The sequence below is a fragment of the Bos grunniens genome, chromosome 15 (assembly GCF_055505025.1).
Source record: "Bos grunniens cultivar Pamir isolate PY7600 chromosome 15, Bosgru_T2T1.0, whole genome shotgun sequence".
In the NCBI taxonomy this organism is placed as follows: domain Eukaryota; kingdom Metazoa; phylum Chordata; class Mammalia; order Artiodactyla; family Bovidae; genus Bos; species Bos grunniens.
The window spans coordinates 56,665,243-56,727,847 of NC_141179.1; the positions used below are offsets into that span (position 1 = coordinate 56,665,243).

The 62,605-nt window shown below is 51.2% G+C and overlaps 1 protein-coding gene and 1 pseudogene across 3 annotated transcripts; one reads left to right on the top strand and one right to left on the bottom strand.

The window, feature by feature from the left end:
* Positions 1-34,842: 34,842 nt before the first annotated feature.
* LOC147358319 (uncharacterized) lies at positions 34,843-35,523 on the bottom strand (annotated as a pseudogene).
* Positions 35,052-48,453, top strand: TSKU (tsukushi, small leucine rich proteoglycan). 3 transcript variants are annotated; one of them, XM_086340884.1, is made up of 3 exons: positions 35,637-35,883; positions 38,504-38,587; positions 45,959-48,453. In XM_086340884.1, exon 3 carries the CDS (start codon positions 45,966-45,968, stop codon positions 47,040-47,042), a length of 1,077 nt encoding a protein of 358 aa, XP_086197010.1. In that variant the 5' UTR covers positions 35,637-35,883; positions 38,504-38,587; positions 45,959-45,965; the 3' UTR covers positions 47,043-48,453. The 3 variants fall into 3 exon arrangements, with proteins under 3 accessions (XP_086197009.1, XP_086197007.1, XP_086197010.1); XM_086340883.1 differs by lacking the exon at positions 38,504-38,587 and having other exon boundaries at positions 35,052-35,883; XM_086340881.1 differs by lacking the exons at positions 35,637-35,883; positions 38,504-38,587 and adding an exon at positions 35,052-35,099.
* The last annotated feature ends 14,152 nt before the right edge of the window (positions 48,454-62,605 follow it).

Here is a 62,605-nt window from a genome sequence, read left to right on the forward strand (position 1 = left end):
GCTTACAAAGGGGAAGCGGTTTGTGTCAGACTACCCCACTGTGGGGGGCAGAGCCCAGGATCCAACGGGCAGAAGCTCACAGGTTCAATTCCCACCTCAGGCTTCACATTCCAGCCTCACCTATGCTCCTGGTTCTCTCACATCCCTCTGGCTAGGTCCTGGGGTCTGATCCCTCTCAACTGAAGCAGCCCTGAGATCCAATAGCCCAGCTCCCAGCAGGCTCTGCGGGAGGACACTAGTGGAGAAAAGCGGCCCCTTGGGGAAGCCATGAGTGCAGCCCTTGTTTGGGGGCCGCTCCCTGGCCAGGGCACCCCAGCTATCAAGGAGCGGAGGGGGCCCAGGCTGCCCCACACAGGGTCAGGGTGAGGTGTCTCCAGGCTGGAAAAGGAGGGGCAGCCCTCCCCATGGGTCATGGTTATGCCCCCTCCCTGTCCCTCTCAGGAAGTCCAAGCTAGGATGCTGTGGGTCCAACATGCTCCCCCCTATTGTGCTGGGGTGCCTGCCTGACAGAGGAGCTGTGCGGGAACTCAGGCTGGCCAAGGCTTTGGGAAAAACTGAGACCACCCCTCAGCAGGGCTAAGGGGACTGTGGAAGGGGAGGGGCCTCTCAGATGGGAAAGGGGTCTGGAGAGAAGCTGGAGAGGAGAAGGCAGAAAAAGCAAGGAGCGAGGAACAGAGGGAAACACAGACGCAAAGAGGAAGCAGAGACAGAGAGAAAGGCAGGAGAAGAAAAAAAGACAAAGCCAGAGGCAGAGAGGCCAAAAGACAGCCACGGAGAGGGAAACAGAAGAGGAACACAGTGATGAAGGGGAGAACAGCACAGAGAGAGCTGCCCGAGCAAGAGGGATTCCTCCCTGCCCCCAAGTGCGGGGGCAGGGAGAGGCCTCGGGCAGCTCCTCCACTGGAGCTAGCCAACCAGACTCCAGGAAAGAGGCAGGAAAGCCTGCATCTGGAAGCACTCAGGGTCCCTCCAAGAGGAGGGTGTGGGGAGGGAGTCAGACATGAGCCACGTCTGGAAAAAGAAACCGGCAGAATTTTGCAAAGGCTGAGTTGGCAGTGGGCAGGAAAGTTACACAGACTGGATTCTCTGGTCTGGGATTTCTCAGTGGGCAGAGAGGACAGAGGTCCCGCCCCATCCATCCCATTTGTCTTGGGCTCTGCAGGAGGACTGGGTGGGTCCAGTTGTCAGAGAGAAGCCTGCCCCACCTCTTTGTAGAAGGAAAACAGACCCAGGGTGGAAGGTGGGGGTTGGAAACATCTGGCCTGAGGTCACAGAGTTTCTAGGTCTTCTATACAGGCAGCCCCTCTCCCTCATTCATCCATGTGGCCATTCATGATTCAACAGGCATTAACTGAACACCTGCTTTGGGCTAAGACTACGGTGCCAGGTCCTGGGGTACTTTGATGATTAGCAGAGGCCCCTGCCCCTCAGGCTTCCCTGGCGGCTTCCCTAGTGGCTCAGACAGTAAAGAGCCTGCCTGCAATATGGGAGGCCCGGGCTCAGTCCCTGGGTTGGGAAGATCCCGTGGAGAAGGAAATGGCAACCCAACTCCAGTATTCTTTCCTGGAGAATTTCATAGACAGAGGGGCCTGGTGGGCTATGGTCCAAGGGGTCACCAAGAGTCTGAGCAACTGAGCGACTAACACTTGAACTTTCTGCTCCCCAGAGCTCACAGTCTGATGGGGGAAGCAAGCCTGACAACACAGTGGGCTAGATGCTGGGATAAAGGGAAGCTGTGTGGTGTGCAAGCCGGTCTGGGGATCCAAGGGCAGCTCCCTGTGGGGGCCTATCAGGGCAAACTGAGAGGTGGGTAGGAGCCATCCACAAGGAGAGGGGAGGGAGAGTGTGCCGGCACAGGAAACTGAGCGAAAAAAGTACAGATGCATCCGAGTCACAAATTCAGCTCCCTGTGCACTCCGGTGCACAAGGAAGCTATAATTATTTTGTTTGTTACTAATCCGACTTTCCTCCCAAACCACTCCTGCCTTGGTCAGTGGGAAAACATTACATAATGTCATCTAATGTGGCTTCAAGTTGAATCTGATCTGATCATTAAACAGTCTCTTTTTGGTAATATTCAGCCTGCCTTGTACGAAAACATTCTATCCCTCAGGCAGCTTTCACCTCCACCTGCCTCCCCAGCTGTGTGGGGAGGTATGGGTGTGTGGGCTAAGTCGCTTCAGTCATGTCCGACTTTTTGCGATCCTATGACTGTAGCCCTCCAGGCTCCTCTGTCCATGGGATTTCCCAGGCAAGATTACTGCGGTGGGTTGCCATGCCCTCCTCCAGGGAATCTTCCCCATCCAGGGATCAAACCTGTGTCTCCTGCGGCTCCTGCATTGCAGGTGGATTCTTTACTGCTGAGCCACGGGGGAAGCCCATGTGGTGAGGAGAAGGACTCAATGTGAGCAACCAGGCAGCTATAGGATTGTCAGGAAGAGGCAGTCACCATCAGTACTGCTTGCTTCTCCAGGGCAAAGCTGGGTTCCTTAAGGGAGGTCTCCAGCCCAGGTCACGCGCCCACTGGTGGCCCTGCCTCATCTGGCTCCACCTTGGCTTGTGGTACCTGCAGAACCACAGTCTCTGCCTTGTTCTCCGTCTAGCCCCCTGCCCAGGACTCTATCCTTCCAGGCCTTTTAGTTCACTGGGTCTTAATTCAGTCTCCAGGTCCCTTGGAGTTCAGGACAGCCCAGGGAAGCACATGCTCAAGCCGAACTCTAAGTTCAAGTTTATGAGTGCACATGCCTGTTGCTGCATGGTATTGCATGGAATGAATGAATGCACCATCTCCTATCCTTGTGCATTTCCCTCCAATTTTTCACTATTATGAACAATCCTATAACAAATATCTTCGTGCCATCCTCTCTGTGCACACGTGCTGGTGTTTCACTGGGGTAGATTGCAAGAGGTGAAGCGTCGGGTCAAATACACCAAGATAGTGTGCTTTTATAGTCTGATAGAGTCTGTCAGTTGGGCTCCAGAAAGGCTACACCAGCTTACACTGCCAGCAACTCTCATTAACTCTGGATATCATCAATATTTTTCAAAATTTGTCACCTTTATAGGTGAAAATGAGTTTCCAGGTCAGCATTCATTTTGAACCGGGGGAGACTGCCCCTGGGGCTGGAGAGGGGGATCTGGGAGGAGTTAGAGAAAGGAGGATGGAGGGTATGTGGAGTGGGAAGGGCTTGGACCTGTCACGGGACAGTCACCTGGACACAGCTATGGTGGGGGATCCTTGAGAAGACGGAGCCTCGGGAAGAGGGAAGAGGCAGCTAGGTGAGGGAAGCCGATCACTGGCATCAGGTGGGGTGTCTGAAGAAGGAGGGTGTGTCTAGAACACTCAAGGTGATAAGAGGGCCAGCCGGTCAAGACCGAGTCAGAGGTATTTGGCGAGGAGCTCACCGCGGACCTGTGGAGAGCGTGGTCAGTGGCATGGTGTGTGCGCTAGACTGCACCAGGACAAAGCAGGGGAGAGATCAGGGACAGTAAAGCAGTCAGCTCTGCCTCTGTAAGCAGAGATTGGTCCTACTGAAGTCCATCCACCTGCAGGCTGGGCCCCACCTCCTGCGAGAAGCGGAAGCCATCCTGCTTCTCCCTCCGTCCTCCCCTCTCCCCAGCACCCTCTCAATCCCCAGGGTGAGTGGGAGGTGCCCTGCTGCTCCAACTAATAGGGTTTCTCATGGCCAGCATTGTGGAGGAAGGGTATGGAGTAGAAGGTGATGATTCGAGATGAAAAATCTGAAGAGCTAGCAATTCTCCCAACAATTCCACTCTTTATCTGAAAGTTAAAGGTTACTAGCGGGTATAGAAGTGGGAATAGCTTCACCGGGAAAGAACAAGAACAAAGAATTCCCTATGTGTTGTTCCTGACACAGAGCAACTTTGGTCACTGTCCAGGTTCTCTCTTACCTGGGGATACTCTCCTCTTTGCTCTCCCCAGATGTGGCACCCTCATGCCAACCCTGCAGAGATGGGACCTCCTTCCCGGCACCAATGATGACAGCCACACAAGAATATTGGGTCAGGCCCAAATGCTTCTCTCACAGTAGCTCTGTTAACCCTCATAACAATCTGATGAAGAGAGTAAAGGGTCTCATTACCCCCATTTTACAGGTGGGAAAACTGAGACTCCGGGAAGTAAAATGATGAGCCGAAGATCACCTAGCCAGGAGTCTGCAGACACTAACTCCAAAACCTCTTGTGCTTCTAAATCCCACCTGGTCAAGCTCCCCTAAACCAGGCTCTTCGAATCTTGGAGTCCTGTTAACTGCCTGCTCTGTCCTTGGGGCAAGCCCAGGCCTGACCCCTTTCCTCCCCACTTCCTGAGGCAGAGGTTCTGTTGTGCATTAGGGAACAATGTGGCAACATGATAGAATGGAGATTTTTTTTTACTGTCTGCATGACCTTGGGCAAGTCATTCTCCCTCTGGGGCAATCACTTTTGCCTCTATAAAGTGGGCGTAATAATCTAACCTGCTCGGACCATGGTGACAAGGAACTGAATTGCACAGGAAGGACCAAGTGACGTATCTCATCCCAGAGAGTTCCATTCCTTCTTTCCTCCAGTTTCCATTACTTCCCTCAACCATTCCCTGCCACAGAGCTGGTCCTCTGCATGAATCTATCCTGTGATGGTCTTTCTGTGAGGTCTGAGCAAGGACTCATGTTTGCTTTGCGAGACACAGAATGTCTCCTTGGCTCCTGACATTTGACTCTCCCTAACCTTTCAGCCTGAGGAGACTCTCACCCCAAGATGCTGATGGAACCTGCCAAAAAAAAGGGCTGGAGTCTTAGTCAACTCCAGGCTTACTGCTGGGGTCTTCATCTGAAATGCACACCTTGATTTAAAGGCTGATGGGCCAGTAGCACTTGCTGGGTCTTTTTTCAGTGTTCTCTTGTACATTTCAAGGAGGTTTCTCACGTGGGCACACATTCTAGCACAGAAGCCTCGTTCACACTCTTACACACACAGTTAAGCCCACAGTCACACATACTCTTTGCCAAGGAGTCGCCTACTACCAATTGAGCAGCGGCAGGAGAGGGTGATTGCTGTCACAGCGGTAGGCAAGGATGCAGAATTTCAGCCCTCACTCCAAAAAGGGTGAGATGCTTTTAGCTGGAAAGGGCTTTGAGCCATTACAGAGGAGAAAACCTCAACGATACAGGCTTGAGCTGGAGAGAGGGATGGCCTACCTCAGCCATGCTCACGAGTGCAGAAGTGTAGAAGCAGAACTTCTGCTGTGGGTGGACACAACTCGGGTCAGCTCCAGGTTCTCTCAGACACTTGAGGGTTTTCCCCTTCCCCTCCTACCTGGGGCACTGGAGCTCTGGAAGTAGGTAGAATTCACAGTGACATGCAAGGATAAGGGCAGCTGTCCTTGGTCACTTTCGTTCCACAGTAGCAGTCCCCACGGTCCCTCATTCCCACTAGTGGCTCTGGTCACCAGCACCTCTCCCCACTGGCATCCGCTGAAGGGTCCACATTCCCATCTGAACAACGACCATCGTAAATCTGGGCAAAAGGGTCTCCTGCCTGGGTCGTGCACTCTAGAGCCTCCTGCGTATCACAGAGATCGAAATGCAGGATGTCTAGTCTGGTAAGAAATGATTTTGGAAGCCTGCTAACTGAGCAAACAAAAAGACCAGACATGGAAATAAGAGACAAACTGCCCCCATCCCTGCCAGGCCAGGCCCCAGTGCCACAAATGCATCACTGGGTAAGCGTCGAGCATTCCTGTGTCAGGCACACTGAGGTGTCAGGAGACAATGAGGCACCAGAGAGGCAGACCCCTCCGCCCGCTCTCACACACCCTGGTGGGCTCTCAGTTCGCCCCCAGCATGCCTGGACCCCAGGATCAGCACTACTGGCACCATTAACTTCACAGCAAGCCTGAGTACCCCTCAGAGGGGCTTTGATGCGGTAATTAAATCAGGGCCAATGGGAGGGATGGTAATTGAGTGCAAGGAAGTGAGGCGGCAGCTTCAAGGTCTTGGGGGGAAACAGAAGTACAGAGGCATTCACATGGGGCCTGGCCAGAGCTCCAGGGACAGCACGGGGAAGGGGACAGGAGCCCCAGCTGTGGCTTCCTCCCAGACTCACCAAAACTCAGAGCTGGAGGTCCCAGCAGCCTCTGTATAGCTGGGAAGGCCGGTCCAGAGGGAAGCGGGGACTCCTTCAAGAGCACACAGCTGAGCTGGTGTAGCAGCCAGACCTTCAGTAAGTGGGCTCTGCCTTCCTCCCCAAGCACCATAAGAGCCCTAGAAGTTCTAGGGCAGTGACTTGCTCCCCTGTGGCCGGGCTTTGTTTCTTCATCATAGCATAGCAATGTTAATGAGACTGAGTCTTGGCCCTAAGCAAGGCCCTTCATTTCTGACTACAGCTCCCATCCGCAAAAGACGAGTACAATCTGAAGAATACTTGGTCAAACTAGTGAGTCCAGCACATAGGTTTCCTGCTGGTTCGTCTCCTTCCGTCTCACCTGACCCATCTCCCCGTATCCCCAGACCCACACAAGGGAGCAGGCAGCCCAGGTCACATCTCAGTTTGTGATAAATTCAAGGGCAGGATCTGGGTTCCTCTCCTCCTTGTGTTCTAATATCCAGCGTGGAGCTTCTCACAGAGGCCTGCACAGCACTTGGTGAATGAATGAATCAAATCTCTTTTGCCTGGAATAATCTTCTCATGTACAACAGGGCACAGCGCCAGGAGAGACGTGTAGGATGGAGAGTTGGATGGTATAAAGGGTGTCCTCCCTTTGTCCCTCCAGCTCTGTTTTCTACTTTTCCGAGCCCCCTGCCCGGGCCCCAGACCTGAAGGGACTGCATCACCAGCTCCAGTGTCCTCTGGCCTCCAGTTGGGCCAGCTGATGGGGAGCCCAGCAGGAGGGGGAGGGAGAGGAAGGGAGGAAGCTGCTGGGGGCCTTACTCCTCACTGCAGGAGCCTCAGATGGGCGGGTACATCTCTTGACAAAGGGCATGGCTTCTATCAGGTCCCCTCTTCCCGGATCCCATTAACATTTCATCCTACGTCTCCTCAGGCTCCAACACTAACCATCCCACTGTTCCTAACTCTCAGGCATGACAGGGTCCTGTGTGGTTTCCCTTCATTCCGTCTTTATAAATAGTCCCTTTACGAAGCCCACCTTGAATGATCCTGGCTTTACATGTGAATCTCTTTTCTACTGGCACCTTGTCTGATACAAATGGGTAACTGGGGAGATGATTGGATGGCTCGATGGATGGGTGGATGGAACTAGTATAATGTAGCCATTAAAAGCCCAAGTCTTGGATTTCCCTGGTGGTCCAGTGGTTAAGAATCCACCTGCCAATGCAGGGGACACGGGTTCAATCCCAAGGGTCCAGGAAGATGCCACATGCCTCGGAGCAACTAAGCCCATGTACTACAATGACTGAAGCCCACATGCCCTAGAGCCTGTGCTCCCCAAGAGAAACCACCATAATGAGAGGCCCACTTGTCGCAACTAGAGAGCAGCCCCTGCTCGCCAAAACTAAAGAAAGCCTGTGTGCAGCAATGAAGACCCAGCACAGCCAAAAATTAAATAAATAATTTTCTTTTTCAAAGTCCAAGTCTTGTGGCCTGGATTTGTATCTTAACTCAACCATCTACTAGATGTCTGAACTTGGACAAGTTATATAATAGCTCTAAGATTTTGTTTACTCAGCTGCAAAGTAGGAATAAAAGCAATCAGTTACAGGGCTGTTGTGAGGTTTGAATATGATGATAAATGCAGAGAGTTGAGCATCTTGCTTGGCACATAGTTGGTGCTCAATAAATGGTCACTCTTGCTACCATGGCTGGCAGGTCAGGTGATACGAGGAGGGCTCGCATGCTGCCCTCGGCTGGAGCCACCTGAAGTTCATGAACAGGGAGGTCAAGGCAGGTTTTGGCGTGCAGCACCTGTGAGTTCTCTCCCTGGGAACCGCCAGTTTCCCTCCCTTCCCCGAGGCTGGCTGTGGGCACTCCTAACTTGGTTCTCCCTCCTGCCCTCAGAGCTGGGTGGGCAGACAGCTCTCTTTTCCAGGTGTGCCCATGACTTGGTCTTCTTCCTCTGGAGTTGGGAGCATGGATGAGTCCTCAGTGACATTAATGACTATGGCAGTTCAGAGGAAGCCTCTAGACACTGCAGTCCCTTGCAAGCTTCCCACTCCCACCTTCAGGAGGCCCAAGAAAGGTCAACAGCGGCAGGTCTTTCTGTTAAGGAGCATCCCAGAGTACGAGTCCCCCAGTGAGGCCAACAGGGGTCCCTAGAGCAGGGCCTGCCTGAAGCAGGGAGCACTCCTCCCCATCAGGGAGACTCCTACCCTGGAGGAATAGTCCTAGACCCCCTTCCCACTCACTTGGAGACTGCGATGCCCACCCACGGAGCGGCCACACATGCTCCCTCCCACCCCAACAGTCAGTGAAAGTTCACCATGGCCCCCTCTGAGCCAAGGACCACCCCGGGTATGGAGAGTGCAGAAGAGGCAGGCGTGGTCCCAGCCCGCCCTGCACACGGCACAGATCCAAAGGAGGCCACAGCGGAAACGGGTGCATTCCAGCCCTCCCTTCAGAGATGTGGACAGAGTCCCAGGGAGGGGCAGACCTGCCACCCAGCACTTGGGAGCAGAGCCTGTCGCAGCTGGCTTTCCAACCACCAGGCCAGTGTCTTTCCACCTCTTGAGTCAGTATGAGTTGCAGGGAAGGAAACAAAGTGGTCTGCGGCTCAATGTCAGGAAATTGAAGAGCTTTAGAAACTGACCTGAGTTCAAGGCCTGGCCCCACTACCGACTTGCTGGGACGTATTATCGGGTCGCCTAATCTCTCTCAGTTTCAATTTCCTCAGCTTTGAAATCAGAATAATAACTCCTTCCTTTCAGAGGATTCCCTTGAGACTATAGAAAGAACATTCTAGGTTGTGCCTGAATAATGTCTTAGGAGGAACTGCATGAAATTGCCAGTTTTTCAAGTAAGAGTTTCACCTCATAATTATCGTTTTGTTAGTATTAGCATCATTAACTCTGTGCATCTTCTACAGGTTATTTTATCTCTCGGCCTCCTCACCACCAAAAAACCGAGATGACATACAGAGCTATTGAAACCTGGCACATAGGCGCTCATTAAAGTTTCCTCCTGCTCCTTCCCCTCTTCATGCAGTTACTTCTTTCGTGGGAGGCTACATAGGAAGCTGTCCTCCTTTCTGAGTATCATAGCCCCACGGGGATAAAGATGAAATCGTGACTGAGACATGGGAAAAGAGTCAAGATCTAAAATCATCTTCGCAGAAAAGTTTAAACAGTTAAAATAAAACAAGAAACACACACGCCAGGTCATTTTTAAAAAGTGGCACCATGCAACCTACCAAGTTGTGATGGCCTTGGGGACAGGAAACCAGAGCTCTGTGGCTGGAGCTTCTCTCTCCTCTTCTCCCTCGGCCCAACCCTCTCCCAGCCTCCCCGAGGAGCATTTAGCCAGAAAGTCAGTTCACTGTGTTCTAGGTCACAGCTGAGCAAACAACCAAAATGTCCTTTTGGCAGCTGGATGCCACTTGGATCCAGCAGAACTGAAGATTCCAGATTGAGAAGGTCCCGGCATCTCTGAGTCCAGCCTCCCGCCTCGATAGGCGTAGCTGTCGCACTCTGCACTCTGAAGGCAAAGGCTGGTGTTCTCCCAGGATGGAGATGCTCCCCCTCTTCTAATGTCCCCTGCAAGACTCTCTCAGGCCAGTCAGGAGCTCCTTCCATTTGTCCCATCACAGCCAGCGCTTGCTTCCATGATCCATTAATCCATAGTTCCTGACAGCATCACTGTGTTGGTTCATATGTGCTAGTAAAGAGGACCCAGGTACCAACAGAATGGACCCTGGACACTCCCCATTTGTCTCACTGGATTGTTTAGCATCCAGCCTCCCCACCAGTCTGATCCCAGATGAGGCTGGACCCAGGTGAGGCTGGACCCAGGTAAGCCTGGAATTGTGAAATTGTTAGTCACTCAGTCATGTCTGACTCTTGGCAGCCCCATGGACTGTAGCCCACCAGGCTCCTCTATCCATGGTATTCTCCAGGCAAGAATGCTGGAGTAGGTTGCCATTCCCTTCTCCAGGGGATCTTCCCAACGCGGGGATCAAACCCGCATTTCCCGCATTGCAGGTTGATTCTTTACCATCTGAGCCACCAATGGTTCAATGTTTAATGAATGGATAAATGAATAAATGAATAGCTATGTGCCACAGGTGGAAAAGGCAATGGCACCCCACACAAGTACCCTTGCCTGGAAAATCCCGTGGACGGAGGAGCCTGGTAGGCTGCAGGCCATGGGGTTGCTAAGAGTCGAACACGACTGAGCAACTTCACTTTCACTTTTCACTTTCATGCATTGGAGAAGGAAATGGCAACCCACTCCAATGTTCTTGCCTGAAGAATCCCAGGGACGGGGGAGCCTGGTGGGCTGCCGTCTATGGGGTCGCACAGAGTTGGACACAACTAAAGCGACTTAGCAGCAGCAGCAGCATGCTCCACAGGAACAAGATGCTCACTGTTTCACAGGGAAACCATGTCTCTGGAGGAACAGGTTGGAGGTGGTGAACAGCTGGCCCTCTAGGTCTCCTTCTGCCTCCCGGGAGGCACCGTCTATTGGAGAGGCCATGAGCCTTCCCACACACGCCTGGGCTCCAAACCAGTTGCTGGGGGATCCCCGGGTCTGGAAATTCCCTGGTGCCTGGCTCTGGGCTTTCTTGTTCCACCCTACCTCCCCACGAGTCTGGACATTCTCAGCACCATTTCTTGGAAGGAGATATTGGCTCATGAACACAAGTTCTGGAATTCAGTACAGGAAGTGGCCGTATAAACAAGGGGGTAGGACCCTGACCCAAGAGCCAAGATTTGCAGGTTCTGGTTCCCACTTGAGCAATCACAGGCATGGGCTGCAAGATTAGACAGACCTGTTTTTGACTCTAGCTCTACTGTTTAGGAGCTGTCATATTTTTGGCAAGTCATTCACCTCCCTGAGCCCTGGTTTCCTCTTTTTAAGAAGGGATTATAGTATCTGCCTCAGCAGATTCCTATGAGGATTATATGAGGAGCCAGTAGGGCTGATATTCAGCTGACCTGCAAAGATTCTAACTTACTGCTTGGTAAACAGTTGCTACTCAGAGTCCCCTGAGTGCCCCTCCCACCCAGCACATCATCAACCACTGTCCCCATGATTCAGCAACTAAAGGACTAACATCTGGCCCACTAGAGAGTCTCCAGGGCCCTGGTGACCCTTCTAATTGGTTGGTGCCCATGTTAAACTCATGGGTGTGAGTAAATGCTTTGTAAACTGCCAGATGCTGGTTAATCCACAGATGTCTTATGGGCAAGGCATGCTCCCCACTCCCAACCTGAGCTGAGTCCTATTAAATCCATCCCAGGAATTGGCTCCACCTCTGCCCAGATGCTCCAGGCAGCCTCCGTACCCAGTCTGTCCCCAGTCTGGCAACTGTCTGACTCCCCTGATCCACCCCTCATCATTCCTCTGTGAAGGTGGCACAACCTCCGCACTGGCCTCTGGACTCCGATGTCTCCCTCCCTTTCATTCTCACACTGAACAGAGCCATTTCCAAAAGCGGGGGTCTCTCTTTGACCCCTAGAGGAGATGTCCACTGTCACTAACCTCACTCGCTGATGGCTGTCCCGGGAAGGGTTCAAGGGGAAGAGGTTCTGAGACGTATATCGGTTAGCAGGAGGTTTCCTGGGGATTGATCTCCAGATCAATACCTATGAGGGGAAGGGGTGTTGTGAATGAAGCAGAACTGAGCAGAGGGACAAGTTAGACTGTTATTCAGACCCCATGAATGTCTCAGCCCACTCTCAGGAGCTTTGGAGCTGGAATGACTTTTCACAGATGTGCCAAATTGGAGCCAGGAGCCCTTTAAACCTCCAAATGGACCAGTCATTGGATACAGGCTGGTCCTGGGAAGGGGAGTGACATTAGATAAAGAGGGTTTCATCGGCCTAACATGATGGTGGAAACAGGAGTCTCAGTCTCGGGGGTGAGCTGTCAGCCATCAGAGGGATGAGTGAATACTCCAGTCTGAGGGGGAAGGTGCCAGGGTTTGGGGAGTGCAACACAGCACCCCCTACAAAGGTGCTCTGAGTCAAGTAGATCCTCGGGAATGCTTTTGTACACGATGAAAAGAATTACCCTTCGCTGCCTTCAGGACAAATTTGGGATGTCTATTTAGGACAGTAGACTCTTCGCGGTCTGCTCCTGACATCCTTTCCACCCCACTCTCTTTTCGCACCCCTCCCCACTTGCTCCCAACTTTCTAACCATACAGTGCTTCTTGCAGTTTCCCGAGCTCAACATGCTATTTCACACCTCTCTGCTTTTGCACGTGGTATTTCATCTGCCTGGAATGCCTTGAAGTGGAAAAAGAAACCCTTTTCTCTCCTTCCAGCCCATCCCTACTCCTCCATTGAGACTGGTGAAACTCTCCCTCCCCAAGAAACCTTCTACTAACTTCCTGCAAATCTCATGCCCCCAGTGTGCCCAGGGAGCAGGAGTCAGACATTGATTTGCATGAGATCTTCGTCCAAGGTCAGATCCACAGGGCCAGGTACCACCAGAGCCCTCAGTTACTCCAGATGCATTTGTGGCAACCGAGTAGAAGAGTCTCTGGGAAGTCACTTGGCAACCAGTAAGTGCCAAGCCTTGGAAGAGAGAAGAGAAAAGTAGCAGCGTGTTGAGAGAGGGCCCCGCAGCGTCTCACACTGCCCAACATAACCGTGTTATTCTCCCCTTCACCACCATCATTACTATTATCATGTTGTCATCAAGGCCACACGGTTGAGCACTTACAACATACCAGGCTCTGAGCCAAGTGTTTTACAGACGCATTTTTCTTTAATCCTTATTGTATCCTCACTATTAATAACCCCCAGTAGTAGATACTATTATTATCATACTTTACAGATATGGAAATTGAAGTTCAGGAAAGTTAAGGGTTCTGCCCAAGGTCACACAGCTGGTTAATGGCCTGTCTGACCCTAGGACATTATTCGGCTCACCAGCAGGCTGCCACCACACTGACCTCATTCTTTCCTGCCCCTCCCGTCCAATCACTGTCTGCGGAAACCCCTCCCCTAAATGAACGGACGTCCCACTGAGAACAGGGTAGGCCTAGCTGCCGCCCCTAGAGACTTGGGAGGAGTCTTGGGAGGGGCTGGGGGAACACATTCAGAATCACATGTGCCCTTCTAGATCAGACCAAGACAGCATTTGATTCAGCTGCAGTTATGAGTGTTGCTTGGAGAGCTTGTTCCCCTCCTCCTGTCTGTGAACACAGAATCTGAAGCCCTGAAGGGGAAGAGTCCCATTCAAGGTCACTCTGTGTGTCAGGGGCCAGCCAGGATATAGCCTGGACTGACTCAAGGCTCCCAGACCAGAGCCCTACCAGGCTACTGCAACAAAGGCCACCATAAAGGGGGAATTTAAGAGGACAAGAGAGAGCCCCTCCTCACCCACACAGAGGTGTACCTCCTAAGGCTGCAGGCTATACCTAGAAATCTTCCACCATGATGAGCCTCCTGACTCTCCACTCAGGTCCAAAATCTCCACGCCAGCTGGGAGCCTCCCACCCCACTCCCTTGCCTTAGAAAATGAACTAGCAGCCAGGGTCTGATTCTAGTCCTAACAGACCCCAAACTCGGTCATAACAGGGACAGATGGACAAATAAGAGGCAGCAAAGCCTAGAAAGAGGCTTTTAGCCAGACTCATTCTAATCAGGCTCAAAGTATACTGACCATATGAACTTTTAGGGAAGGTACCTGGTTGCTCTGGGCCTCAGTTTTCCCATCTATGAAATGGGAATAAGCATTACCACCTGTCAGCATCATTGTGATGATTCGATGAGCTAGTTACTGAGGGTAGTTGGTAAGGTAATGAGGCCTGGTACCCAGGAGATGTAGATGGCAGCCAGGATTATTATTGAACCTGGGGCTGAACAGAGCTGATGGATGTGTATCTCTGCAGTCCTTGCTGGAGAAACAGAGAAGTTTCTTGGCCTGGTACCCGAGACACCCAGCCTGCCTTTTCACTTCTCACTCACTGGTGCTTGTCTCCAGTGGTCCCAGCATTCTCTTTCATGCCCTAAGTTTTCACTGAAATTACAAGTTTGTTTGCTGGTCTGTCTCCCCAGCTTGACAATGACAGCCTGGAGACCCATGATCATTTCCAATTCCTCCATGTCTCTGGAATCCAGCACAAGGCCTGGTCAGGTGCCCAGGGCCTAGTCTGTTGAATTGTATGGAGTTTTGTAGCCTCCAGAGGCAGGACTGATCCCAGTGTTTGAGTGATGCAGAAGGGAAGAGAGAGTATGAGAACTAGAACTGCTAGAACTCTCCGAGGCAGAAGGAAGCTGCAGGAGATGTGGTGACTCAGGGAAGCATTCAAGCAGACTTGGGCGAGTATACTCCAGTGGTGTGATCACTAAGAACCGACTCATCCAGAGAATCTATGAGCCTGGGGAGAATATCTGAGTAGGAAATCCTCTCCCCTGATGACCAATTCCCTCGGCATACAGATGAGAAGACTGAGGCCCCAGAAGGGGACAGACTTGCCCAAGGTGAGCCAGCACCAAATCCAGGACGAGAAGCAGGTAGGTCTCCAGGCTCTTGAAAAAGAAGGCAGGCACTGTTATAACCTGTCTCACAAAAGATGAGTTTATGCTCGCGCTCAGTTGCTCAGCTGTGTCCCCATGGACAACACCCCGCCAGGCACCTCTGTCCATGGGATTTTCCCAGCAAGAATACTGGAGTGGGGTGCCATTTCCTTCTCCAGGGACAAAAGAGGAGACCAAGGTCTCAAAAGAGGGAGAAACTTGCTGGGGTCACCAAGAGAGTCTGTGATAGATCCTCTCTCTGGCTTCAGGGCTCCCCCAGAACTGGCTGTGCCCAGAGGCTTCTCTGGAGAGCAGCAGTGAGGAGCCTGATCCCCACCCCTAGCGAGACCAGAATGAGTCATGCTTCCTGGGGCCACTGAGGAGGTCTCCTGACTGGAAAAGCCACCACATTGTCCCCAACCCTGCTCCATCTGTCAAAATCCAAAACTCCAGGGAGGGAGGCCTGGAAAGTACTTATTATCCAACCACTGTGAGTTTGAGTAGGAAACTGGGCTCAGAAAGGGGAGCAGCTGTTCCAAGACCCCACCCCCACCCCACCCCACCCCGCTACACCGCCTGGCCTTGATGGGCAAGCCTTGACCCCAAGCCCATTCTTTCTCAAGAGAGAGACAGAGAGAGGTGGAGACAGACACCAGCTCAGCGGGGAGAATGCACTCACCTGGAAGTCAGGCAGTAGGGAGGAAACAGCCACAACCCCCTGGCTAGCAGTGGCAGCCCTACCTCGCAACAGGTGGGAAGGAAGCCTTGAGAACTGAGAGGAGAAACAGCTTGGATTTACACATCCCCCAGCTGTGCTTTCAAACTGTGGTCCTAGAGAAGACTCTTGGGAGTCCCTTGGACAGCAAGGAGATCAACCAGTCAATCCTAAAGGAAATCAATCCTGAGTATTCTTTGGAAGGATTGATGCTGAAGCTCCAATACTTTGGCCACCTGATGTGAAGAGCTGACTCATTGAAAAAGACCCTGATGCTGGGAGGGTTGAGGGCAGGAAGAGAAAGGGGCGACAGAGGATGAGATGGTTGGATGGCATCACCGATTCAATGCACATGAGTTTGAGCAAACTCTGTGAGACAGTGAAGGACAGAGAAGACTGGTGTGCTGCAGTCCATGGGGTCGCAAAGAATCGGAAAAGACTTAGCAACTGAACAACAACTGCTGTGCTCCCATCAGACTCCGCTGTTTCCTCGGGTGCCCCTCCTTGCCCCCAGCATCCATGGTCCCAGTTCCAGTACTCCTCTGCCTTGCCTGTCTCCGCACCAGATGCCTCTAACTCCATGTGACCTCTCCTGCCTTTGTGCCTTTGCACGTGCTGTTATTGCCTGGAAAGCTGTCCCCTCCTTGTCTCTCTCTTACTGTCTTTTATTTCTTTAGCAGAGGCTGCTCTGAGAGCCTTCCCAAGTCCTCCTTCGTGGCCTTTCCTTCTCCCTGAAGTGGATCGATGTCCCCTGCTCCAGCTTCTCCCAGCCCAGGCACCTCCTGGAAGTGCAAGTCACACCCTGGTCACAGCCTGTGTCCACCTCCCCATAAAGGCTGGAAGCCTCCAGAAAACAGATTGGGGTTCTGACTTGAGCAACCTCCACAAATGCAGAAAAGAGCTGACCACAAATGATCACCTCATTCATTCCTTCCACACATAATGACTGAATACTACATGCCAGGTACTGTTTTAGGTGCGGGAGATAGAGCAGGGAACAATACAGACAAAATCCTGCTGTGTGACTATCATTCTATGAGGGGTGGGGAGGGGGAAGGGGGCAGGTGACAGTGAAAATATCATAGTCCAAATAAGCTTGGATGGTGGTAGGTGTTATGAAGCTCACCAGGCTCCTTGGTCCATGGAACTCTCCAGGCAAGAATACTGGAGTGGGCAGCCTTTCCCTTCTGCAGGGTGTCTTCCCAACCCAGGGATCAAATCCAAGTCTCCTGCATTGGAGGCAGATTCTTTACTGTCTGAGCCACCAGGGAAGCCCGTTATGTATATTGAAGGGGAACTGCAGATACGGAGACAGGAGTTCCAGACAGGTACAGTGGGCTGGAGGAGGTAAATTCCAGACCCACCCGGCTATAGACCCCCCACCCCACCCCATTACACTCCCTCTCCAGCGCTGCTAGGGGCTGGGGGGAGGAGGCACGTAGGAAGGAAGGCTTGGGCCCCCCTGGAAGTGCCAGACGTCTCTCCCACCCACAGACACATTTCCTGGCTCTCCAGGAATTCAATTCAGCCACAGTTACTGAGCAGTTAGTTATGAAAAAGTCACAATAGCCATCATTTATTGTGGACCTAGAGAACTCCAGGGGCAGAGCTAGCCGCCCTCTCTCACGAAGCCTCTTGGCGCACTGGTGAGGCAGGCCCTTGTCCAGGGTCACAGCGCTGGTTCCGGACCTGGCCGAGATCTGAGCCCTGGCCCATGACTCCTGGGTCATGTGTTTCCCACACACCCCACAGACCCCCAAAGGCTTGGAGGGCAAGCGAGTGGTCCCCATGGTGCAAGGAGCCAGGGGTTGAGTCTGGATTGCAAGGTCCTAATCCCAACAAGGGTTTGTTGAGTTGGGAAGGACCCCTTAACAGTTCTGGGCCTCAGTTTCTCTTTGTGTCAAGAGGAGCCATTAGCCAGCCCACCTGAAGGGGTTGCTATGAACAGCAGATGAAATACAATATGCAAGTATTTGGGGGATGCAACTGCAACACAACAGTCAGCTCCTTCACCCTGAGAACATCCCCAGGCTACCTTCCCTACCCCTCCAACCCTGCCCTGGTGTTGGGTAGGGCCTAAACCAAACTGGCCAACAACACACAGCAGGTTTGCAGCTGAACCTGGCCAGGGGCAAAAACCTCTGTGAACTCTGATCACCTCATAGCCTGGCAGCCAGAAAGCCAGTGTCAAGGTCAGGGGTGGGGCTGAGAGCAGGACTGCTAGTCTGCGGTCAGGTAAGGGTCAAGTCAAGAGTCAGGTGTCCCGCAGGTTCATGCTGAAGTAGGATGACTCAGGAACGTCGCCACCCCCCTCTCCTGAGAGAGCCAGCTGCCCTTCCCATGCACTGAGGGGAGGCAAAGCTAGCACTTGCTAAAAGCCTACTATGTGCTTGGGCTTTCTCAGGCAGCACCTAATTCAATGTACAATTGAAGCGCAGAAAGGTGAGGTAACCAGCTCCATGTTGCATAATGAGTGTATTCATTTGCTATAGCTGCCCTAACAAAGCACACAGACTGAATGGTTTAAACCATAAAAATTTGCTTTCTCACAGTCCTGCAGGCTAGAAGTCTGAGGTCAAGGTGTGGGCAGGGTTGGTTCTTTGGGGACTCTTCTTCTTGGTTTGTAGGTGACCATCTTCATGTCCACATGGCGCTCTTTCTACATGTGTCTGTGTCCAAATTTCCTCTTCTAAGAAGGGCACCAGTCATGTTGGAAATGAATTTGCCCTAATGGCCTCATTTTAATTTAATTACTTTTCTGAAGACTATATCTCTGAATACAGGCATTCAGAGGTACTGGGAGTTAGGACTTGAATGTATGGATTGAAGGGGAACTCATTTCAGCCTGTAACGATGGATAAGTGACAGAACCAGACTGAATTTGGGTCTTTCTGGCTCGAAAATCTACCTCTTTCTATCATACCACGTTATCCTTCTTCCTCTCTCCCGAATCCGAGGTTGATTTCTCATGAGCCTGCCTAAAGGCGAGCTAGCACGCTCTCAGTGTCTAAGTGCTTTGCCCCCATGACTGCATTTAATACAATGCTGTGAGGTGGGCACCTTGGAGAAACTGAAGCTGAGAGAAGAGAAGTGGCTGATGGCACGCAGGGAGTTCATAGCTGAGGCAGGGCATGAACTCTTGTGTCTGACCTGCTCTACCCCACCACACTGCTGCTCACCCGGGGCAATAGTCACACTGCTTGACCACAGAGCAATATGGCGGCCACAGAGCAATATGGCGGCACGGATAAATGGAGGTTGGCACTCCTGGCTAGGACAGGGGCTGCCAGGCACTAACCACTGAGCTGCTGGAGTGTCCGGCAGACTAGGGAGCACTAGAAGAAATGAAGGGAAATGGCTATTTACAAAGCAAGTAGAAATATATCCATCTTTTCACAGTCAGTGAAGCAGTCCCAATGCACACAATCTGAATGCCAGGCCTATTCTCTACCATCAGTCATTCCTATGGTTAGTTTAGTTAAGTTCAGTCACTCAGTCGTGTCCAGACTCTTTGTGACCCCATGGACTGCAGCATACCAGGCTTCCCTGTCCATCACCAACGCCTAGAGCTTACTCAAACTCATGTTCATCGAGTCGGTGACACCATCCAACCATCCCATCCTCTATTGTCCCCTTCTCCTTCCGCCTTCAATCTTTTCCAGCATCAGAGTCTTTTCCATTGAGTCAGTTCTTCACATCAGGTGGCCAAAGTATTGGAGTTTCAGCATCAGCACCAGTCCTTACAATGAATATTCAGGACTGATTTCCTTTAGGATGGACTGGTTGGATCTCCTTGCAGTCCAAGGGACTCTCAAGGGTCTTCTCCAACACCACAGTTCAAAAGCATCAATTCTTTGATGCTCAGCTTTCTTTATAGTCCAACTCTCATATCCATACATGACTACTGGAAAAACCGTAGATTTGACTAGATGGACATTTGTTGGCAAAGTAATGTTTCTGCTTTTTAATATACTGTCTAGGTTGGTCATAGCTTTTCTTCCAAGGAGTAAGCGTCTTTTAACTTCACAGATGCAGTCACCATCTGCAGTGATTTTAGAGCCCAAATAAATTAAGTCTCACACTGTTTCCATTGTTTCCTCATCTGTTTGCCATGAAGTGATTGGACTGGATGCCATGATCTTAGCTTTCTGAATGTTGAGTTTTAAGCCAACTTTTTCACTCTCCTCTTTCACTTTCATCAAGAGGTTCTTTAGTTCTTTGCTTTCTGCCATAAGGGTGGTATCATCTGCATATCTGAGTTTATTGGTACTTCCCCTGGCAATCTTGATTCCAGCTTGTGCATCATCCAGCCCGGTATTTCACATGATGTACTCTGCATATAAAGTAAATAGGCAGGGTGACAATATACAGCCTTGACGAACTCCTTTCCCGATTTGGAACCAGTCTGTTGTTCCATGTCCAGTTCTAACTGTTGCTTCTTGACCTGCATACAGATTTCTCAGGAGGCAGGTCATGTGATCTGGGATTCCTGTCTCTTGAAGAATTTTCCACAGTTTGTTGTGATCCACACAGTCAAAGGCTTTGGCATAGCCAATAAAGCAGAATTAGATGTTTTTCTGGAACTCTCTTGCTTTTTTGATGATCCAGAGGTTGTTGGCAATTTGATCTCTGGTTCCTCTGCCTTTTCTAAATCCAGCTTGAACATCTGGAAGTTCATGGTTCACGTACTGTTGAAGGCTGGCTTGGAGGATTTCGAGCATTACTTTGCTAGTGTGTGAGATGAGTGCAATTGTGTAGTAGTTTGAACATTCTTTGGCTTTGGTTAGGACCATCACTAAAAATCAAGGTGGAAAACTGCCTGGAATTCCTCCTGACCTAGAAGGTGCTTGACAAGAAGGAGTTTCCTTCCTTTGAAAACAAAAGCCATATCTAAGGAGTCATAGCTCAGAGAAGAGGGTACAGGGCTGGAAGGGGCCTGGATGGAAGGGGCCTGAGAAATTGCACCATCCAAGCCCCTTACTGGGCAGATGGGAGACTGGTGCCAGGGACAAGGATCTGCCTGGTGTGTGCGGTGAGCTGGGCCAGAGGCAGGGCTGGCACTTTAATCTCCAGCTTTCCTGACCACATGTGCCCAAGTGCCCTGACCCCACCAGAACCAGCTTTCCACACACACCCATGACCTCAACCCATAGGAACTGCGTGTAAGTTCAACAGCCTCTTATCTGCTGGTTTCCACTGGAGATAAGAAGCCTAGAACAGGGCACCAGAGTTCCTGCAGTGTCACAACCTGCCCTGACCCAAGCTGAGCTAAATAAGCCTGGCAACCATCCCTAGAAGACATGCCTCATCCACTTGCCTGTCCCAGGCCAGGCCAGCTGACCATGCTGTTGAACTTGGGGGCTCAATGAGCCCCTATCCACGAGTGAGAGGGCAGGGGCCTCAGGGCACAAGTGGAACTTCCTCCACCCTGAACCCCCACGTAAGTGAATTTAGAGGGCCTGAATTTAAGTCTGGCTCTACCACTTACTAAGTCCATGAATCAAATAAGTTATTTAACTTCTGTATGTCTCAGCTGGACTTAACTGGTGGCCCAGTGGTAAAGAATCCACCTGCCGATGCAAGAGACCTGCGCTTGACTCCTGGGTCGGGAAGATCCCCTGGAGAAGGAAATAGTAACCCACTCCAGTATTATTACCTGGAAAATCCCATGGACAGAGGAGACTGGCAGGGTCACAGTCCATGAGGTCACAAAAGAGTTAGGCATGACTTAGCCACTAAACAACAACAACGTGCCTCAGTTTCCCTTTCTGTAAAATAGGAATGATAACATTAGTGCCTTCCTCATAGAGTTGCGAGGATTAAATGAGTTAAGATCTGTATCTTGCCCATTGTAAGTCTCAGTAAGTTGTTAAGTCTAAGTTTTATTTAACAGAGCCACTGACACAGGCACCAAGAGCACAAAAACTAACTTTAAATCGCAGCTCTGCCTCTTTCTCACAGCACGGCCATGGGCAACCTCTCTGAGCCCCAGTCTGTAAAGTAAGGGCTTTAGTCCCACTTTCCAGGGTCCCCACAAGCATCAAAGGTAACCACAGCAGGAAACCTGGCAATAGTCTGCTTGCATGTGTGAGCAGTCGCTCAGTCGTGTCCGACTCTTTTGTGACCCTATGGACTGTAGCCTGCCAGGCCCCACTTTGTCCATGGAATTTCCCAGGCAAGAATACTGGAGCATCTCCTGTGTCTCCTGCATTGGCAGGATTCTTTACCACTGAACAACCTAAGAAATAGCCTACAGACATTTAACTCCTGTGACTACCCCCAGAAATTAAAATGAAAACATGTGAACAGACAAATATCCTTTTTGTGTTTGGGTAGGGGACTCACCCTGAAGCTTCAAAGAATAGGACTTGGAGCCTGTTGGGATGGGGAGGAGGCCCCCATCTCTGACATGGACAAGTCACTGATCCCGGGTGCTCACCAAAGGCCGAAGCATTCCTCTCTTGTGCAATTGTTTCCTGGATATTTGCTCTGGAAGCACAGAGCCTGCCGCTGATGAACTCTCTTCACCTGCCTGGGAAGGTACCTGAGTTCAGTCACGCATTGGCCCTGGGCACGCAACTTTATGTAAGAGCACCCTGGGTCCTGCCCTGCCCTTTCACCCTCTTCTCTCCCAACCTTCTCCCTTCCTTCACCTCTTCTTCTCTGCTTCCTGCCTCCTCACCCTCAGATCATCCTGCTTCCCCGGCTCAAGCCCTGGTTTTATGGATAGACCTTGACCTCCCGGCTCCTAGGCCTTTACGACAGATACTCAGGATTTCATCTTCGGGTTTAAGGGGAGAGGTTACTAAGAATAGAGGAAACAGCCAGAGCAGACGTTTGGAGGATGGAAAGCATGCAGTGTCTGGGGGCCTGTGGCTGGTGCAGGTGACCATCATCTGTGTATGTGGGTGGGCAGATGTGTGGTGGGAAGGAGCCTGGATGGGCAGGCAGAGCCCCCCTCGTGACCTCCCAAGAGCACTGAGAGACTGAGGGGAGCAGAGGTGATGGGGCAAAGCCCTAATGATCAGCGTGCGCTTCCCTGGAACCAGAGCCCCCTCAGAGGGTCCATTGTGGTGGCCCTGTGTGGGGCGTGCATGGGGCGCCTCTCAGCAGGAGAGCTAGAGCTGACTCACCTGCTCTGAGGGAGGTTCTGGCAGGTGTGAGCCTGGAGGGGTGTGGCTGGGTGCTCCAGGCTTGCAAGTCCCCAGCCTGAGGTTTAAATCTCCATCTAGCCACACACAAGCCATCCAACCCCTCCCTTTTCCTAAGCCTCAGTTTTCCCAGCTCTAAACTCAAATGAATGATGGCACCTATTTTGTTGTGCGTGTTCACAGAGGTGATGTGGGCGATCGTGACATTTAGCCCAGTGCCTGACACACAGCAGGAGTTTCAATCATATAAGTCCCTTCCCTTGCCCTCCACTCCTTTACCCTCTGCTCTAAGCTCTGCGGGCAGGTACATGATCTGAGCACCCCAAATTAATCAATAAGACTTTACCGACCACCTCCTTCTAAAATGTTTATTGTAAGAGATGATTATTTTATTGACCATAATAAACACTTGGGCTTCCCAGATAGCACAGTGGTAAAGAATTCCCCTGCCAACGCAGAAGACACAAGAGACACAGTTTCAATCCCTGGGCTGGGAAGATCCCCTGGAGTAGGAAATGGCAACCCACTCCAGTGTTCTTGCTTGGAAAATTCCATGGACAGAGGAGCCTGGCAGGCTACAGTCCATGGGGTCACAAAGAGTTGGACGTGACTGAGCACATACACACAACATGCAATAAACATTTACTGAGCAAGTATTGTATGTCCAGAATCATGTGAACCACTTTACATAAGTGAATCCATTGGATCCCTTCCACTACCTTGCAAGGTAATAATTTCCTTTATTTTACAGAAAAGGAAGTGGAGTCTTTAAGGGCTAAAAGGAAGCAGCAGAGCCCAAATTCCATCCCAGGTCTGTATGTCTAAGAGTTGAGCTCTTCCCACTTTTTCTGGCTGTTTCCACTGTACTCTGTGGTCCATCGTTTTCCCAGCAGCCTCCCTGCTCAGTCCACTTCCCAGGGCAGGAGGCAGTGAGTGCCTAAGGGAGGCAGCGTGATGCAGCTGAAACAGTGTGGGCCTCAGAATCAGAGAATCCGGCTGGAGTTCTGGCTCTTCCATCTGTGAGCTGAGTGACAAGCTGTTTTAACTCGCTAAGCCTCAATTTCTTCATTCAAACGACAGAGGTAAGATGATGTAATGGATGTGTGCCCTCAGCCCAGAGCCTAAATTAAATGCCCCTTTCCTTCTCTTCATCTCACACAGGGGTATGAGAACCATTTTGTGCACATGACCTTACTGTGGTCATGGAAGGAATAATTAACCAGAACTCTCTGCTCAGCTGGCAGACCCAGAATGTAATGATCTGGAACCATCTGAAGAATGAACCTGGAACACTGCCATCTGCAGAAACCCTAAGCATGGTTCCTATTGTTCTAGACCAAAGTGAATGCCTCCAGATAGTCTAGAACTAGAGAGATTGGGAATCTAAGAAGGAGATTCCCTGATGACTCAGAGCCCAGAGGAGTAGATTCTAGCTGTGGCTCTGCCCTAACATGCTGTGTGATCCTGGACAAGTTCCCACCCTCTCTGAGCTTCAGTTTCCCCATCTGTAAAATCCAGACTTCGAAGGCAGTTCAGCCTGACTTCATTATAGAGAATTGCTCCTGAAGGATATTTGTCCTCTCACCCAGGGCCTGACTCTGGGTACTGATGCATGCCAGTCAAGGGCAGGGGTTGTTCTGAGTCCCCAGGAAAATAAGCCCCAAAGCACAGATAGTTTAAGTAAAATAATCCAACCAGGTCTCCCCGTGAAAAGCCCAGGATAGCTGTTTGGTTGCAAAGAAACTCAATCAGATCAGAGGGAGCAATATGTGCACACTCATAGTCACGTTCATGGTTTCATGGCTTAAAACCCACAGACTGGACTGGCAGGGACTCTTATCAGCGCTTTATAAAAAATGAAACCAAAAATCAGAGAAAGGGTTTCATCAACTTGCTTGATATTGCAGCTGGGAAGTGGCAGAACTGAATATCCTTTGGTCCCACAAATCTGTATACTATAAGCCCAATCACTATGTGTCCATGATTCCAACATCCTCTGACTCTGTAACAGTTTCTGTTCCAAATGTTGGTTACTGTCCCTAACACTGTGGTGGTTCTGTTATGTTTCCAACATTCGTTCAGTCTAAAAACGCATTCTTTTACAAATTCTCATGGAGTGTCTATGTTATGCCGGAGACATAGCAACCAACACAGCAGAGTCCCTAGACTCACAGGGCTTACCATCTGGAGGCAGAAAGGAGAAGCATGAGCCCATTATGACCCTGTGAGGTGAGAACCGTGATGGAAGAGGCAGGGGATACTGCAGACCCACTTAGAGCAGGTCAGAGAAGGCCTCCTGAAGAGTTGCCCAGCTAAGCCGCACATGGAGACAGAGGTGCACATTAACCAGAGTCCTAGTTCTACAGAACTAGGTGCAAAGTCTGGAACAGGGGTAGGGGCACCTTGTCCAAGGAACCGAAGGTGGTTGCTACATCTGGAATACGAAGACACAGGAGAAATGTGAGGCAGGAGAGGTAAGCTGGGGCCAGATTACACAGGATTCTTTATATCACGCTGCTGCTGCTAAGTCGCTTCAGTCGTGTCCAACTCTGTGCGACCCCATAGACGGCAGCCCACTAGGCTCCTCTGTCCCTGGAATTCTCCAGGCAAGAACACTGGAGTGGGTTGCCATTTCCTTCTCCAGTACATGCAAGTGAAAAGTGAAAGTGAAGTCGCTCAGTTATGCCCGACTGAGCCAACCAGGCTCCTCCATCCGTGGGATTTTCCAGGCAAGAGTACTGGAGTGGGTTGCCATTGCCTTCTCCTTATATCATGCTAGACAATTACAACTTCACGCTAGAAGCAATAGTCTTGGGAAGATTTTAAACCAGATAGAGACAAGATCACTATTGCATTTTAAAAGAAACCCTCTTACTGCTCCAAAGAGCTTGGTCTGGCGGGTGAAGATATGCAGGCAGGGAGACCTCAAGGTATCTCCACAGTCTAGGCAAGAAATGCCATCATCTGGACCAGGATCAGGTGATGCAAACAGAGAAGTGGATAGACTTGAGAGGCTTGGGCATGTACTGACTGTGGGGAGGAGGAAGAGGGAGGAGGAAGAGAGAGCAGGAGCCCTGGGGGAGTCACAGCTTCCTGGTTTATACAGGCGGGTGGGTGGTGGCACCTTTCACTAAGATGAGGACTCGGAGGGGCAAGTTTGAGTGAAAGCTAAATCTTTGATTCAGGCAAATGAAGTGCAAGGCCCATGGAACTCCCAAGTGGAGCCAACAAGCAAGCGGGTGGCCAGAGAGTTCTGACAAAGGCTGATATCAGAGATGCTGGCAAGAGATACAGATACGCATGCCTCAACTTCGGGGAGCAGCTGAAGGCAAGGGGTAGGGGTGGGGTGAGCAGGCCCAAGAACCAAGCACAGAGTGAGAGGAGCAGGGGTTGCAGGGCAGAGACTGGGAAACAGTTACATATGGACTGAGGACCAAAGAAGAGCCAGCAAAGGAGACCAAGAGGGAAGCCAAGGAGAAACGGAGTCATCTTTGACAAATGTCAGGTGTTGAGGGCTGGTGAGCCATTGTCAGCAGCTTAGCAATAAGTAGCAAAGGGCAGTTTATGATTTTTTAGAAGGAATGAATGGGAGGTGGGAAAGTGAAAACAATAGATCCAGGCTATCATTCAAGAAGTTTGATGAAAAGCAAGGAGCTCAGTAAATTCTCAGTAAATACATTTGTAAGTGAATGTATCAGAGACCAGTTTTGGAGAGAAAGTTTTGGTGATTATCATCATTATTCCTAATGGAACAGAATAGGAGGGAAAAGAAAATATCGTAGTGTACCATCTGTGGTAAGGGTAAATATTGTTTTATGAAACTGATTTTATCCATGAAGTGAAAAGTGAAGTGAAGCTGCTCAGTCCTATCTGACTCTTCGAGACCCCATGGACTGTAGCCTACAAGGCTCCTCTGTCCATGGAATTTTCCAGGCAAGAGTACTGGAGTGGGTTGCCATTTCCTTCTCCAGATTTTGTTTTTAGTCAATAGATACATAGAAAGGAAGGAAGGGAGGAAAGGAGAGAGGAAAGAAAGGATAGGAAAAGAAAGAGGAAAGAAAGGATAGGAAAAGAAAGAGAAAAATCTGAAAGCCTCTTCAAAGAACTTGTTTGCTTATGGATTAGAAAGATGCTAAGGTTTTCTGAGAGTCAGTTTCTGTGGGGGTAGAATTCTGCAGCTCTGTTTGTCCTGGGACAGATGGTAATAAATTGAGCACACACTCCTTTGCACGCAATAACGTAATTATGTAACACAAGCCTTTTAACAAGTTCCCCAGAGTTCACTGGCCCTCAAGGACTAGACTAGCCAGAAAGGCTGCTGAACGGTGTGTAGATGAGCCCTCTTCCCCTGTAGAAGGCGCTGTGGCAAGGGGGTCAAGGAGACAACAGTCCTCCGACTTTATCAGGGGGAAATGGCCCGGCAGATACGTTGTTGTTAACAAGCTGTTCTTGCCCAGGTCAGCTGGTGACAAAGCCAGGCCTGGAATCCCATGTCCTGACCTCCAGTCCAGGGTTCTTTGCCTGCAGAGTGTGGTGGTAGGAGACAGTCTGTTTCTTGTCAGGAAGATTGGACAAAGGGGAAAGGTGGGGAGGGCCCAGATGATTGATAAGGATTGACAGGCTAAAAAGAGACAGAGACAGGGCCAGAGGAGGGAAGGGGGAAGGGGGGAATGACTAGTGGGGGATGGGGAGGGACGGAAGGTCTCTGGAAGCTTTGGCCCCAAGGACTGTCACCTCAGCCAACCCATAGGGCCCCATGCCCTGCAACTTGCTCCTCTTCTCTCAGAACTGTCCCTGGCTGGGCTCCCTCAGGTGCTGTAGCCCAACAGTACTGAACCACTTATTGTTCTATACTCTTCCCTCTGGCCTTTGCTCCCACAGGGGGAATGCCCTTAACTTGCTCCTTAATCCCATATTCCTAATCTCTCTAAACCCAGCAGGGTTCTCTCAAGCATCACCTTCCTGATGACACATTTCCTCATTGCTCCGACTAGAGCCTGGCCCCTCTCTGTTCTGAATGCTCTGCACAGGTTTCTATCGGCATCCAAAACTCTTTAGGACCTCAGACATGTCTTTGGGACCCACTCCAACTGTAAACTCCGGGAGCCCAGCACCAGATCTGACATGTGTCAGAGGTTCAAGAGGTGAAGATTTGTTAGATAGATGATGGATGGATGGATGGAGAGTAAAGACATTAGGAAAGATGAATGGAAGGATGGTCTGGGAGAAGAGGAGCACGCAGTTGCTGTGAAAATGCAGAGAGGTTAAAAGAACTCTTAACTGGGAGTCTAGAAACCTTTGTGTTCATTAGCTCAGTGACCTGGGACAAGCCACTCCACCTCTCTGGACATCAGTCTCCCGCCTATACAGTGACAGAGGTGATAGGGTACAGTGCCTGATATCTGATCCCCAAGGGCCCTCCACCTGCCTTGCTGGCTCCATGGTGGCAGATGCATCGCATTCTGTCTGAACACTCAGGTCCACTTGGCTCCTGGATACAGGGGTGGGGGCCAAGGTTCTGGGGTCAGAAGAAGCCTGGAAGCCAAGGTACAAAAGGGCAGCACCTGAGGTGTGGACCCAGCCTCCTGGCAGGAGACCACCTCTGGCAGCAACTCAGGAAATAATTTGTTCCTGACCTGCTACCACCACTACCACCAAACAGCAATTTGGAGGCTGAGGACTTGGCAGACTTGACCGATAGCCGTCTGCTCTTTGCAGGCCATGGTCTCCTTGCCCAAAGGATTAAACAGAGACCCAAGGCTCCAGTTGAGGGAGCCTCCTCTACTGTGTCCCCTCTCTTCACTCAAGGTCAAAGCCACCTCCCATTTTTTTCTCTGCAGTGGGAGAAAAAACCACTGTACCTGCCAAGCTTCCTACATCTCCCACTGTGTTCTCCTAGGCTATGCAATCAGGCTCCTGCCTCAGTTTCCTTGTCCAGTTTTACATGTGTTTTTCTTATGAACTAATAAATCATAATATTAGTTACCCACAGTCATCCAGTGCTCACTAGAGTAAGTCACTATTCTACACGGATTAATTCACTTAATGTTTGCAACAACGCTTGAGCTAGGGACTATTTTACAGATAAGAAAAATAAGGCAGAGAGAAGTTTCAAGAATTTGGCCAGTCTGAAGCCGGGATGCATACCTAAGCAGTTTGGCTCCAAAATCTGTGCCGTGCTAGAATGAATGAATTAATGAATAAATGAACAATCCTGTTCACGACAGAGGTATCCTCGCTGTACCATGGAAGCACAGAGGAAGGGCCTCCAATGGTAAAGTTAAGGGTTGGGAAGATCAGAGGAGGCTTCCTGGAGGAAGTGATAACCTGAGATGAATTTTGGATGATAAGAAAGAGACAGGGATAGGGCAAGGGGCACTTCCAAAGGTGGGGCAAAGACATGGAGGCAGCAAGGAATTGGCAGAATGCAGGGAACCCCAACAGCTAAAGATGCTAGGGAATCAAGTCACAGCAGGAGGCAGGGCTAGCGAGGGGGGCTGCACGGAGGCACAACCCAAGTGCTTCCAGGCTCAAAGGAAAGACACTGTGGGCAATGGAAACGTCTTTGTGGAGGAGGCAGCAGAGCTTGGAAGCTAGCGAGGACTGCAGCTGGTAGATAGGCTGGGAAAGTCATTCCAGGCAGGGGACAAAGTATGGAGGTGGGAGAGTGGGAGAGAAATATTTAGGGAAGCATCTGATTTGGCAGGAAGGGAGGAATGTTCGTTGTACAGTGACTGCTGAACACTGGCAAAGCCCATGCACCAAATCTGGCCCTGCGGAGGAATGGCTGGAATTGTTTTAAAGAACCACTTGTAGGTTCTATCTGGGTGACCCTGGATGAGTCACTTCAGAGTCTCAGTTTCCACATCTGTAAGATGGAGGTGATAAGAGACTATCCAAAGTTTTTTCTAAGAGGTTTCAAAATGAGACTATCTGTGGAAAGACATTATAAACCCTAAGGCACTCTGCCATGTCCCCCAATCCCTGTACTGAACCACCATAGGTGCTTTTAAAAAACACAACGTATGGAACTTCCCTGGTGGCCCAGTGGTCAAGAATCGGCTATCAGTGCAGGGGACACAGGTTTGATTTCCTGCTCTGGGAAGATCCCACATGCCGCAGGGCAACTAAGCCCGAGCACCACAACTACTGAACTGGTGCTCCGGAGCCCACATGCCTCAACAACTGAAGCCCTCGCACTCTACAGCCCGCACTCTGCAACAAGAGAAGCCACCATGATGAGAAGCCTACACACCGCACGGAAGAGTAGCCCCTGCTCTCCGCAACTAGAGAAAGCCCCTGCGTCGCATCAAAGACCCAGCGCAGCCAAAAATTAAAAATAAATGAATTAATTAATTTAAAAAACACAACAGAATCAGGAGGTTGAACTGGCATTTTTTTTTTCTTCCAGCTCTTCTTTTCCATTATTTCTTCACAAGGTCTTGATGCTCTGTTAACTTTCGATCTGCCAGCTTCTGACAACTGCAAAGAAGAAAATACAGTAAGAAGAATAGCCAGAGATCCTGGAGCTTCATGGGCTTCTCTGGTGGCTTAGTTGGTAAAGAATCCGCCTGCAATGCGGGAGACCTGGGTTTGATCCCTAGGTTGAGAAGATCCCCTGGAGAAGAAAATGGCAACTCACTCCAGTATTCTTGCCTGGAAAATCCCAAGGACAGAGGAGCCTGGTATGCCGCAGTCCATGGGGTTGCAAAGAGTCGAACACAACTGAGCGACTAAGCACTAGGCACTGGAGCTTCATGGAAATATATTGGATTTGGATGCTTTTTCTGGTCAGGGCTTGACAGATTTGATAAAAGAGAAAAAAGAAAGACCTTTTAGCATTCTCAAAATGTGGGAAATAAGCAAGGTAGCCAAAGGGGCTAATGAGGCCTTTGACCTCTAATCTGGAGAGTTCTGAGAGAAAAGAGATCCTCAGCCAACACCCCATTTGAAGTATGTCTGGTCAAGAAAAGTACACAAAACCCTACAACTTACAACATATTTATATATGTATTAATCCAACTGATCCACTCCATATCCCTGTAAGGTTATTGTTCAGTCGCTCAGTCGTGTCTGACTCTTTGTGACCCCATGGACTGCAGCACGCCAGGCTTCCCTGTGCTTCACCATCTCCTGGAGATTGCTCAAACTCATGTCCATTGAGTCGGTGATGCCATCCAACCATCTCATCCTTGTCATCCCTTTCTCCTCCTGCCTAGAATCTTTCCCAGCACAGAGTCTTTTCTAATGAGTTGGCTCTTTGCATCAGGCGGCCAAAGTATTGAAGCTTCAACTTCAACATCAGTCCTTCCAGTGAATATTCAGGGTTGATTTCCTTTAGGATTAACTGGTTTGATCTCCTTGAAGTCCAAGGGACTCTCAAGAGTCTTCTCCAACACCACAGTTCAAAAGCATCAATTCTTCAGTGCTCATCCTTCTTTATGGTCCAACTCTCATATCCATACATGACTACTAGAAAAACCATAGTTTTGACTTTGTTGGCAAAGTAACGTCTCTGCTTTTTAATACGCTGTCTAGGTTTGTCAAAGCTTTTCTTCTAAGGAGCAAGTCTTTTAATTTCATGGCTGCAGTCACATCTGCAGTAATTTTGGAGCCTAAGGAAATAAAGTCTCATTGTTTCCACTGTTTCCCCATCTATTTGCCATGAAGTGATGGGACCAGATGCCATGATCTTTGCTTTCTGAATGTTGAGTTTTAAGCTAGCTTTTTCACTCTCCTCTTTCACCCTCATCAAGAGGCACTTTAGTTCCTGTGAGGTATGGTTTCTTATTTATTCTCATCTTACAGGTTAGGAATCTGAGGCTCAGGGGGAGAGAGTGACTAGCCCAAGGTCAATAGGTAGCCGGGGACAGAGCAATGATTTCCACCTGGGACTCTTAGGTACCAAGGCCTCCCTACAACACCACATTCTGCTTCTTGTATTGATTGTAAGGTAGTAGGAAGAGCACTAGAGTCCTAAATATTGTTCCAGCTCTGCAGAAAACATACTGTGTAACCCAAGAGAGATCTCTTACCCTCTCTGGGCCTCATCACTATCAATCTAGGGTGGTTGTTACAGGGATTAAATGATATAATAACCGTAAAAGTATCCAGCACAGTCCCTGGCATGGGATAACAGCCAAGACTGTTGCAGCAAAAACAGTAATGAGTGAACAGCCTTTTGTCCATACCAGCCAAACAGAACTGCAAGAGTTAAACAGTCTTGGTTATTCTTTAGCTGTTACTACTAACAAACAGTTGTAGCTGGACTTGTCCTTCACAAAACTAATTACTCTCTGACTCCGTATAAATTATACTCTACAGCTGGCATTCTTCTCCCCCTACACTCCCTTGTAGGATTCTGCACTTCCAAAGGAAGGAGCTCACAGTCAATAACTTCAGGGACACCAGAGCAGGTGGTTGAGCTACCTGATGCCAGCTTTTGGCTGTAAACTTGCAGAAAAAAAATTATATACAAGACTTTGATGAGGATATAAAATCTCTCCCTGTTCCCCATAGAAGCAGGGCACAGTTCTTGAGGCGCTAGCCTGCTGTGTACTCCCCTTTGCCAAATGAAGCCATTTCTCTATTTCTTCCAAACTCTGTCTCCGCACGTTTTTTATTCAGCCCTGGGTGACAGGGGGTCAAGATTTTGGCAACTATGTGACCACAAGAAGGGGAAGAGAATGGGGAAAGTGGTAGTGCATATGTGCAAAGGGTGTAGCGACAGAACAGAAGGAGGGACCAAATTCACCAGGCATTGGGTTTCTGGGGGAGGGAAATTTGGACAGAGATTTGAAGAATTCAGAGGCCCTTCCTTCCCTTCCCTCTCTCCCTCTCGTTTCATGTGACTTAGAGGACTGGAGCTTGGGATGTGAGCGACCAGAAGTGAAAAGCTAGGATCCAGGGGAACATATTACAGGGGCCTTGAATGTGAAGCCAAGGAGTTTGACTTTTGCCATTGAAAGGTTTTAAGGGGGCAAGCATCCTGATCCATTTTGCAGATTTGCAGTTTAAAAAGGTCATTTTTACTGCAGCAGGAACAGCAGACAGGAGGAGGGGCCTGGAGGCCAAAGGACCATTGTGGGGGAAGGGGGGAGGGCTGATGGAGATGCCCAATCCAAAGTCTCCAGAGGCCACCTCCCACTGAGAAAAGATCAAGCAAGGGAAATGATGAATGTAGCAGTACACTGAAACTGCCGCCAGCTGCCGGCCAAGGTGTGAAAGGTGGTTTGTTAGGCTTCTGTTATGAGAGAGGCCCTTTGGAGGGGCGTAGAGCCTCCAGCCTCTGTGGTTGGAGCCTGCAGACAAAGGACAGTGGGAGTTAGAGTTAGTGTTTAGCTCCATTGTCAGATGCTGAGCCTGAGCCTCATCCCAGAACTCCACCTTAAGGGAGGGGAGGATGCAAGTTCTCCAGCAAAGAGCAAAGGTTGAGGGGGAGGGGTCCTTTGAAAGATGGCTCCGTCCCCCACAGGAGGGCAGGAGATGGCCAGCAGGTGGGCTAGATGAGCAGAGGGTCAAGTGACCATTCCCCTGGCTTCTCCCCTCCCAAGCCAGCTCAGCTTTCCAGACTACACACACCATCCCTGATCAGAGACAACTTGGTTTAATAATAACGCTAATAACCCACAATGGCACTTCCTATCAGCCAGACTAAAGCCTTACTAAGATACTGTTTACTCCTCACAACAGCTCTATTACAGCTGCAGAGACTCAGAGAGGTTAGGTAACTTCCCTAAAATAACCCAGAGCTGGTAAGTGCCAGGGCTGGAACCTGAACCCTGTCCAAGCTGGGGGCCCTCACCAGACACGAACTGGCAGGTCTTTCCCACCTCCAGGCCCAGAAGAAGTAGGAGCGGGAAGGTCTCTGACCCTTCTTGACGGCCCCAGGATGCACAGAGAACCACAAGGGGATGCACAGTTGAATGTCAACAGCATCCTTATTAAGCATGACTGTGAGGAGACTGGGTGCAGAGAGGCCTATGGTACAATTTCAAAGACAGTTGTGATGAGACGTCTGAGCTGGTGGCCTCCCAGTTCCAGAAGCTGGGATTCTAATGAGGGGAGGACAGTGAGAGGCAGAAAGGAGGGAGGGGAGCTTTCCCTGTCCCAGGCTGGTAGGACTAGGCTCCCAGCCTTCTCCCTGCACCTCCCTAACTGCCAGGGCCCCCAGGCCTCGCCATCCCAGGGGAGCAGAGTGGCCACCAGCACCACCACCACCACCACGCAACCACACAGACTAGTGCCAGTGAGGGCCTGCAAGAGCACTTTGTCCCCTGGAAAGCCGATTTGTTTTTGCTGCCCTGAGGCCCGGGCAGTGGCCTCTACTCCTTCCTCCCCATCTCCTTACTTGTCTCTCTCCTTCCCCAGGCAGACAAGCAGACACAGACTCAGAAGCCCAAGCAAAAATTTTTTAATTAAAAAAAAAAAAAGCAATAAAAGGAACAAAAAGACTGGGTGTGCAAGTCTGGGCTACTGTAAAGGGAACACTGCCGAATCTCTGCACAGCAGGAAAGCTCCTGGGAGGTCCAGGGTTCAAGGCCAAAACCTCCCTCAATCCCCAGGCCATATACTTCTGGGGTGCCTGAGAACTAACACCTCCTTCAACCCCAGAGTGTCTGGGTGTGCAGGGAGACTCAAATTCAAGCCCCTCAACCAAACACACACACACACTACTTGTAGGGAATGCATCCAACAGGCAATTTCTTCCCCCCAACTCCCAAGTGAAAAAGGTTTCTTGGATGCTTTTCTGCACTTTTTACCATAAGGAAGGGTGAGAGAGGATGGGCTGCAGAGGGAGGAATAGATTTAAACTGCTCCCTGTTTCCCTTCTTAGAAATCTAACCAGAAGTCGATGGTTCCCTCCAGGAAAAGAAAAAAGAAATTAAAAAAAAAAAAATCTGTTTCCCTCTCTCTCCTCTCTTGCCAGCTTTTCTGCCTAAGCCTGACTGTCTCTCTGTCGATTCGTCTTTCAGCCAGTCTTTCCCTGCTTCAGATTCTTGGACTCCCTCTCACTAACGTCTTGGAACCTCTTTCACCCGTTTTAAAAAACTGGGGAACCGGGGGGATGAACTCGAGAAGAGGGAACCCTCACCACCCAATCTCTTTCTTAACAAAACATCTCTCTTTCTCTCTCTCCACACACACACACACACACACACACACACACACACACACACACTCCAGCGACCTCCAGATGTTCCCGACCGTGCGGCCATCTGCTGAGAAGGCTCAGGCGCTCCGGGGAAGCGGGCAGGGACCCCGGGATGCAGAAAGCTAGGAGCAAGGCCGACTAGAGTGGGCGGGAGCTGCATGCGCACTTTTGAGACGCTCCCTAGGGTGGAACCCGGGCTGGGCACGGGCTCTGCCGGCGGGCGGGGGCGCGGAGTGGGGAGCGCGCCGGGAAAGGCCAGCACTTTAGCGACACTCCCTAAGTCGCCCGGCGGCCGGCCGGAGCCGCCAGTGGGCGCCGGGCGGGCGGGTGGGGGCCGGGGGGCGGGCCACGCCGCGCCGAGAAAAGCGCCGGCCGGAGGGCCCGCGGCCGGGCCGCCTGGGTGAGCGTGCCGAGGCGGCTGCGGCGCAGGCTTCCAGGTGGGTACGGGTCCCCGGGCAGAGCGGGAGTTCGCGCTGCAGGCGAAGGACCGGAGGCCCCTACCCCAGCCTCGCCGCTCCATCCGGCGGGCGAGCCGCGCTGGACGCAGGGGCGGGGCCGGGGCCCCTCAACTTTTCCCGGACCCAGGGCGTCGGCAGTGGCCGCCTGACGCTTGGGGCTCGGCCAGAGTGAGGAACCTGGACCTAGAAGGGGGGCTTCCAGGAGACAAAGGCTCTGACCCGGGGCCGTGGGCGTCGGCCGGCGCCTCTGGGGTCTTTGTGCGGACACGTGCGTTTGTGGGTCTTTGTGAATTTGGTCCGGGGACATGCATCTGCCCGTGCCTTTGTGTGTCCGTGATTTGGGGACGGGGGCAAGGACCCGGGATGGGGGCCCGCGTTTGGTTGTGGGTGTGGGTGGACGCATCGTTGTGTCCGCGTACGTGGTCTGTGCCTGTCGACGTGTCTGGGTTGGGTGTCCGCGGAGTATGTGCGCGCCGAGAGCCAGACACCGCCCCAACTCCTCGCTCCCCTCAGTCCACCCGGGCCGACTTAGCTTCAAACTTTTCTCCGCGTTCCTCCTCCCCGCTGCATCCCGGGCCGGGGGGCGGGCGGGGGCGGGAGGGCGCTGGCAGTCCTCCCTTCCTACACCTCAGGGATGTTTAGAGCCGAGAGGGAATGAATAGGATTGGTGGGTGGGGGGATCGAAAGCGCCTGAAGACTGATCCGAGCCAAGGCTGGGCAGAGCGTGCCGGACACCCTAGGCGAAGTGGCTGGGAGAAGAAAGGTAAGCAGCGGGTCCTGGCCCCCCGACTTGGGGGTTGAAGAGAGGAGAGGAACGGGCACCGGTGTGGCCCGCCCCACGCTTCTCGGAGAGAGTGTTTGTCACCGAGAGAGACTTGTCTGTTTGGCGGAGAGGCCAGCCCCTGGGGCCCCCCTTCCCCTCCTCCCGCGCCTCCTCTTTGAGATCCGCACTCGGTTTGCATCCCGCCCCTGGGGTGAGGGGGTTGAACCCTCCAATCCCAAAGGTGGAAAGGTGATGATGGCTCCGGGGACCTCCAGCTGGGCTGCTGGCAGTAGGAACCTTACACACTGTAGTTTCAAATGGAACATCCACTGGCCCACAGTATGGCACTAGGCAAGTTGCTTAACCTTTCTGAGCCGCAGTCACCCTGTCCTGGATGGGGTGAAAACTCCCTCGCGAGGCAGAGCCTGCGGTGGGGATGAGCGGCGCAGCCAGGGACGGCCAGAGTGCAGTGCCCACCCACACTTGCCTGGCGGAGGAGGTGACTCAGGAGCTTCTGATCCTCCCTGCCTGCTCTACCCTTCGATAAGTCCAGACTTGCAGAGTTCAAGTCTGATCTGAGAGTGAGGGCTCAGACTGCCGGGAGCCTGCTTTTTGATCCTGGATGGCAAAGATAAACCCAACAACCCCCCTCCCTCCCCTACCCCTTGCCAGTCTTTAACCTAGAATTTTGCTAGGTCCTGCAGATGTGAAGGGTGGGTACAAGCCACTCACCTTGGAAAGAGGCAACTGTGGGCGCTTTCCTTTCCCTCTTTGGGCCTCAGTTTCCCTGCTGAAAAAGGGGTTGCTGACAGCCTCTTTCTTCCCTTCCAATTGTGGCTGACTGGTTGAGACCTTAGAACCTGGAAACACTTTGATATTTAACACTTCCATTCTGACTTGGCACTTATTTACTCTTTTGAAGAGGGAGAGGGGAGATGGCTGTGAAGTTATGTACAGATTAAGGCCTTCCTGGAGTCCCTGCAGTCCAGGAAGGCTAAAAAGCAGCAGAATGGGGAAGTGGGGGGAATACACTGGGAAAAGAGGCAGAAAGTGCCTCCCCCCTAGGGAGCTGCTCTGCATGACTCTGTGTGTCCCGAAACAGCACAGGGGTGGTCAGCATTGTGGACTGCCAGATGCAAGATTGGGGAAGAAGGGATGGAATTCACCCTGAGGCTGGGAGGGACTGCAGGGGCCACAGAAGAGGGCCTTGAATGCCAGACCTAGGAGCGGAGATCTAGGCAGTGGAGAGCTGCTGGAGGGTTTTTTAAGCTGGCATGATAGGGTGGGGTTGGTAATTCTCAGAAACTGTCCTCTGGCTCGTGGGTGGTGCTGGAGCCTGGGAAGCCAGTCTGGAGGCTTGAGTGCTCCGGCCTCTTAGAGTCAGAAGGAGATTTTAACTTATTTCATTGCTTCCTAGCTCTGTGACCTTGGGCAAGTGACTCTTCCTCTCTGATTCTCAGTCTCCTCATCTTTCAAATGAGGATAGTAATTCTGGTCTCACTGATTGTTATGCATGTTAAGTACGATGACAAACTACCTGTGCTAATAAAATGAGAAGAGGTTTGTGGCCTGTATTGCATTGTGCAGACATCTGTCGAACTGCACTAACAGTAGAAGGCAGAGCCAGTATCTACTGTGAGTCCTAAACCTTAGTTCACCACCTGGCAAAAGCCCTAAGTATCCTGCAAGCTTGGACCAACTGATACCCTCTCCTAGCAGAGGGAAGCTTTTTGCCCAGGGCATTTCTCCCATCTGGCTTATCCACTTCACATGGCCAGGTCCACGCAGGAGAGGAGCTGGACCATCAGAATTGGAGATGGCCACACGTCACAAAGTGTGTTGAACCTTGACAGGGGTGGCCCAGGAGGAGAGTGACCTTTACTGGATGAAGGGCGAGTTAGACTGGGAAAACCTCACAGAGGAGGTGACTTTTGAATCAAATGAGTGAGAATTTGTATGGAGGACAAAGAAAAGGGTGTCTCTGTCATCTTCACTGAAGGGGACAGCCTGTGCAAAGACATGGGGCCCAAGGAGAAAGACAGGCCCCCAGACAGGCAAACTCTCTTGGCAGGAGAGGCTTTAAAGTAGGAGCGGTGGTGCAGTCCTGGTCTGTCTGGATGGCATTCTGGTGCCCAGCAAGGCTGGCAGTTGGAGGCAGAGGGCCAGGAATGAGGCTGTTGCAGCAGTTCTGGCCAGGAGGCCTCCTGAACCCGACCGGGGCAAGGCCCAGGGGAGAGGGAGGGGAGGACTGTGAGCCACCCACCCAGGGGTGGCTGCCAAGTCTCAGGTCGTCATTCTGTCACCGGTGACACACCTGCTTCAGCCTCCTCCAGCCTCTGCAGTATTTCCACACTCCCTTATCAGCTCGCTGGCAGAGCACTTGTAGCCCAACTGAAGCCCTGGAGGGTGCACTGAGAATCCAGGAAGAGCCCACGTTGGAGTCTTCTCTGTCCTCTGCCCCTGCCTTGCTCTCAGATCTGCTCGTGTCACTGCTCCTTTTTCTTTCCTGGTCTCTGAAGTTACGCTCTGGTCAGGGGGTGGGGCAGGAACCCACATGCAGTGAGCGCCAGTGTGTGCCAGGCCTGGAGCTCAGTCTTCCTTTACCTCCTGTAATCCTCAGTGACCTTGTGGGAACAGCACCAGGTTTCTCACCAGGTTGCAGATGAAGACTCGGCAGGGAGAGGACACACAGGCCTCCTAGCAGGTGAGGTTCGGTGGGGTGGAGCCCAGTGTGCCTGACTGCAAAAGCCATTTCCTCTGCCCCATACTGCCTTCCCGTGTGTCTACACATGCCTCAGACCAAAGGGAACTTGCCAAGCTTCAGAATGGAGAAAATAGTATTGGGAGCCTTGTCCATTTCTCTGTAGATTATTCTCCAGGGATGATATCATGGAGGAGCGTAGGCACCAGGTGTCAGAACACCTGGATCCTGAGTCCAGCCTCTGACCTCACTGGCTCTGTGACTCTGGGCAGATCACCGAACCTCTCTGGGTCTCTAGGCAGGTGTACAATAGATACCATGCCATCCAACCTGCTGATCTTGTAGGGTAACTGGGCAGATGAGAGTTGAGGAGGCAGTGGAAAGACTGAGAGGTATCCTTTGGTGAGGCGGCAATATTCTAAATGCCTGGTGTATCTTCATATAGTACCTGCTCTGTGCCAGGCCTAGCAGTCAGCTTCCAAGACCTAAAAGTGAATCTAACCCCATGCCTGCCCACAGGAGCACAAATAGGTAAATGTAATTATAGTCCAGCACAATCCACATGTGCCCATTTGTAAGGTGAGGCACAGCCGTATAAGGAGCATTGGATTTGGTTTGAGACTGGTTCCTATTCTGCCCCACTCAATGTCAGTCTTCTTGTCTGCAGAACAGGGACAGTAGTCCCCATGGTCAAGGGTGGTGGGGAGGCAGGAAGGAGCCACTGCTGTAGAAGTGTGTGGTGAGCTGATGTGTTTGCACAGATGTGTGGCGTTAGTGCCTCTGTTGGGAGAGCCAACCCTCAAGGCTCGGGGAGTTTGGCCCTAGGCATTCTCTTTGCCTTGCGTTTCCAGAACTGACTTAAGCAGTTGGGGGCCAGGACACTGATGGAATTTCCACCTGGGGATTTCATTGGCATCAACTTGCGTGAGCTCACGATGAAGGGTGGGACGTGACTCAGCACTGAGCAGCCAGTGGAGACAAAACCCATCTTGGGTGGATGCTCGGTCCCCTGCCCAGCTCGTCCCTTTACCAGGGGCTTCCCCTTAAAGACATGGTGAGGAGCTGGCAAATCTGTGGGCCATAGATGCTGGGGTGCAGGTGAGTGGGACCAGGAGGACACGAGCTGGAACCCCTAGCCCCAGATAGGCCTCAGAGGAGAAAGGAGATGGGGGCCTTGCCAGCAGACACCAGCATGGTGACCAGAGGCTGTTAGCACAAGTAGTCAAAGACCCGTCGGGTGCCTGGCACCTCTTTGGGTAGTTGGGTGGGGAGGAAAAGAACAACAAATAACATGGTCATGGCTTTCAGAAAGCTTAATAAATCATCACGGTCCTTGTCTACTATGCATTCGGCACTCAGCTTGTAGGAGTCACACCAAATGTTCCACTCGCTGTCCCCTAATGCTTCCACCAACGCTGTGTTGTCACCCGTGTGGAGGACACTGAGCCTCAGCAAGGTTGAGACGTGCTCGAGGCCAGTAGGTACAGAGCTGAATCCACAGCCAGCTCTGTGTCCCACGGTTGACTCTTAATTTCTGGGCCCTCCATTCATCCAGCAAGTTTGCCATGCCTGCCAGGCCTGGCTCCGGCCCCAGCTGGGGGAAGGGTTAACAGGTGAAGAAGGCAGGGTCACCGCCCCAAGATGCTTCACACTTCAAGTCAGGAAACAGGCAGGTCAGTAAAGGCAGAGAATTTACCTAGTGTGCGTCTGAAGGCGTGTTGACAGTACGGAGCCAGAGGCCCCGCGAAGCCAGGAAAGGAGGGGGAGTGGCCCAGGGGCCTGAATGGACAGAACGGGCTTTGTTCCACTGGCAGGGCTGGGGCAGGCCTGGGGGATGCGGCTGTCCTGGCAGTAGTGTGAAGCATCCAAACCCAGGCCCCAGGTCCTGCTGTGCTGTTTCCTTGCCATCACAGTCCCTCTCTGGGCCTCAGTTACCTGTGATCTCGGAGGGGCCTTCCAGCTCTTCAGTCCTGGAATCCTCTTGAGTTTGGGGAAGTGTGCACTAATTCAGAGGCCACCACCGTAGGTTCAGATCAAGATGGGACTTTCAACCCGAGGGAGGACCATGGGGGCAGATCTGCACAGAGGTGCAGATACCTGTGTGCCAGAGAGAACTTGGTTTCTGTAGGTAAAGCGAAAGTCAGGAGGTTTTTAAGAAGGGGCATGATCTAGCCAGAGCTGCTTGAGAGGCTCTCCTAGCGGAGTCCGCAGTGGGGAGACCTGCCTGGGGACCTCTTAGGATCCCACCACTGACACTGTAACTTTCCTTAGCGTCCCGATGGACCCATCAAGGAATCACTCATGGCCCCTGCCCAGCGGACCTCATGCCGCTAAGCCTTTGTCCGGCTGCCCTTATGTTCTATAACCTGGCTCATCAGTAGATGACTTTGATCTGCAGGTTAGGGTTTGGAGAGAAAGTGAAGTATCCTCTCTTGGCGTTCCATGGTGAATACCTGCCTGCCTTTCCCTTTCTCCCGAGCGTAGATCACAGGGTCTCGAGAGAAGGAAGGAGGCAGAGTCGGTTCTACAAGACAAGAAAACTGAGGCTCCAAGAAAGAAGACTCTCAAGTTCACACAGTTAGTAGCAGGGCTGGCACTAGAGTCCTGGTCTCCTGGATCTAAAGCAGGTGCTAGATCTTGATATGAGTTGGTGTCCTGTCCCCATTGCTGGTCTGTAAGCCTCATGGGGACAGAGGCCCTGGGATCTCCTGCCCTGACCCCAGCATGCACCTCACAGGGCCTAACAGACCGCCTTGCCCTCAGCAATTTAGTGCTGTGGTTGATTGTGTCTGCAGTGGATATGGGTAGAGGTGGAATGAAAAGGCACAGTCTTTGAATTATATGGCTTCCACGCCCTTGGGGCCTCATTTCTTTACAGGGATGTTGGTCTTCTGAGTCTCTTCACAGCCATCTTCTCTGCAGCTGATGGAACCATCATTAGTATCCCAGATTCACAGCTGAAGGTCCAGAGAGGTTAAGTGACTTGCTCAGTTCTACTGCAAGTTGATGTCGAGAGTCTTCTCAGTCTCTGTGCGGGCCTTACCTCTCCCTGGAGCTGAGGCTAGTGGTTTTTGTGAAGAGGAACTCACATTAGTCATCCCTTCCCAGACGCAGCAGCCCTGTTGAGAAACAGCATAGCTTGGTTTCCCAGGAAGAACTGCTTTCCTGGAGGGCAGTAGTAAGACCTTTGTCATGTTTGATAGTGTCTGCTGGAGGAAGAGAAATCCCCTCCCCAGCCACTCCCTGTCTGGTGAGGAGGGCCGGGGAGCCCCCACTGGACCCTCCCCCGTGTGGGGAACCATGCTCAGGTGCCCCCCCTGCCAGTACGTTTCATCCTCTTGACAGGCCTGTGAAATGGCTATTAACACCTGTATTTGACACATGAGGAGGATGAGGCTTGGAGATTGTGGCTAGCCAAGGTCAGAGAAAGCAGAGATGGCCATGAGACAGTCCTGAGTCTTCATTACTCAGTCTGTTTTATATCTATATATATATAGTTACTATAAGAGAGGAAATAAGAGGGGGAAAAGGAGATTAAGACATGGTGAAACCACCCAAAGTTCTGCCATCTAAAGGAAGACCACTACAGGGTTGACAGATTTTCTTCTAGACTTTCTAAAATTACCGTTTAGGTTAGTCTTTTTTTAAATGTATAGCTATAATTTTCTTAGCATACAATTTACCCTTATGATCCTTAGCATTATGGCATCAGCCCCCTCCTACATGAGGTTGCAGACTCTTCTGAGCACTATTTTTATTGACTCCATAAGATCCCTACGAGAGTTCCACAGGCATCTTGAGGGGACTGGGAAGCACTGGGCCTGGAATCAGAAGGTCAGAGCCTGAGCATCAGCTGCCGTCACCTCACTGGCGACCCAGGGACAAGATGAGGGACCTCAGCTTTCTCATCTAGAAAGTGAGGGATTGCACGCCCTGCTCTGCAGCCCTCACAGCTCAAATAAGCAAAGGTCTTTTGGAAAATATCAAGGGCTGTGCCCTTGGCAGGGGTTTTCCTTATCTTCCCTCAGTTTCCTCCTGGGAAAGTTCTGCCCTGCCTTTGGCTCCTGGGCCTTTTGCTCTAAGCAGCAAAACCAGACCTCAGCATCTCTGAGTCACTCACACAAAGGCACTCCTCACGTTACCCAAAAGGGGACATGACCTCTGAGCAGAGCAGGGGTACCAACCCTCAAAGACCACTAGCCCACGTCTCTGCCTTTGCCCCCTGCTGGCTCCAGAGTTGAGAGACCTTCCAGAGATTTCTCTCTCCTTTTTTTCTTCTCCCAGGGAAAGATAAGGAAAACCCCTACCAAGGGCACAGTCCTTGATACTTTCCAAAAGACCTTTGCTTACTTGAGCTTGTGAGGGCTGCAGAGCAGGGTATGTAATCCCTCACTTTCCAGATGAGAAAGCTGAGGTCCCTCATCTTGTCCCTGGGTCCCCAGTGAGGTGATAGCAGCTGATGCTCAGGCTCTGACCTGATTCCAGGCCCAGCGCTTCCCAGTCCCAGCTGCATGGGACAACCCTGAGAGACCTCTGGGCTCTGCTGTGACCTCAGGAACACCCAAGAGCCACTGAGTATTAGGAAGCTGGGTACTGACGGTCACAGCAGCCGACAGTAGCTGGAGCCTGGCCCTGGGACCCTGGACGCTTAGCTCTTTTCCCAGCAACACATAGAAGTGCACATTCCCCCTGAACCTAGCCGGTTACGAGGTTACAAAGGCCTGAGTTCGCTTGCTGGTCTCTGGCGCCTTCCCTTGCCATCCTCAGTTTCCTCCACTGTAACACGGACATAAGAATGACCTCCTGGAGTGACCGAGAATGGCGTAAGGGGACATGTGACTGGCACGTGGTGGGGACAGGCTCAGTCACTGTCAGCACTTTCCACTCTGTCCAGGCCTGGCCCAGAATGGGGGCCCATGGAGAGTGTCCGCAGTGCAGGGCTGAGCAGGGACCTTGTCTGGGGTGTCCTGGAAGCATCAAAAACAGTTTTCCAGGCGGGTCTCCATCCACACTCCTGCCCCTCTGTGGCCCGGTGATGACCTCCCAGCACAGGTGCACAGCGCTTCACAGTTGGCATTGCTCTGCATGTGACTTGCATCAGTGTGTATGAGGCAGGCAGGAATTACTGCCTTGTGGTACAGAGGACAAAGCCTAGGGCTGGAGAGGCCCCTCGTCAGGGGGGTAGGGGAGCACTGAGCTGAGTTACATAAGCAGGAGCTCATGAGGGGCTGTTTGGCACTTGAGAGGCACATTGTATAATCACCTTTGGGAACGAAGGGTAATCTTAGGCCTTTTTGTGTGCATTTGGTGTTTGTTTAAACCCCAGGAAGGGGTGGGTATGAGCAGATCAGCTTAGCAGGGAAGGTGAGGCCCTAGGTAGTAATGAACTCCTGCTGTGAGAAGCTCACCCCGGGGACAAAAGGGGTGCGAAGCAACTTAGTATTTTCCTTTTGGTTCCAGACATTGGGACACTCTGTCCAGCCTCAACTGGGACCGAGCCCAGGGTGCACCTGGGCTGGGTTTAACCCTCAAATTGGACTCTACAAAAGAAAGGGGTGGGAGAGGAAGGGCCTGCAGAGGGAGGCCGGGGAGAAGCGCCCAAGTGCAGATCAAGTGGCTGCCCCTTTAAAGTTTCATGTAGAACTGGTAATGCGATCCTGCTGCTCCCCCATCCACCCTCCCCCCAGCCCACCCCTCCCTAAAGGCCAGGGGGAGGAATGCTGGGGGGAAGACGTGGCAGGGGTGCAGAGCGGAGAGCTGGGCCACTCCAGCTGAAGGATCTGCTGGCGTGAGGCTTGGTGTCTTCTGCTCTTCTAGCGGGGGAGGGTGACCACAGGCTGTCCAGTTAGCAGCTTTCTTTCACTGCTCAGCCTTCTCTCTCATCCTCCAGGGAGCTGCAGATGTGTGGGGGGATGAGTGTTGAGGGTGGCAGTGTACAGGTGGTGCTTGGCATCAGTGGCAGCTGCTGTTAGAGTTATCCAGGGAGAGACAGTGAAGCCAGAAGAGGGGCAGTGGCTTGCATTGTAGCCCCCGTCGGTGGGAAGAGCCCCTCTTGGATCGCATCTCTCCTGCCAGTCACGGAGGCAGTAGAGGAAAGTAGAATTAGGACTGAGCAGGCCTGGGTTCTAATCCTGCCCTGCTTTTTACATACGGGTTTTGGGTAAAACCCTTTTTGTCTCTGAGCCTCTGTTTATTTATCTGTATAATGGGGGACACAGCCCAGCTGCCTGCCGTGGGTTAAAGGAAGGGCCAGAAAAGTGTAATCACTGACAGCTTGGGGGTCAAGGTGGGCAAGGGGAAGGGACTCAGCAGAGTGGTCCCCGGGGCCCATCTGGAAGTCTAGATGCAGGGTCCCCTGTTGGAATGAAGGATCCTGCCCCTAGAGGCCAGGCCAGGGGAGAGGGCTTATGACTGAACCCAGCCATTGTTACCCACAAAAGGAGTGAGGAGGGGACAGTTGCTACAGGCCCCCCTTGCAGGAGAGGCCTTGGTTTGGGAAGCTGGAGCAGGAGTCTCAGGCACAGCTCAGCACGACAGTGAGCCATACCCCTGGGAGCACCGTTCAGTTCCGCTCCCACTCACATGTGGCCATGCATGGCTTTCTGAACCTGAGTCTCAGTTTCCTCTTAGTGAAGTGCTGACAAGATTGCTGCCGTGCGGCTTCTGTGGCTGTGAGGGCTGAGTGAGGCCGTGCAAAGAGCCAGCGAGCACAGCACCGAGCCCGCAGCACAGGCTCTGCAGAGGTGAGGGGAGCACTCCCCAAAAGCACCTGCCCTTCACATCCCACGGCAGGACAGTGAACATGCACGGAAGACTCAGGCTCCCACCTTCACTCCAGAACAGGCCCACTCTCACCTGCCAATCTTATTCAAGAAAGGGTTCACATACTTCCAGTTTAAAACCCAGCTATCTAGCCTAACTTGCCATATCATACAGATGGGGAGACTGAGGCCAGAGAGGAACGGGGACTAGGAATTATTTGAGGAAGGGGTATTCAGGGAAAGCATCTAGGGGCACTGAGGGGCATGTGGCAATTTTCATCTGTGCCTACACATGTTGGCTGGGGTCTTCCAGGTTGGGCGAGAACCATCTGGAATGGGGTGCGTGCGTGCTTATGGTCAGTTCAGTTGTGTCCGACTCCTTGTGACCCTTTGGACTGTAACCCTCCAGGCTCCTCTGTCCACGGGATTCTCCAGGCAAGAATAGTGGAGTTGGTTGCCATTCCCTTCTCCAGGGGATTCCCCACCTAGGGATCGCTCCTGCATCTCTTATGTCTCCTGCATTGGCAGGCAGGTTCTTTAGCACTAATGCTACCTGGGAAGCCCCTGGAACGGGGTACCCACTGCCAACCCTCACCTGTGGCTCTCTTTCTAGCCCCACCATGCCGTGGCCCCTGCTGCCGCTCCTGCTGCTGCTGCTGCTGGCCGCAAGCGGGGCCCAGACCACTCGGCCCTGCTTCCCCGGGTGCCAGTGCGAGGTGGAGACCTTCGGCCTCTTTGACAGCTTCAGCCTGACACGGGTGGGCTGCAGCGGCCTGGGCCCCCACATTGTGCCCGTGCCCATCCCCCTGGACACAGCCCACCTGGACCTGTCCTCAAATCGGCTGGAGACGGTGAACGAGTCCGTGTTGGCAGGGCCGGGCTACACCACGCTGTCTGGCCTGGATCTCAGCTACAACCTGCTCACCAGCCTCTCGCCCACGGCCTTCTCCCGCCTCCGCTACCTGGAGTCGCTCGACCTCAGCCACAATGGCCTGGCCGCCCTGCCCACCGAGAGCTTCACCAGCTCGCCCCTGAGCGACGTGAACCTGAGCCACAACCGGCTCCGCGAGGTCTCCGTGTCCGCCTTCACCACCCACAGCCAGGGCAGGGCGCTGCACGTGGACCTCTCCCACAACCTCCTCCAGCGCCTGCTGCCCCATTCCTCGCGGGCTGGCCAGCCGGCGCCCACCATTCAGAGCCTCAACCTGGCCTGGAACCGGCTCCGCGCTGTGCCCGACCTCCGGGGCCTGCCCCTGCGCTACCTGAGCCTGGATGGGAACCCGCTGGCAGCCATCGGCCCCGGCGCCTTTGAGGGGCTGGCGGGCCTCACTCACCTGTCGCTGGGCAGCCTGCAGGGTCTCCCCATGCTGGCGCCCCACAGCTTCCACGAGCTGCAGGGCCTGCAGGTCCTGGACTTGTCCAGCAACCCCAGGCTCCAGTGGGCAGGACCTGAGGTGTTCTCAGGCCTGGGCTCCCTGCAGGAGCTGGACCTGTCGGGCACGGGCCTGGTGCCCCTGCCCGAGAAGCTGCTCGTCCACCTCCCCGCACTGCAGAGCATCAGCGTGGGCCAGGGCGTGCAGTGCCGGCGCCTGGTGCGGGAGGGCACCTACCCACGGCAGCCTGGCTTCACCCCCAAGGTGGCCCTGCACTGCATAGACACCCAGGAGTTAGCCGCCAGGGACTCCAATACCTTGTGACGAATGGTGCGGCCTGGGGCCATGGAACAGACTGTGTCCTGAGTTTCCTCAGGTCCTGGGTAATTTATATTTTAATGTGCCAATGCCCACAGGGACTCTCCATTCCTGTGTGGCAGCATCATTGAAAGAGAGGCTTTGAACCTGGGACCCACACCCAGGAGCAAAGTCTTGTCCTTTGTCTGTGTTGCTCCCCGGACCATAAGCCGAGGGTCTTCGATGCCAAACCAGACAGCAGCCCCCTGCTGTCCTTCCCCACTTGTCCCCAAAGTGCCTTCCCTGAGGCCTGGACCAACCTGACCTGTGACAGGAGGTGAGTGGGAGGGAGGTCCAGCCGCTCGGATGTGGGTTCTTCTATGGCATAAATCTCTCTTTGTTCTGGCCACGTGAGGCCTACCTCATTCTTTTTTCTTCCCCTAGAACTCTGGATAGGACTTCAGTTATAAAAAGGATGGGAGAAAAATGTCAAGCCCACTTCCTCATGTGACAGATAGGGAAACTGAGGCCTAGAGAAGGAAAAACGGTGCTCAGAGGTCTCACAGCAGCAGAGGCGTGCGTGAATCAGTGTCTGGCCTGCCTGCCCGGCCTGCCCCCCACAGGGCCCGTTTGCGCTTTTCTCTCCTCTAAATCATGCCCCCCTCCCCTTTCTGGGCTCCCCCTTGCTTCCAAGACACATCCTCCCATTTGTGCCCTTTCCCTGTCATCCCCAGGAGGGCAGGCCAGGGCCTCAAGGGTGGCACTCTGGGCCCGGTAACTAGCTGTGGCACAGGCTACAGTTCACCTCAGAGCCTCTGGAAGCCTCAGGGGTGCCAGTCCCAGTTTCCCACTTGGGTGGCATCCCCCAGCGTCCAGAATGGAAATGTGCTCCTTGACCCCTGAGGTACTGCCTCTAGCTGGTTCCTTAGGAGTTGATGCAGTCCTGGAGCCCCACCAGCTCCGAGGGGCCTCCTGGAGTCAGCCCCTACTGGCCTTGTGCCCGACAGCCCAGCTCAGCCTACTCCGAACGCAGCCAAGGAGGCAGGGTAGCCCCCACCCATGTTTATGCTTCCCCACCAGGGTAGCATCTCAGCTTCCCAGCCCTGGGCTCTTTCCTTAGTATCAGTTTCATAAAAGTTGTTGCCTTTTTAATGGACTGTCACTTAGGACCACCCCCCCCCCCCATCCAGGTCCCTGCTGGCAGGGGATTGGAAATACGTCATTTGTAAAAGAAGGAAGACATTGCATTTGTTCACTTTTGTAACACTGTGTCCTGGGGATGAGCTGGAGAGGAGGTGTTGGGTAGAAGCCAGCCATATGTCGCCATGTGGGCATCCATGGGGCCGGTCCCTCAGAGACGCCTACAGGACAATGAGAGCTCTGTCCTCCCCCACAAGCCCCACCCAACATCTTGGTTTAATAAACACTACAAAGAGTCTTCCTCTTGCCATCATTTGACCAGTATCCATTGACATTCCCCAGACGGGTCTCTGGGGCCACAAGGATGAATCAAGACAAGCTTGTTCCCTCTGAAAAGCCCAATAACCTCCTAGGATTAGGGGAATGAGGGAGGGAGTTCCTTGGGGTGGAACCTTTCGGTGCAACTTACACCCTCGACCTTCCTTACCTCTCTTCCTGCCTCCCCAGCTCCAGCTGTCAGGCCCTTGCATGCCTCTGCCTTTGATCAGGCTGTTATTCTGGGACCAGGCCCTTTCCCCCCTACCCCAGCTTCTCTGCTCCTTCCCGGCCTAATAGACCCAGTTTCTGCCTCATCTCCTTAGAAGCTTTCCCCAAGGTCTCCACCATCCCTCCCGCTAAGCCCCAACAGTACTGTGTTCCTTCCTGGCATCTGAATACTGTGGTACCCTCTCCTGTTCACACACTTTCTGTGACAGGGAACCCACTTCCAGCTCATCTGAATGGCGCTGCTGTCAGCAAGTTCTTCTAACTGGCCAAGATCTGCAGGCATATATCCGTAACGGTCACCACCACCACCAAGCTTATCCTGTCTGTTCTGTCTTCTGGGACTCAAGTTCCTGGGATGGGAGGGGACAGGGACACCTGACTAAGAGCAGCACAGGGAGCTGTGCAAGCCCTGTGGTGGGGTTAGGAAGGCTTCCTGGAGGAGGCTCATCCATGGGGTCAAGAAGAAGGACAAGTGGACTTGGACAGAGGGGGCTGGCACTTGGAAGGGTCATTGGTGAGCAATGGCACAGATTCCCAGGACATTCACGCTATGTGTGTGGTTGGGGTGCTTGCCCATCATGTGGCTTAAGCCCCCCACGGCTTGGACTCCCTGAGCCAGAGGCTGGCCACCACCAATATGGGAAAGGTCTGAAGCAAGGGGGACAGGAAAGGATCAGAGTGAGACCCCAGCCTTCACAGTCCTCAGATTAGTACTTCATCCTCCCACATTCCTTGGGGCAGGAGAGACCTCAAATACAGGGGTGGAGGGAGGGATCCCTAAGACTTTCACCCAGTGGGTCTTAAAAGCCCCATTTGAAGAAAGTGTCCTTGGGGGAGGGCTATGGAACATAGGGGTCTTAAAATTAGTGGCGCTGAAATCGGAGGAAAGGTACCCGGTAGCCGGGGCTCCTGCAAGTCACCTGGCCCTGAGCTGCAGCTTCTACATCTGCAAAACGGGGCGGGGAGGGAAGCGCCAGCAGGATGCTGGGCTCCTCCTTCCCAGTGGGGGCATCCCCTTGCACACCTCCAGCGCCTGCGTGGCCTCACAGAACCAGGCGTTCCCGCGACCCCTCCGGAGGCTCTCAGCCCGCAGCGCCACCTCGTGGTCGCGCATGGCCAGACACCCCAGATCCGAGGGGTCGCCAAGCAAGGCGTAGAGCCGCTGGAAGCCAAAGTAGACCAGTGCAGTTTGCGCAGTCATCCCTACTGCCTTCATCCCGCCACACTCCGCCCTCTTGGAATCCTGGGGCAGAGAACGAGATCATTGCAATCTTACAGTCATAGAGATTAGTGCAAACCTTCTGTTTTGGAGTTCCCAAAAAAGGGTTTAAATTGTGTGATTTCGGCCAAGTCACTTTTCTTCTCTGAGCCTGGAAAATGGGGATGAAAATATCTCCCTGCACAGGATTGTATGGAGAGGAAAGGACGTAATAACACTTGTAAACAATCAGGTACAGTGCCTGGCAGAAAATACAGACTCCAGAAATGCTTGTTTTCTCATTCATTCAACCATAGAATCATGGATTAGATTGTAGAACCACGTGGTCGTAGACTCATATTTTGATATCTGATTCAGAACTGAAGGATTTCATAAAGCTTTAGGATGGTAGACCTGCAGAGCCATAGTGTGGTCCATGGGATCTTTGCTCTGTGCACCTAGGCAGAATAGACCTTCAACACACACGTCAGCTGAGTTTTAGAGATGGGGAAACAGCTGAGCACAGGCTACAAAATTTCACTGCACTTCATTAATAATTCAGTTGTGATTTACTGGGCACATGTCCTTGGACATGGTGTACATGCCATCCTTTCCTCCCCATAACTGCCCTGGGCATTACTGTCACCATACACAGCTGAGGAAACTATCCTGCTCCTGTCTTCATCTGTCAGATGGTGAGTCTGGCATTCCTGGCTGTCTCACCTCAGTGTCCAGGTCAACTGTGCAGAGGTGTCAGGGCAGAGGTGCTCTGAGAAACCAATAAACACTAGGACTCCATTTTTTTTTTTTTTTCTGCTAGAAGAAAAAGACAGGGTGGAGTTATGCAACTCTAAGTATCTCCAATCAGACCATGGACTCGAGCATGAAAATGTTAGTCACTCCAACTCTTTGTGACCCCATGGACTATAGCCCACCAGCCTCCTATGTCCGTAGGATTCTCTAGGCAAGAATACTGGAGTGGGTAGCCATGCTCTTCTCCAGGGAATCTTCCTGACCTAGATATCGAACTCAGGTCTCCTGCACTGCAGAGCATGAAAAGCCAAAGATAAAATCCTTCCCCTCCTGGCCCCATTTTACAGATAGAAAATGGAGGCTCAGAGAGGAGCAGCCCAAGGTTACATGACAGGTGACAGGGCCCCTTGGCCAGGATTCTGTGCTTCAGGACTGGCTATATACTTGGTGGCTGCTGCTGCTGCTAAGTCGCTTCAGTCGTGTCTGATTCTGTACGGCCCCATAGACAGCAGCCTACCAGGCTTCTCCGTCCATGGGATTTTCCAGGCAAAAGTACTGGAGTGGGTTGCCATTTCCTTCTCCATACTTGGTGGAACCTAGGGTAAAATGAAAATGTAGGGTCTTGTGTTCAAAATTATTAAGAATTCAAGATGGCAAGAGCAGAGTCTTAAACCAAACATGGGGCCCTTCTAAGTTCCCATTGCCCATTGAAGCCAGTCCTGCTGTGCTTAGATCTTGAAAATCCAGTAATTTCCCTCCATGAGTGTTATCATACCACCCGCTGATTTCCCCAAATTGTCATGGCCAAGCAGTTGACCTCTCAGAGAGGGTATGGAGATACCATCACCCATCAACTGCCTCCAACTCAGCTCATAGGATGTGTCTCTGGACGAGACTGCCAGGCATGTGGGGAGCAGGGACCTACTTCTGCTTGTACCTAATGTCCATCAAGACATTAGACATCATCACAGGCTAATAAGGTCTTGCCCATTGATGCTCAATGTTGTATGACAGCTAATTTCACCAGGGGGCAAATGTCCATTGATAACTGATATTTATCAGCACCCATTGTTCATCCATGACAGCCCTCACCAGTGGCTGATACTCACAAAGGGAGAATGCCCACTGCTGCCCAACATACCCAGTGCCAGGGCTCACAGGTAGCTCACTGCAATGATCATTGCTCTGCATGTCAGTACCTCGTGTCGGTCCATAGCTCAACATCTGGCAACAGCAAATAGCCATCTGGTGAAGTCACATGCCCTGTGTTTATTCTTCTATTTATTTAAGTCCCGGTGGTTGTATTTATGGAGATTAATGTGTTTATTGAGCTGGGTGGGAAATTCTTCCTGTGTTTACAGTGTGATTCCAAAAGCTATTTATTATTTTATTTGGCATACCCATCAGTCAACATATTCTGAATTAGGAACGCAAGCATACATTTATGTTTCTTGATGTATACACGTTCGTATATGTAACGTGTATATATATAGTTATTAAATATAGGAAAGGTACAGAAGGACAGAAAAAGAGAAACTGCTTTAAGGACAGAAGTGTCAAGACACGAAAAATTTTCTAATTAGTTGATTCTTAGAGGCAGCAACTTTTCCAAAACGGAGTTAATAATTCAAGACATCAGCCCCCTTGCTCTGGCAAAGAAGGACACAAAGCCCTACTTTGGGCTGAAAAAAGCTAAGTTCTCAAATCAAGTTAAGTCAGTGACGCAAGTGGCTTAGGGCAGCATAACAAGTGGTTATGGCACAGGCTCTAAAAAGTGGCTGCCTGCGATCAAGGACAGCTCTGTTACTTACAGCTAAGTGAGCTGGGCCAAGCCGCTCAGCTTCTCTCTGAGCCTCAGTTTCCACATTTCCCATATTTCCATAAAATGGAGATACTAGTCACCTCAAAGGGTTGTTACGGGAAATAAGTAAGTCAATGTACGTAGAATACTTAGAACAGTGCCTGCCATATAATAAGTTCCATATAATAAGTGATAGGAAATGCAATTGACTGCTGTGCTGAGCCATTATACGTTGGAGTGGTTTCTTACACGGCAGTGAAAGTGAAAGTCGCTCAGTCGTGTCTGACTCTTTGAGACCCCATGGACTATACAGTGCATGGAATTCTCCAGGCCAGAATACTGGAGTGGGTTGCCATTCCCTTCTCCAGGGGATCTTCCCAACCCAGGGATCAAACCCAGGTCTCCCGCATTGCAGGCAGATTCTTTACCAGCTGAGCCACCAGGGAACACCAAGAATATTGGAGTTGGTAGCCTATCCCTTCTCCAGGGAATCTTCCCAACCCAGGAATCAAACCAGGGTCTCCTGAATTACAGGCAGATGCTTTACCAGCTGAGCTACCAGGGAAGCCCTACATGGCAGTTGATAACCAAAACAAACAAGTCACAGGCTGGGTTCCCCCCTCACACACACACACACCAGCCCTGTGGTCCCTCTTCCACCCCCTGGCTTTCCTAGTGGAAGAATGGCTAACCTAGCCGTGGTATCTGAGCAACCGAAGAGGCAGACACCAAATGACAAAGCCAGACATCCAGAGCCTCCCCTAGGGACCAGGCAGAGAGGCACAGCTGAAAGGAAACACATGTGCCCCCTATTTTAAAGTTTATGGGGCCTGCACATGAGCTCATCATCTCATGTTATATTTTTGCCTCACAGCCACCCAGCAGGCTTGGCCTGTCTCCCCTCAGGCTTGCACTCCCCTCACAGCCCAGACAAGTGACCTGCAGGTCCCCAGACAGACCTACCTCTCACCCTCATCTGTCCACAGCCACAGCTGGGAACTGGGAGCGTAAAGACCTAGACACACCCTCCTGCAAAGGGACCATCTCCTGCCCTCAGGGCCTTTCCTCCAGACCCAGGGGCTTACAGGCAGAGGACTGAGGAGGCTGGGGGGAGGACAGGCACTGGGCCGGGACAGGTGAGAGCAGTCTAATGAGAACAGGCAAGGGAGGACCCAGTCTGGAACACAGAGGGCCCTGGGGAAGGCGTAGCTTTTTAGCACTTCCCGCAGACTGTGGACAAAGTCATACTTAGCTCAAGCTTTAAAAATAGTCTCCCCACACACAAACACTGTAATTCTCCTGACGGGCCCCACCTGCCGGTAAAATCTGCGTCTGTGCAGACACGTAGGGCGTGGGGACCAAGAGGAGTGCTTGGAGGGAGTGTGGTTTAGGTTTGGAACAGACTCCTCAGGAGTGACTGCGGAGAACTTCCCTTTGCCGACAGGTTCTACAGGAAGACGATGCTTGAAGGAACAGGGTAGGGGGCCATGAATGCTCCCCTGCCTTCACACCTGTCAGCCCGATTACCTCCCCCTTATCCTTCCCCTCTCAGTGTCCCTGCCACCTCCTCTGGGATGCCTCCCTTGACCACCTCTGCCATCCCACTCTAGGTAAGATTAAGTGCATCTCCTCCATGCTCACCTCATCTTCCCTCCAGAGTGACACTCAGCACGTTGATTTTCTGTTTATTTTTCCAGCTTCCACTTTACACTGAGAGCAAGAACTGTGCCTACATTTGCTCTCCAAAGGGTCCCTAGCACCCAAGCTGGGTGCCTGGCACATAACTGGTTATCAACGCACATTCAAAAAATAAAAAATATGTCCATTTTATTGATGGTTAAGTGGAGGCTCAGAGAGGTTAAGGGATTTTTTTCCTAAGGCTGCACAGCAAATTCAGCAAGAAACCAACTCTTGAGACTTTCAGTTGTGAAACAGGACCCTCCCTCCCCCTGCTTCCCTCCCCATCCCTCAGGTGGCAAGTGTGTGCCCTGATAGGCCTGAACGGGCAGGAGTCCACAGTGAGGATCCACCTCCTCCTCTCCAGCACCCTGACAGGGGCCCACCTCTACTCTGACTTCCACCGGGTGACTAAGTCTGTGCCCTGCCTCACCCACCCCAACAGCAGCCCCACTAGCTATGGGAGGGCAAGTCCCACCTCTCTGAGCCTGCTTTCCCAGCAGAAACGTGAGTCGGAGATCCGGAGGCTCCTTCTAACTGAGGGTCTGGGAACTCCTAGGAAAGAGACTGAAGAAGGCTAGCTGGCCAGCTTTCTGTGTGGCATCAAGCACAAACCTTCACCAAGCACCAAAAAGGCCCAGAAATCTTGTTTTTTTTAAACGTACCAGAGTTTTGAAGTGAAGAGAAAGTCTTTCAGTCGTGTCCTACTCTTTGAGACCCCATGGACTCTAGCCCTCCAGGCTCCTCTGTCTTTGGAATGCTCCAGGCAAGAATACTGGAGTAGTTTGCCATTTCCTTCTCCAGGGGATTTTCATGACCTGGAAGAGGACTGAACCTGGGTCTCCTGCATTGCAGATGGACTCTTTACTAGCTGAGCCACCAGGGAAGGTTCCAGAGTTTTACTTTAGTATTTTACATAAGTTTCTAACTTTCACTATATATTATATTGTGTGTGCGCGTGTGTGATGGTAGTTTCCAAGGTTTAAAAACAAACAAACAAAAATCCAGAGGATTCTACAGCATAATCAGGTCTAGGCAACACTTTAAAGTTTACACAAAACTTTCCTCTCACACCCACACCTCATGTCCTCTTCACAGCCTTCTCCTGAGGAAGGTCTATCAGGAACCCACTTCACAGGTGGCGAAAATGATGCCCAGAGAGTGGGTGGCAGAACCTGGGACTTGTAGTCAAAAGACCTATTCCAAACTCTCCTCCCACTTCTCCAGAGTGATTGAACCAGAGTGATTCTGGTTCAAACAAAAAAGAAAGAAAGAAAAAGGAAAAAAAAAAAAAGAAGAATAAGTATAATTACTTGAGACCTGCCCAAATAGCTTGCTGAGCCCTGGCAGAGAGCTAAATCATTTGGTAGGAAGCCCATTCTCTAGGAGGTGGGAGTGAGAGATGACAGGAATAATAAAACTCGCAGACAAAGGCAACAGGCTGCTGAGAGACTGACTCAAACGATTAGGGCAGCCCAGGGGGTGAGCCCCAGGCCTCAGAGCTCAGAATCCGCCCACGCGCACTTTTAAGCCAGCGTTTGTTAGAAAGAAACCACAGTCCTGGCCACAGGGCACCCAGAGGTGGACCAAACCCAGCCCTGGTCCCGGGGGATCCCTGTCGACTCCAATACAAGGCGGCAAGTGACTAAATAGGCGGGACTGGAATGTGCCTTCCCATCTGACAGAGGGACTAACGGAGGATCCGCCCACCCCTCTGGTCCCGGCCAGAACTGAGCTGCTGGCCGAGCTCCGGGCTGAGGCCAGGTCTCTGATCGGCCACCAGAGGGCGCTGCCTGGGACTCCCCCCCGCACCCCACCCCCGCCGCCCTTTGTCCGCGCCTTTTTTCCTGGGTTGCTCTTGCCCAGGCCTAGGGCGGAAGGTGAGTGGGGGCATTCCTACAGGGGAGCTGATTGCGAATAGCAGAAATTGGAAGGAACAGTGGTTTTCGGCAATCTGCAAGGACTCCATTACCTTCATATCTTCCCCTGGATGAAATAACTCCCAGCCTTGTGTTTTACAGAATTTTAAAACGAACATGTATTCAGGTTTTTTTTTTTTCAATATAACAAATAGTTGATGTTTATATTAACTATTTATATAAGAATCCGCCTGCAGTGCAGGAGACTGCTTGCAATGCAGGAGACCTGAGTTCTGTCTTTGGGTGGGGAAGATCCCCTGGAGAAGGAAATGGCAACCCACTCCAGTATTCTTGCTTGGAGAATTCCATGGACAGAGGAGCCTGTTGGGTTACAGTGCATGGGGTCACAAGAGTTGGCCACAACTTAGCAACTAAACCAATGCTTATACATGGACTTATTTTATTCTTACTATACAAAATGGGCTTCCCAGGTGACTCAGTGGTAAAGAACCCACCTGCCAATGCAGGAGACATAAGAGATGCGGGTTCAATCCCTGGGTCAGGAAGATCCCCTGGAGAAGGAAATGGCAACCCACTCCAGTATTCTTGCCTGGAAAATCCCAGGGACAGAGGAGCCTGGTAGGCTACGGTCCATGGGGTCACAAAGAGTTGGCCACCACTGAGCATACACATACACACATTATGCAAAAAGGTGTTTGACAGTTGAAAACACTGAAGCTCAAAGAGGTTAAATAATTTATCCAAGGTCGCACAGCAGGAAAGTGACGGATTATAGATTTTAAAAGTAAATCTCTCTGATTCTGGAGCCCAGAAATAAAATAAGTGTATAGAAGGTAAAAGTAGAATACTAACCTTACATAATCAGGAACAGAGGATCCCAGAGTGTCAGTCTCCTTGCTCTTTCCTTAACAAAACCAAGATGGGCTTGGTGGGGACTTCAGAAGGGACTCTGGGTCCCGCAGGCCAGTGATCCAACTGCTTTGACCCAGGCTCCAGCCCAATGCTACAGCCTCTAAGCAGGGTCAATCGGAAGCAGCGTCTGCTCGATGCTGCATGGTGTTTTCCTGGCCAAGGACAGTTACTCTGGGAGGCTCCTCAGTGTGCATTCTTCCCGTCCTTAGGTAACCTTCTCAAAGCTGCTCAGCCATGTGGTCATGGATTTGAACCTGGGTCCTCTGACCTTCCTATCCAGGCGGGTCCTCCCTTTCCCTCACAGGGCCCTGCTCAGCACGGGGTAAGCCCAAAAACGTCTTGTGGGCCACTGCTTATGGCAGATGAGGACACGGCCTAGTCTCTGCCCTAGTCCATGGCTTTCTAATAGGGACTTTAGAGATTTGCTAAAAATATTTGGTTATGTGAGGATTCTCAGACACTAAGGTAGGTCAGTGGGGGAAGGAAATATTTTGTGTCTCAAATCAGGATGGCAGGGGGAACTTCTCTGGTGGTCCAGTGGCTAAGACGCCACGTTCCCAATGCAGAGGGCCCAAGTTCAATCCCTGGTCAGGGAGCCACAACTAAGAGCTGGCATGCCGCAGCTAAAGAGTCCACGTGCTGCAGCTCAAAGGTCCCGCATGCACAAGTGACGATCGAAGAGCCCGTGTGCTGCAGCTACGACCCAGAGCAGCCAGATAAAATCATTAATATTTTTAAAAAATCAGGGTGGCAGAGAAAGCTGTGGGCACCTTGCATCCCAGTCTCTCCTGCCACTTTTCTAGTTGCATCACCCCAGCCAAGGCATTTTACCCTCTGAGCTCCAGTTACCTGGCAGGAAAGTGGTGACCTTAACAGTGTTTACAGCACATTCTCACCACGCTCAGAGCCCCATCACATGCCTGACCCACTGAGGGACTTAGGTAGCATCAGCTCCTTCCTCCCCTCCCCAAGGCTGAGGTTCAGGGTGAATATCCCAAGACAGGGCCCCACGTCGGTTTTGACTAGTGCCATGTTGGGCAGTTACATCCTGTGACTCTCTTCTGCTGCTGTCCTTACATCGTTAGGTCTAATCTGGAGAGTGAGGACCGGGTCATTATCTCATCGACTACTCAGTTGGGGGCACTGATAAAACAAATGACACTAATGCAAAGTTTAGCCAGAAAATACTCAGGAAGAGGAACTAAAAGGAACAGTACAATGAGTAATGCCCTACAGCCTGAACAGCATGTAATATTTCAAAGCCATTGCATGTCCATGACGTATGTTGATCTTAACAAAAATCTGTGAGGAGCTAGGATGGCATTGTGAGCTCCCTTTACAAAAGAGGAGACCAAGGGTCAGAGAGGAGGAATGGGGTTTGTCCAGGGCCGAATATCCAGTGATAGGAGAGAAAACTCCAGTCCTGGTCCCCAGACCTGGTAAGAACACATAGAAAGGGAAGAAGGAAGCAATATGGGAGCATAGAATCCCCTATGTCTGCCTCCCAGGTTGCCTTTAGTAATGAAAGAATTACAAATTAAAACACAGTGGAGAGCTCATGTGGTTTCTGTTTGTTTCCAGGAGGCGGGCCCTCCTGGGAGGAAGGAGGTGGCAGAAGAGTAGGCTGTTTCATGCCAGCATATTGGCACCAACTTTGCTGAAGAGCAATTTGGCAGTATGTACCCAATACCCTAAAAATTGCCCTGGTAATGCCACTTTTAAAATGTTCTTGGAAAACAATCATGGAGAAGTATAAAATTTAGCTACAAGGTTATTCATCACCTATTGATAATGGCAAAAATATTGAAAACAATCTGAAGATTCATCGATAGGGTAGCTGTGTAAGTAACTTACGTCTAAGGATAGAATATTGGCCACTCATTGAAAATTAAGCTGTACATAGACAAAACCGAAAAGTCAACACTAATCCAAATTTCATACTCTATACAATATTAACTCAAAATGGATCACAGGCCTAAATGTAAAAGATAAACATATGCAAATTTGGGGGGGGCGCGGAGAGAAAAGCTTCAAGCCTAAGATCTAGCCAAAAAGATTTTTAGACTTGATAACAAAAGCACAATCCATAAAATAAAAATGGATAATTTAGACCTCGTTAGAATTTTAATTTTTTGCTCCATGAAAGACCCATGAAGAGGACGAGAAGACAAATTATAGATTGGGAGAAAATAGTTGGACACCACATATCTGACAAAGGACTTGTATTAAGAATGCAAAAAAAAAAATCTCAAATCTCAACAGACAAAGAACATCTCAAGTAGAAAATGGGCAAAAAAAACAAGAACAGAGATTGCACTGAAGATGATATACAGATGGTAAATAAATATGAAAAGATGTTCAACTTCATTGGCCATCAGTAAAATGTAGATTAAAACCACAGTCAGATACCTCAACACACCTCTCAGAATAGCTAAAATAAAAAAAAAAAACAGTGATGATACCAAATCCTGACAAAGATGGTGAGAAATCAGATCACTTGTACATTGCTGGTGGGAATGCAAAGGGAACGGTCATTCTGGAAAACAGTTTGTTATAAAACTAAACAATGCACTCACCACACACCCCAGCAATCACACTCTTCTGTATTTATCCCAGAGAGATGAACGCTCACGTTCACACAAAATGTGTACACAAATATTCATAAAGGAGCTTCACAATAGTCAAGAAATGGAAACAAGTTTTCCAACAAGTTTTCCTGGCTGTCCATTGGTCTTAACCCCTGTAAGGGACACAGGTTCAATCCCTGGCTGGGGAACTAAGATCCTGCATGTCTTGAGATGCAGCTAAATAAATAAATAAAGGCATAGAAATCTCATGCTTTGGGTTGGAACATTCAGTTTTGTTTTGTTTTGTTTTGTTTTAAAAAGAAGGAAACAAATGGGAACAAATGTTCTTCAACAGATAAATAGTTAAACAAATGTGATATACCCACACTATGGAATACTGCATAGCAATATAAAGGAATGAACTCTTGGTATATGCAACAACTTGGGTGGATTTCAAGGGAATTGTGCTATGTTATGGGCTTCCCTGGTTGGCTCAGTAGTGAAAGAATTCGCCTGCAATACAGGAGCTGCAAGAGACTTGGGTTCAATCCCTGGGTCAGGAAGATCCCCTGGAGGAGGGCATGGCAACCCACTCCAGTATTCTTGGCTGGAGAATCCCATGGACAGAGGAGCCTGGTGGGCTTTGGTCCATAGGGTTGCAAAGAGTCAGACAGGACTCAAGCAATTTAGCACTCACACACACATGCTGTGTTATAAAAGATAATCCCAAGGATTATGTGCTGCATGATTCTATTTATTTAATATTCTTGAAGTAACAAAATTATGGAGGACAGATGAGCAGTTGCCAGGGTTTAGTAGTAGGGGAGTGGATATGGTTATAATGGGCAGAGCAGGAGGGAGCCTTGTGGAAATGAAACAATTATGTATATTTATTGTAATGATGGTTACATGAATCTGTATCAGTGACAACATTGCACAGAAGTACACACACAGAATGAGGGCATATAAAACTGGTGAAACCTGAGTACTCGGTAGATGATACCAATGTCTATTTCTTGGTTTTGATACTGTGCTATAGTTGTGCAAAAATATTGCCATTGGAGGAAATCAGGTGAAAGATACACTGGACCTCCCTGTACATCTCTTCCGCTAACTTCCTCTGAATCTATATTTCAGTTCAGTTCAGTTCAGTCGCTCAGTCGTGTCCGACTCTTTGAGACCCCATGAATAAAAAATGTTGTATGAAGCTACAACCCCAGGGGTGAGAGGTGGTGGCTGGCAGGGAGCCTGAGGGAACCCTCTGGGGAGCTGGTAATATTCTGTTCTCTTGATCTGGGTCCTGGTTACACAGATGAGTTTGGCTTATGAAAATTCAATGAGCTGTACATTTATAATCCATGAACTTTTCTGTATCTATATTATACTTCAATAAAGTGTTTCCTTAAAAGTTAAACCTACAGAAGAATATTTAAGGATGTGAGAAAATGTTCATGTATATATAGCTATCTTAAGTGGAAATAAAAGCAGAGGACAAAATAGTATCTATTATTTGATATAATATTTAGTTTAAAAATTATATGAATATATACACACAGAGAAAAGTGAATAAAGAAAGACATGTCCAAATGTTCACATTGGCAGTCTCTGGGTGGTGGAATAATGACTAATTCTAAATTTTCTTTGTTGGTGTTATTCATATTTGCTGTGATAAACATGTTTTACTTTTGAAAACACACACACAAAAAGTCATTTTATATGCTAATCTTTGATATTTGTATGGAATATCCTAGCTTACAAGTATTATTGTTAGTAACCATGTTCTCAGAAAGATCAGCAAGTGAGAGAGCATTATTCTGGTTTAAGATCAGGCAGGGACTTCCCTGGTGGTACAGTGGGTAAGAATCTGCCTGCCAGTGTAGAGGACACAGGTTTGATCCCTGGTCCAGGAAGATTCCACATGCCTCAGAGCAACTAAGCCCTGGAACCACAACTCCTGAGCCTGGATGATGCAACAAACGAAGCCTGTGGGCCTAGAACCTGTGCTCCGCAACAAGAGAAGCCACCCCAGTGAGAAGCCTGTGCACTGAAACAAAGACTCCGCATACCTAAAAATCAATTAAGTTGAGAAAATTAAAACTTTAAAGAGATTAGGCAGTTGTAGCGCAGGGAGGAGGAGTCACTTATCCAGAGTCTCCAGACATTTACAAATCTGAATGAAGACTAGCTCTCGGGTCTGCCAGCTCTGATCCTGAGCTTTCACCTTCACCACCCTGCTGACGTGAGCAACAGACTACGCTGGGCACCAAGGGGACTTCCAAGGGTGACTGGAATCATAGCCCTCTGAGTCAGACCTCACGTGTCATTCAGTCCAGTACTACATCGTGTCCCCAGATTCCCACCTGGTCCTTACTTGCACACCTCCAGTCAGGGGAGCTGCTTCCATTCTAGAGCTGCTCTAGTGCTCAGTGGACCACCTGGTGTTTCCACTGACCCCAAATCTACACCCACTCCTCCACTCTCCTTCATCCACCTTCACCCTGCCCCTTGGGCTGTACGAAGAGGCATGATCCCCTTTTCATGTGCAGTCCTGAAGAATTCGGGAGATGACAATCTCTCCCTGTCCCTATTTCCTAAGGACAAGGCTCCAAGCTTCTAAATGTTCTAGATCCGGACTCTGAGGCCCAGAGAAACTGAGTGACTTACCAAAGGTCACACAGCAATTTTGATAGGTGATTAATCAGTGGCTGTCGTGGCACAGCATTCTGTTGACTCAACTGACACGGCTGGAGCACTCCGGACACTGGGGGGCCATCTGGGATTTCCCTTTGAGGAGCAGGGGGTAGAAAGGGGACCTAGGAGACATCTTGGTGCCAAACCTCTTCGGGGTCCTGTGGGAGCCAGCATTGCCCTTCCCCCACAGACACCCTGGGGAGCCTGCATGCACACCACCCACACACCTCACTGCCCCGAACTGCCTCTGAAATCCCTCAGGTCTCACGAAACCCAGCTCTGCTCTAGCAGTCCTGAGGGACATGAGTCGGGTGAGAGGAGCTGGGGAAAAGAAGGTGAGGAAGGAAGGAAACAGTTCCTGGTCTCCCACAAGGCATTCTGAAATGACCTTGAACAGGTCACTTCTCCCCTTGGACCTCAGCTTC

What these genes read in the sequence shown, in the direction of transcription:
- TSKU (XM_086340883.1), top strand. Translation starts at nt 45,966, where the DNA reads ATGCCGTGGCCCCTGCTGCCGCTCCTGCTGCTGCTGCTGCTGGCCGCA.